Below are 72,089 nucleotides of genomic sequence, written 5' to 3'. Positions count from 1 at the left end.
GGTCAAAGATGGTGTTGACAGCTTCTGCCAGAGTACCTCCTAATTTATCCAGGTCATTAATAATAGCTGTCATGTTGTCAGAGGAGTCAGGAAGCAATATGACACAGTAATCCTCATCGTCTATTCCAAGGGACCCTCCGTCTTTAGCCAATATGTGCCATTTCTGTCAGGACCCGGTGCGAGAAACAGTCACTAATAATCGTCAGAACCCAGAAGATGAGGCAGACACAGCAGTACTAGAGATGGTGGTTTAATTAAAGAACAAAATCTTCAGGCAAAGAATCTAAATCCACAATGTCCAAAAATAAAGCCAAGAGGCACAAAATGGAAATCCTCCAAAATACAAAAAGAAACTCCAAAGTGGTAAAAAACAGCAGGGAAAAACAAACCTCAAAAGACTACTCATAATACACAAGAACTAAACCAGAGAACCTCTGGAAAATCCAATAAGAGAAATATCTGTATAGAACAAGGCTTGGGCTGGGGCTGGGTGCTAACTTAAACACTGAGCAAGGAACTGAGGAACACACAGGGTTTAAATACTAACAAGGGAACGACCCACAGGTGCAAACAATAATTAGAGCAAGAAAAAACAAAAGGTACAAAAAAGGTGCAATGGGGACATCTAGTGACCAAAACCCGAACAGTCTTGGCCAAAACCTGACAGAATCCCCCTCCTAGGAACGGCTCCTGACGTTCCTACCAGCCTTCTCAGGGTGGAGGGTCCTGAACTGACGAATGAGGTCAGGGTCCAGTATGTCCTTGGCAGGAACCCAGGAGCGCTCCTCGGGACCGTAGCCTTCCCAGTCCACCAGATACTGCCAGGACCGCTGCACCCGGCGGGAATCCAGTATCCGGTGGACGGTATAAGCCGACTGGCCACCGATGACACGGGGCGGAGGGGGAGGTCTGCCTGCCGGGATAAGGGGAGAAAAAACAACAGGTTTTAATAAAGAAATGTGAAATGTTGGATTGATCTTAAGGGATCTGGGTAAGTGCAGGCGAAAAGTAACGGGATTGACTCTCCTGGCAATCTTAAAGGGACCGATGAATCTCTGGGACAGCTTGCGAGACTCCACCCGTAGTGGTAAGTTCTTTGTTGAGAGCCATACTCTCTGGCCGGGGTACAGGGTAGGACCGGGACGGCGACGTCTGTTGGCTTGTCGTTGGTACTGCTGAGAGGAACGCAGAAGATTAAGACGTGCCTTCTTCCACGTAAGCCGACAGCGTCTGATGAACCTCGAGGCTGAAGGCACTCTGACTTCTGCCTCCTGGTCCGGGAACAATAGAGGAGCATAGCCAAACTGACACTCATGCGGGGATATACCAGTGGAGGAGGAGCACAAGGTGTTGTGCGCGTACTCGGCCCAAACAATGAAGGATGACCATGTGGACGGGTTGTTGGAAACCATACATCTGAGGGTGGTTTCCAGCTCCTGATTCATCCTCTCAGTTTGGCCATTGGACTCCGGATGGTACCCTGAAGATAAACTGGCCGTGGCCCCTATGAGTTGGCAGAAGGCCTTCCAAAACCTTGAGGCGAACTGGGGACCTCTGTCGGAAACCATATCTTGCGGAATGCCAAAGACTCGGAACACATGGTTAATCACCAACTCAGCTGTTTCCTTGGCAGAAGGTAATTTGGTCAAGGGAACAAACCTGGCCGCCTTAGAAAACCTGTCGATGATGACTAGGATCGTAGTATTACCATGGGACGGAGGAAGGCCAGTAATAAAGTCCAACGAGATATGGGACCAGGGTCGGTGGGGAATAGATAAAGGGTGAAGGAGTCCTTGAGGGCGGAGGTGAGAAGATTTGCCCTGGCAGCACACGGAACAGGCCTTGACGAAAGTGGCAACGTCTTCTTTTATGGTGGGCCACCAGAACTTACGCTGGATGAACTCCAAGGTGCGACCTACGCCCGGGTGACAGGTGAGGCGAGAGGAGTGCCCCCACAGAAGGACTTGGGACCAAACAACCGATTGGCAGGACCTCCTCCAGGGCCCGGTTCGATGGCTTGAGCTTGTTTCACGGTATCCTCCACTTGCCACGAGATCGGAGCCACGATCTTAGCGGCAGGAAGGACAGTCATGTCAGTATCTTCTCGAATGGCAGGAGAGTAGATTCGTGACAAGGCGTCCGGTTTGAGATTCTTCGACCCGGGTCTATAGGTGAGGATAAACTGAAATCGGCTGAAGAAAAGAGACCATCGAGCTTGTCTGGAGTTCAACCGCTTCGCCTGCTGGATATACTCCAGATTTTTGTGGTCCGTAAGCACTTGAAACGGTTGAGAAGCCCCCTCGAGCCAGTGTCTCCATTCCTTCAATGCCATCTTAACCGCTAGGAGTTCACGATCCCCCACATCGTAATTCCTCTCGGCCGGGGTAAGCCGGTGAGAGAAGAAGGCGCAAGGATGAAGCTTCTTGTCTTCACCCCTCTGAGACAGGACAGCTCCAACACCAACCTCTGATGCGTCTACCTCCACCACAAAAGGTTCATCCGCCGTTGGTAGTGTCAGGATGGGAGCAGAGAGGATGCGCTGCTTGAGTCCTTGGAAGGCCGTCTCAGCTTCTCTTCCCCACAGAAACCTTGTGTTGCCACCCTTGGTTACAGCTGAGAGAGGGGCTGCCACCGAGCTGAAGTTCTTGATGAACTTGCGGTAAAAGTTGGTGAAGCCCAGGAAACGCTGAACTTCCTTAACGGACTTGGGGGTGGGCCAATCCGCTACCGCCCCTACCTTCTTGGGGTCCATCTGGACTCGACCGGGTTCCACTATAAATCCCAGGAATTGTACTCGAGAGGAATGGAATTCACACTTTTCCGGCTTAACGTACAAATGGCTGTCTAGGAGACGTTTGAGCACTTGTCTGACATGCTTAGTGTGTTCTTGAAGGGAGCTCGAAAATATGAGGATGTCATCCAAGTAAACAAACACGAAGATGTTAAGCATATCCCTAAGCACATCGTTTATGAGCGCTTGGAACACAGCCGGGGCGTTGGTCAGGCCGAAGGGCATCACCGAGTATTCGTAGTGACCAGTAGGCGTGTTGAAAGCGGTCTTCCACTCGTCCCCGGGTTTGATCCGCACAAGATGGTATGCGTTCCGCAGGTCAAGCTTAGTGAAGACAACTGCTTCCTGGAGCAGCTCAAAGGCTGTGGCCATAAGGGGTAGCGGGTAGCGGTTATGGACGGTTATGGCATTGAGTCCCCGGTAGTCGATGCAAGGTCGTAATCCACCGTCTTTCTTGGCCACAAAGAAAAACCCTGCTCCCGCCGGCGAGGTAGATGGACGCATGAGGCCTGCTGCCAGAGCGTCCTTGATGTAGGTATCCATAGCAGCTCGTTCGGGAGGAGAAAGGGAAAAGATCCGACCCCTGGGAGGGCAGGTCCCCGGAAACAGGTCGATGGTGCAATCGTAAGGTCTATGGGGTGGTAGTTTGGTGGCCCTCTGTTTGCTAAATACCAGTTTGAGGTCATGGTAACACTCGGGAACTCGGGACAGGTCGATGGATTCTAGAGACTCGGAAGGGGAACTCGGGGAACTCGGGAAGATACAAGTGGCTTGGCACGTAGGACCCCACTGCTTGATAGTGCCCACAGACCAGTCGATGTGAGGGTTATGGCTGTGAAGCCAGGGATAACCAAGGACGAGAGGGAACTCGGAACAGGAGATCAGATGAAAGTTCATCACTTCCTGGTGTTGGGAAACTGAAAGTCGCAAGGGGGTAGTGGCACGAGTGACAAGTCCAGATCCCAAAGGGCTTCTATCCAACGTAGTAACCCTTATGGGGTCACTTAGAGGTTCAGAAGGAACGCCATTCTCCTTCGCCCAGACCCCATCCATGAAGTTACCTGCGGCTCCAGAGTCTACCAAGGCTTGAAGAGAAAACTCGTGGTCGTCCCAGGAAAGGGTAACTGGAATGAGCAGGCGGGAGTTGGATGGATGGGAGGAGGTTATGTTTCCCGTTACAGTCCTCCCAGGCCTGCACGGGAGAGTGCGTTTCCCTGGAGCCCGGGACACGTGGAGCGGAAATGGCCCGGTTTGCCGCAATATAGACAGCATCGCTCCCTCATCCGGCGGTCTCTCTCAGCCTGGGAGATGCGTCCAACCTGCATGGGTTCTGGTGGAGCCAGCGAGGATAAAGGTGGAGACTCGGAGCTGGAACCGATAGGAGCTAGGGTGAGCGGTCTACGGTTGAGTTCTCTCTCTCAGACGCTGGTCTATGCGCGAAGCCAACTTGATAAGGGACTCGAGGTTGTCCGGTGGTTCCCGAGTGGCCAGTTCATCTTGGATGGTGTCAGAAAGACCCTTCAAAAAACACACTGTGAGCGCCTCGTCGTTCCAGCCACTTGCTGCTGCCACAGTGCGGAACTGGATGGCATAGTCCGTCACGCTGCGCCGACCTTGGCGGAGAGTCAGGAGCTGTTTGGCTGAGTCAGGGCCGTTGGTAGGACCTTGAAACACTCGCTTGAATTCTTCAGCAAAGGTAGAGTAGCTGGCACAGCAGGGATTTTGGGCATCCCACACAGCAGTAGCCCAGGCTAGGGCTTTTTCCGACAGCAGGGTGATGATATATGCTATCTTGGACCGGTCGGTGGGAAACGACGATGGTTGCAGCTCAAAGGAGAGAGAACATTGGGTGAAAAACCCCTTACAAACACTCGGATCCCCTGAGAACCGTTGGGGAGGCGGCAGACGAGGTTCAGCCAGGGGGTTAACTGCCAGGGGCACTTGAATCTGATGAGCTGGAGCAGAAGCGGTTGCCGGGGAAAGTCGATCAGAAATCTGCTTTATGGAAGTCAGCATCTCTGACAGAAGTTGAGAATGTCTAGCCATTAAGGCCTCTTGCTGAACCAGAGCAGCTTTGTGGCGTTGGACAGTCCCCTCGTGGTGGGACAGCATGGAAAAAAAATCCTGGGTACTGGCTGCCTCTGGGTTCATTATAATGGCTCAGTGTTTCTGTCAGGACCCGGTGCGAGAAACAGTCACTAATAATCGTCAGAACCCAGAAGATGAGGCAGACACAGCAGTACTAGAGATGGTGGTTTAATTAAAGAACAAAATCTTCAGGCAAAGAATCTAAATCCACAATGTCCAAAAATAAAGCCAAGAGGCACAAAATGGAAATCCTCCAAAATACAAAAAGAAACTCCACAAAGTGGTAAAAAACAGCAGGGAAAAACAAACCTCAAAAGACTACTCAAATAATACACAAGAACTAAACCAGAGAACCTCTGGAAAATCCAATAAGAGAAATATCTGTACAGAACAAGGCTTGGGCTGGGGCTGGGTGCTAACTTACAAACACTGAGCAAGGAACTGAGGAACACACAGGGTTTAAATACTAACAAGGGAACGACCCACAGGTGCAAACAATAATTAGAGCAAGAAAAAACAAAAGGTACAAAAAAGGTGCAATGGGGACATCTAGTGACCAAAACCCGAACAGTCTTGGCCAAAACCTGACAATTTCGTCTCTGGTCACTTCTGCCTTTAAATTCTGCACATCGAGTGACAACTGAGTAAAACCCTGTACTATCAAATTAGTAAGGGCCTGCATGGAGCATGTCAAATTGTTAATCCACTTACCCATTACTACAACTTCTCATGCTGCTTCCTTCCCCCTAGTGACCAACATCAGAATAGTGTAATTGCTGTTTCTTTGACGAACCCTAGTATTGTTCCTTTGCATAAAATGGAGAAATCCACATTCAAAATCATTCTTTCCAATTGGTACTGCCTGGGTTCCCCACAGAAAGGCTGTGGAGGTGGGTTTCTGGAAAATCATTACCCATGTGCAGGGTGTGTTCCCCTTCCCCTTTAATCCTATGTATGTCACTGCTTTCACCCATTTATTATTCTCCCCATCCCCGTTCACAAAGGGAACGAGTAGGATTTGGAGAGCAATAAATACCCTGCATGTGTGTTTCCATGGTTGCGATTTTCTTGTTTCACAACCATAGTGTGTGTATGATGGTGTTCTCGACATCTGATGACGCTTCAGGTTCTGTGGCTGAACCCTCTGTTGGTTCTTCTGGCCTTTGGTCTCGGCCCTCTGGCTATGGTCTTCCCCGTTTCTCCTCTGGCCCCTCCTCATCGGTGGATCTCAACCATAGTGTGTGTATGATGGCCTCGTAGTTTCAACCAGTCTCCTACGCAGATGGTCAGAGCATCTGGATCCTCACCTGGAATTGGTTCTGCTGATTTCCTAGTGTGAGAGTGGAGAAAACTTACAACAGAAGTTAGTTCCTTCATGTGTCCTCTGTGTCCTCCAATCAGGACGGTTGCCAACCTGGGAGAAGCCTGCAATGGGAGAGATGGTGCCAGTCGGACCTCTCCACCACCGGAAATGCAGTCTGCGTTGCCATGGTCACCTGGAAAGGTCCCATCCATCTTGGCTGGTTCCATTTTCTTTTATGGCCTCGTAGTTTCAACCAGTCTCCTACGCAGATGGTCAGAGCATCTGGATCCTCACCTGGGATTGGTTCTGCTGATTTCCTAGTGTGAGAGTGGAGAAAACTTACAACAGAAGTTAGTTCCTTCATGTACTCAAGATGGTCACACTATGTTTCAGTTATGTCTATCTGTCGGTCAGTCATAGGTCTCACCCCTGGGGTGTTCATTGGTTGTCTTATTAACATTTCATAAGGTGCACACCCAATAGCTTTGTTAAGCCTGCTGCGCATTTTCATGAGGACAAGAGGTAATCCCTCTACCCATGTCATTCCTGTGGAATGGCATAGTTTGGCAAGGGTGCCTTTCAGGGTCTGATTAGCCCTCTCAGTGACTCTCGTTATTCCGCGGGTGATAGATGGACACAAACATCTGGTCAACACCCATCATTTGGGCCACTTGGGTAACCACATCTCCTATGAAATGGGTCCCATTGTCTGCAGACAAACCTCAGGCACTCCGAACCTGAGTATAATTTCGCTAACTAACAATTGTGCAACTGTTCGCGCAACGCAGTTGGTGGTGGGATGGTTCCAACCACCTGGTAAACCTGTCAATTATCACCTGGCAGTATCTCTTTCTTTCTTTTCGCTCTACCATGTCTATGAAATCCATAGCTAGGTGGACAAAAGGTCCTTTTGGAGTAAGGAACTTCCCTGGTTGCAGTGGAGTTCCCTTGTCTATGTTATATAACAGACATGTCGCGCAACGACAAATGAACTGTTTTACGTGATGATTCAAATTTTGGCAAAACCATTGGGCCGAAATCGTCTCCTCCTAAAATCTTCTCCTCCTAAATCTTCTCCTCCATATCCCCCCTTTGACGAATGGCTCACTCCATGAGCCAATCGGCAAATATTAAAGAACATGGTTGATGGTAAACAGGGAATGCCAGACAAAAGATGTAGCCATGAGCCAGGCCCAGGACAGAGAGCACACCCTCTCTCCCTCCACACTTGGTGATTGAGAATATCAGCCTGCTGCTGTTTCTCAAGATCAGTAGTTTCAGATGACACAAACAACTAAAAATAGAATGCATGTGTGTGACAAGGGAAGCAGCCAATTTGGCCGCCTCATCAGCTATGCTGTTACCAATTCTAGCATAATCACACCAACCCGTGTGTGCCTCAACCTTAACAATAGCCAATGTGTTAGGTTTTCGCATAGCATAAATCAACTGTTCAACATAAGGTCTGTTTTTAATAGGTGTGTCTGTGGTATTAGTCAACTCTCTTGCTTTCCAAATCCCACACCATGACAAACAAACCCCAATAGCATATGCTGAGTCTGAGTAGACAGTAAAGGCCTTCCCTCCCCCCAATTCACAAGCTGTGTTCCGAGCTAATATATCTGCCTGTTGCGCTGATAAATGGTCTGGTAGGGGCCGTATAACCTCAAAATCAACTTCCACATCCACTACAGCCGATCCTACATGTTTCTTCCCTGTGCTTTGATCTATATAGGCAGAACCATCAGCGAACAGCACCATGTCAGAGTCAAGCAGAGGTTCATCAAACAAGTCTTTGTTCAGTACACATTCCTGGGCTGTCCAGATGTCCCTGTTATTGTTACTGATGATTTGCTCATAGAAGCCCAAACAACTTGTCCAGGTTTGCCTAAACAGGAACAGTGAGCTCTAGTGTCTATTAGAAATGGTAGGTCATGTCCTTAACATTAAGAGTAACCATTGGCGCTTCTCTTCCGTCATTGAATTCATACTGGGGACACTGGAGCAGGGGAGTCGGGCGCCTTCATTGTTGATTCTGAGGGAAATAAGAACTGTTGGTGTTCTGATTTCCCATTGGCCATGGCTGTCCTCTGTCATTAGCAAAGTTGTCCTCTTCCTCTGCCAGGCCCAAAGTTTCCTCTGCCCCTGTTGTAATCTCTACCTCTTTCATTTTCCCCACACTGCGAACTCACATGCCCCAACTGCCCACAGGTCCAGCATTGAGTGTTGTTCCAGTCACGAAAGGCTCTGGCGGGCCCACCTCCTCTTCTAGTCCATGTCTGTGGGTCACCATAATGCAGAGTGGTGAAAAGCACATACCCTGCTGGCACCAGGTTCACAGGTGTGACTAATGTGACTGTGGGGGAGCTGCAGGCTGTGGAGCCTGTAGAAACAACTTGAGCAGACGTCTAGGGTCTTCCAGTCTGTTCTTTTTTGTGAGTTGGGGTGGCGAGGGAAACTCCCTCCAGGAACTGTGCCTTGTTTTTTTTTCTTTCATCCAATTCTATTGTTCTCATGTCGCTTGTTGCTGCTGTTGGGTAATCCACCTCTTTCAGAGTACCCTTCAGGATAATTGTGGTTTCTTCTCCATTTTCTTCTGTCAGTGGTATGAGAGGGTAGATCTGTCCTCGGGTTTGATTCTCATCAGTAGCGGGGCGTTGGGGAGTACTCCTGTTCTGCCTCTGTCCTGACACTTTTCTTTCCTTCTGCACTCTATTGTTTTGCGCAGGTTTAGTTTGGTCACGGTAGCCTTGTTCATGAAGATCTGTCCTTCGAGCATCATCAATCCCATCACAGTTTCTGATACAAGGGCACTTCTCTTCATCCCCTTCTCCTTGTCCATTCTTCCTGTCTGAACTATCTCCTTGACTAAATCCAACCTAGTCTTGTTGAATGAACCAACTATTGGATATCTATTTTCTCCTGCCATCTCTGTCCAGACATGCCATTTCTTAACCTGTCTGGGAACGGGGTTCCGCTAGCCAACAGCCAATGAAATTGCAGGGCGCCAAATTCAATCAACAGAAATCTCATAATTCAAATTTCTCAAACATACAAGTATTAGACACCATTTTAAAGAAAGAATTCTCGTTAATCCAACCACAGTGTCCGATTTCAAAAAGGCTTTTCGGCGAAAGCAGAACATATCATTATGTTAGGTCAGCAACTAGTCGCAGAAAGCATACAGCGATTTTCCAACCAAAGAGAGGAGTCACAAAAAGCAGAAATAGAGATAAAATTAATCACTAACCGTTGATATTCTTCATCAGATGACACTCCCAGGACAACATGTTACACAATACATGTATGTTTTGTTCGATCAAGTTCATATTTATATTCAAAAACCTCAGTTTACATTGGCACCATGTTCAGAAATGCCTCCAAAACATTCGGAGAAATTGCAGAGACCCACATCAAATAACAGAAATACTCATCATAAACTTTGATGAAAGATACATGTTTTACATAGAATTAAAGATAAACTTGTTCTTAATAATGCAACCGCTGTGTCAGATTTCAAAAAGCTTTACGGCAAAAGCACAATATTCAATAATCTGAGTACAGTATTCAGCCACCAAAGCAAGCCATACAGTTACCCGCCAAGTTGTGGAGTCAACAAAAAATAGCATTATAAATCTTCACTTACCTTTGCTGATCTTCGTCGGAATGCACTCCCAGGACTCCCACTTCCACAAGAAATGTTTGTTTTGTTCGATTACTTCAATATTTATGTCCAAATACCTCCATTTTGTTCGCGTGTTTAGTTCAGTATCCCAAAGGCACAGTGCACAGCGAGCGCAAAATCCAGACGGGAAGTCATAAGAGCTCCATTACAGTTTGTAGAAACATGTCAAACGATGTTTACAATAAATCCTTAGGGTCTTTTTATAATAAATCTTCAATAATATTCCAACCGGACAATAGCGAATTCATTACAGAGGAAAAAGAAGGAACGGCGCACACGCGTGACCGCGCAGTAAACAACTCATTGGCCTCAGCCTAGTCCACTTGTTGAAACAGCTCTTATTCGACCCCCTTCCACAATAGAAGCCTCAAACAACTTTCTAAAGACTGGTGACATCTGCTGGAAGCCTTGGGACGTGCAATCTGGCCCCATAGACACAGCATATTGGATAGGCAATCACTTAAATGAAACTACAAACCTCAGATTTCCCACTTCCTGGTTGGATTTGTCTCAGGTTTTCTGCCATATGAGTTCTGTTATACTCACAGACATTATTTTAACAGTTTTGGAAACTTCAGAGCGTTTTCTATCCAAATCTACTACTTATATGCATATCATAGCTTCTGGGCCTGGGTAACAAGCAGTTTACTCTGGGCACCTTATTCATCCAAGCTACTCAATACTGCCCCCCTTTCCCAAAGAAGTTAATGCAACCGCTGTGTCAGATTTCAAAAAAACTTTACGGAAAACGCAAACCATGCAATAATCTGAGTACGGCGCTCAGATAACAAATCAAGCCAAACAGATATCCGCCATTTAGGAGTCAACAGAAGTTAGAAATAGCATTATAAATCTTCATCAAAATGCACTCCCAGGAATCCCAGTTCCACAATAAATGTTTGATTTGTTCGATAAAGTTCATCTTTATGTCCAAATAACTCCTTTTCGTTCGCACGTTTAGCACAGTAATCAAAATTCATGACGCGCTATCACTAGGTGCAGACGAAAAGTCAAAAAGTTCCGTTACAGTCCGTAGAAACATGTCAAACGAAGTATAGAATCAATCTTTAGGATGTTTTTAACATAAATCTTCAATAATGTTCCAACCGGAGAATTCCTTTGTCTTCAGAAATGCGATGGAACTCAAGCTAACTCTCACATGAACGCGCATGGTCAGCTCATGGCACTCTTGGAGAGACCTTACTCAATCCCCTCTCATTCGCCCTCACTTCACAGTAGAAGCATCAAACAAGGTTCTAAAGACTGTTGACATCTAGTGGAAGGCTTAGGAAGTGCAATATGACCCCATAGACACTGTGTATTTGATAGGCCAAGAGTTGAAAAACTACAAACCTCAGATTTTCCACTTCCTGGTTGGATTTTTCTCAGGTTTTTGCCTGCCATATGAGTTCTGTTATACACAAAGACATCATTCAAACAGTTTTAGAAACTTTAGAGTGTTTTCTATCCAAATCTACTAATAATTTGCATATCCTAGGATCTGGGCCTGAGTAGCAGGGCACGCTTTTCATCCAGACGTGAAAATAATGCCTCCTACCCAAGAGAGGTTAATGACAGTAATCAACACCGTGTGAAGCGGTTTTAGGGAGTGGCCAGGAACAGTAGGTATTGGGTTGAAAATATAGCCTAGAAAATAAAACAAATGAAAAAATGTAGGCTATTAATGGCTATAAACTGTAAATTATTAGGTGTATCACTTTTGTGCCATCTTCAATTATTTGTAATGCTTTTTTTCCTTGTGTGTTTTTGTTTTTTGTTTTATTGGCAAATCAATCAAATCAAATTTAAATCACAAAAAATGTAGGCTATGGTTTATGGAGCACCACAAAAACAGCTTACAGCCTCTGGCTGGCCGTGGTTAGCTGGAAGGTGGCAGCCTGAATTTCAGATAAGAGGAATTTCTGGCTATTGTCTTTCAAATTATCTCATGGCTAGACGGGTTAGGGCGTATAGCAGTCCTCTGAGTGGAGGCTAAACGCCAAAGATGCAAAAGTGGCCTGCCAAGGGTTTATAACAGTCCTCTGAATGGGGGTTACCCGCCAGAGATGCAAATCTTGTCTTGAGCGGCAAACTCCACTCGCCCGCTGGTGGTAGGAATTTATAGCCTTGGATGTAGCGACACCGGAAAATAGCAAGCAGGGGCAAATGATGATGTGGTGATAAGATGATGTCTGTACTGCTGTGTATTTGTTTCGTAAAGATGATGGGATGCCTTCCTAGCGTGTTATTGCTGTGCTGTTGATGTTGAGACTAACTGACAGGCTTATACCACTGTGTTTGTGTATTTCCCTCTCCATCTCTGTTCTCAAGAACAGAGTTCCACCTTGAATTCATTACACTGCTGGCAGAGAAAACCAGCGCTGTTCTGAAACCAGGTGGCCATGCGTGCAAACACACACACACACACACACTGAGGCACAAAAATGTATGCACGCATAAAAATACAATATACAAATACAGTCATTTACAATAAATATTTGATAAAAATTTGCAAAATAGAATGTATAAAATAAATACATTGCCTTCAGAAATTATTCACACCCCTTGATTCTCTCCACCTTTTGTTGTGTTACAGCCTGAATTTAACATTTATAAAATTGCAATTTTGTGTCACTGGCCTACACAAAATACCCCATAATATCAAAGTGGAATAATGTTTTTAGCCATTTCTACAAATTTCTACAAAATGTTAAGCTGAAATGTCTTGAGTCTTATTGACTCAAGACATTTCAGCTTTACATTTTTTATTAATTTGTAGAAATGTCTAAAAACATTATTCCACCCCATTGTTATGGCAAGTCTAAATAAGTTAAATAAATAATAACACAAATGTGCTTAACAAGTCACATAATAAGTTGCATGGACTCACTGTGTGCAATAATAGTGTTTAACGTGATTTTTGAATGACTACCTCATCTCTGTACCCCACACATACAATTATGTACTTATTAATTACACTTTGGATGGTGTATCAATGCACCCAGTCACTGCAAAGATACAGATTTCCATCCTAACTCAGCTCCTGGAGAGGAAGGAAACCGCTCAGGGATTTCACCATGAGGCCAATGGTGACTTTAAAACAGTTACAGAGTTTAATGGCTGTGAAAGGAGAAAACTGAGGATGGATCAACAACATTGTAGTTAATCCACAATACTAACCCAATTGACAGAATGAAAACAAGGAAGCCTGTACAGAATAAAAATATTCAGAAACATACATCATGTTTGCAACAAGGCACTAAAGTAATACTGCAAAAAAATTGGCAAAGCAATTCACTTTTTGTCCTGAATACAACGTGTTATGTTTAGAGAAACACTTTACTGAGTACCACTCTCCATATTTTTAAGCATAATGTTGGCTGCATCATGTTATGGGTATGCTTGTAAATGTTAAGGATTGGGGAGTTTTTCTGAATAAAAAGTAAAAGGAATAGAGTCAAGCACAGGCAAAATCCTAGAGGAAAACCTGGTTCAGTCTGCTTTCCACCAGACACTGGTAGATTAATTCACCTTTTAGCAGGACAATAACCTAAAACACAAGGCCACATCTACACTGGAGTTGCTTACCAAGAAGACAGTGAATATTCCTGAGTGGCCAAGTTACAGTTTTTACTGCAATCGCTACCAAGTATTGACTCAGGGGTGTGAATACTTACGTAAATAAGATATTGCTGTATTTTGAATTTTCAATACATTTGCAAAAATGTCTAAAAACATGTTTTTACTTTGTTATTATGGGGTATTGTGTGTCGATGGGTGAGAGAGAGAAATCTATTTCATCCATTTTGAATTCAGGCTGTAACAGAACAAAATGTGGAATAAGTGAATACTTTCTCAAGACACTGTATAAGGTTATTTCCTGCATATGCATCCTTCTTTCGATGCCAAAAATATCGCCTGCATGTGTGGCCATCTGAATCGTAGCACCTGGTTCCAATCCAAGTGTCAATGACATTTAGCATACTCCAGGCATTTGCATTTGTTTGCCGCTCTCAATGAAGGCTTTTCTCTGGCAACCCTTCCAAAGAGCCTTTTGGCATGGAGGTGGTGTCTAATTGTATTTGGTTCAATCATTCTCCAACTGTGGCCCTTGGATTTTCCTTTTCCTCTTGTACCATCTTCCTCACTGTGCTTGGGGACACGATACACGTGTCCTTTTCCAGCAAGTTTACCACTCTTTCAGTGGTTTTAAACTTCTTTAAGGAAAACTTCACCACTAGACACTATTTAGGGAGTTGTTACAGTCTCCCTACATAGTTATGAGAGTTCAACCAATGACGTCATTGGTTTATTGAACCTGCTGGCTGATCCAAAAATTAATGGAGTCATGTTATGTAGCAATTATTGTTGCCTTTGTGTTTCGCCGATTGCACGATCACGCTAGCAGCGAGTAGATATGGTTGTCCTTGTGGTTGTCCTTGTTCAGCATCTGTTCCTATCAGCCACGACATTGCAGGATATCTAGGTTGACTCAATTTCCCTGGCTTTGTAAAGACTACAGCCATACTTCCTTGTTCCCACACTCGAAGGCAGGCTTTTTAGTTTACAGGTTCACAGGAGCTATGTTACCGCACACTCCCTGTCTATCCGAGATTGCAAAATAATTAGCTACAATGGCTGCTTCTAATGATTCCTCTTTCCCTGAAGAGCTGGACGCCATTTTTTTATGTTCTTTAACATAGGAACATACAGACATATTTATTTGAGCCGGAATACACTGAAAAATAATTGCGAGACAAGCAAGCAGCAGTGGCAGCCTAGACCAGCTGGACCAGGATAAACGAGTAAGTTGTTTTGCTGTCAGTAGCTAGTTAGCAATATAAGCTCTCTTTTTACACAAGGCAGTGTTGTACAATATGGTGACTGATTCGGCCATAACGGGGCTTGTCACTACAAGCCAAGTTACTCAAGTTTAGCCAAATAGCTAGCTAGCTAGTTTTGTTTGCAATACCTTAAATGCACTGTAGTCTAACATTATAGCTAGCTAGCTAACTAGCCTAGCTAGCCTCAGTGCGTCTCATTAGGAGCAAAACTGGAGAAATGTTTTGATGATGGAGGAGAGTAAAGGAATAACTTTAGCTTGATGACTCATATTAGTCTTGGAGTAACTATACCTGTGTGTTTTAGCTTGCTAGCTATCTAACGTGTGTCTGAGATGTCTCATATTCTACACCATGCTGCTACAGTAGGAATACAGGCAGTACACAACGATTGCCCATCGACGTGTAATAGTGTTTTGACTTTCTCACAGACTACACCGCTTGGTTACAAAGAAGTTGACATAACAACAATCTCCTCTTGTATCAAAGTGACTCCAAACACCTCACTGCACCAAATGCAAGTATTTCCTTTGTAGTACTGTAGAATTTATTATAAGCGTTAGTAGTATATTTTTCTTCTACTCTATATACAGTGGGGAGAACAAGTATTTGATACACTGCCGATTTTGCAGGTTTTCCTACTTACAAAGCATGTAGAGGTCTGTAATTTTTATCATAGGTACACTTCAACTGTTAGAGACTGAATCTAAAACAAAAATCCAGAAAATCACATTGTATGATTTTTAAGTAATTCATTTGCATTTTATTGCATGACATAAGTATTTGATACATCAGAAAAGCAGAACTTAATATTTGGTACAGAAACCTTTGTTTGCAATTACAGAGATCATACGTTTCCTGTAGTTCTTGACCAGGTTTGCACACACTGCAGCAGGGATTTTGGCCCACTCCTCCATACAGACCTTCTCCAGATCCTTCAGGTTTCGGGGCTGTCGCTGGGCAATATGGACTTTCAGCTCCCTCCAAAGATTTTCTATTGGGTTCAGGTCTGGAGACTGGCTAGGCCACTCCAAGACCTTGAGATGCTTCTTACGGAGCCACTCCTTAGTTGCCCTGGCTGTGTGTTTCGGGTCGTTGTCATGCTGGAAGACCCAGCCACGACCCATCTTCAATGCTCTTACTGAGGGAAGGAGGTTGTTGGCCAAGATCTCGCGATACATGGCCCCATCCATCCTCCCCTCAATACGGTGCAGTCGTCCTGTCCCCTTTGCAGAAAAGCATCCCCAAAGAATGATGTCTCCACCTCCATACTTCACGGTTGGGATGGTGTTCTTGGGGTTGTACTCATCCTTCTTCTTCCTCCAAACACGGCGAGTGGAGTTTAGACCAAAAAGCTCTATTTTTGTCTCATCAGACCACATGACCTTCTCCCATTCCTCCTCTGGATCATCCAGATGGTCATTGGCAAATTTCAGATGGGCCTGGACATGCGCTGGCTTGAGCAGGGGGACCTTGCGTAAAAATCATACAATGTGATTTTCTGGATTTTTGTTTTAGATTCCGTCTCTCACAGTTGAAGTGTACCTATGATAAAAATTACAGACCTCTACATGCTTTGTAAGTAGGAAAACCTGCAAAATCGGCAGTGTATCAAATACTTGTTCTCCCCACTGTATGTATAAACAGTTGAAGACGGAAGTTTACATACACTTAGGTTGGAGTCATTAAAACTCATTTTTCAACCACTCCACAAATTTCTTGTTAACAAACTATAGTTTTGGCAAGTTGGTTAGGACATCTCCTTTGTTCATAATACAAGTAATATTTCATACAATTGTTTACGGACAGATTATTTCACTTATAATTCACTGTATCACAATTCCAGTGGGTCAGATGTTTACATACACTAAGTTGACTGTGCCTTTAAACAGCTTGGCATGGCTTTAGAAGCTTCTGATAGGCTAATTGACATCATTTGAGTCAACTGGAGGTGTACCTGTGGATGTATTTCAAGGCCTACCTTCAAACTCATGCCTCTTTGCGTGACATCATGGGGAAATCCAAAACAATTAGCCAAGACCTCAGAAAAAAATTGTAGACCTCCACAAGTCTGGTTCATCCTTGGGAGCAATTTCCAAACGGCTGAAGGTACCACGTTCATCTGTACAAACAATAGTACGCAAGTATAAACACCATGGGACCATGCAGCCGTCATACCGCTCAGGTAGGAGACTCTAGAGATGTCTCCTAGAGATTAATGTACTTTGGTGCAAAAAGTGTAAATCAATCCCAGAACAACAGCAAGGGACCTTGTGAAGTGAAACGTTTGACCCAAGTTCAACAATTTAAAGGCAATGCTACCAAATACTAATTGAGTGTATGTAAACTTCTGACCCACTGGGAATGTGATGAAAGAAATAAAAGCTGTGTCACGTTCTGACCTAAGTTCCTTTTTTATGTCTTTATTTTAGTTTGTCAGGGCGTGAGTTGGGGTGGGCATTCTATGTTGTTTTTCTATGTTTTGTTCTGTTATATTTCTATGTGTTTGGCCTAGTATGGTTCTCAATCAGAGGCAGGTGTCAGTCGTTGTCTCTGATTGGGAGCCATGTTTAGGTAGCCTGTTTTCTATTGTGTTTTGTGGGTGGTTGTTTCCTGTGTTCGTACCATACGGGACTGTTTCGGTTGTTTGTTTGTACTTTTGTTATTTTGTTCATTGTTCGGTGGATTTATTAAATATCTCATTATGGACACTTACCACGCTGCACATTGGTCCGATCCTTGCTACTCCTCCTCAGACGAAGAGGAAATCCATTACAAGCTGAAATAAATAATTCTCTCTACTATTATTCTGATGTTTCACATTCTTAAAATAAAGTGGTGATCCTAACTGGCCTAAGACAGGGAATTTTTACTAGGATTAAATGTCAGGAATTGTGAAACTGAGTTTAAATGTATTTGGCTAAGGTGTATGTAAACTTACGACTTCAACTGTATATTCTTAATCCATTCCTTACTTAGATTTACGTGTATTTTGGGTATATGTTGTGAAACTGTTTGATATTACTGCACTGTCGGAGCTAGAAGCACAAGCATTTCGCTACACCCGCAATAACATATGCTAAGCACGTGAATGTAACCAGATAAAATTTGATTTGATTTGGAAAAAGGTGCAGGCGAAGTGCGCTGCTGATGTAGCATTTTTTTTCAAAATCAGAGATTCATGTGATCTGTTTATCTGATTGTGTTGACAGAGGAACCCGAATTCAAAGGCAAACTCCCATGCTCTCTTTAAAGTGTAAATGCACATATAACATGAACATCACACAAGGGAATGAATGGTAAACAAACGTATATATCTGACTCTCCACACCCAGCGCCCCAGTCAAATTATATAACTATTACCCACCTTGACCATAGAAAATATTTTCTAGTAGGCCCGGCCCTACAAAGGGAAAATCCAGAAACTACATCATTTTCTTTCCTGCAAAATCAGACTTCAAAAGTATTTTTCTGTCTAGACAGACAGCAATTACTTAAGATATGATATTTTCGGATCAACTGGCTTGTTCTTGTGTCAGGAAACAAAATACCACATGAATCTGATAATATACCTGGCTATTACAACATATCAAAGATTTTTTATCAAATTCGTTACTGCGTTTTGCCTTTGTAGGGATTCCTTCACATATTCATCTCTGATCATCAGTCATTAGGCTGTAGATTTTCAACACCTGGATCAAGGTGGAAGGTGTGTTTACTTGAATGTTGCACATCTTAGAATGCCTTTATAACTTGCAATACATACAATGGAAAGTACACTGAGCGTACAAAACAGTGAATCCAGGTGAAAGCTATGATCCCTTATTATTCAATCAGTGTAGATGAAGGGGAGGAGACAGGTTAAAGAAGGATTTTTAAGCCTTGAGACAATTGAGACATGGATTGTGTATGTGTGCCATTCAGAGGGTGAATGGGAAAGACAAAAGATTTGAGTGTCTTTGAACGGGGTATGGTGGTAGTTGCCAAGCGCTCCTGTTTGAGTGTGTCAAGAACTGCAACACCGCTGGGTTTTTCACGCTCAACAGTTTCCAGTGTGTATCAAGAATGGTCCACCACCCAAAGGACATCCAGCCAACAGCAGGCCAGTGGTAAAAAATAGGTCACTGATGAAAGAGGACAAAGGAGGCTGACATGAATTGTGCAGAGAAACATACGGGCTACAGTTAGTCAACTGACAGGCCAGTACAACATTGGTGCCCAAAGGCCTATAAAAGAATGGACAACTTGTCGTACCTTGACACGAATGGGGTATGACAGCCGACGACCTTACAGAGTTACACTTTTTTCAATAAAAAACAAGAAACTGCAGTTGCAGTGGGCAAAGGAAAGAAAACACTGGAGCATTGGAGAAACATTGCCTGGTCTGATGAATCATGGCCAACATTTTTGAGAATGACACAAATATTAATTTCCACAAAGTTTGCTGCTTCATTGTCTTTAGATATTTTTGTCAGATGTTACTATGGAATACTGAAGTATAATTAGTACAAGCATTTCATAAGTGTCAAAGGCTTTTATTGACAATTTCATAAAGTTGATGCAAAGAGTCAATATTTGCAGTGTTGACCCTTCTTTTTCAAGACCTCTGCAATCCGCCCTGGCATGCTGTCAATTAACTTCTGGGCCACATCCTGACTGATGGCAGCCCATTCTTGCATAATCAATGCTTGGAGTTTGTCAGAATTTGTGGGTTTTTGTTTGTCCACCCGCCTCTTGAGGATTGACCACAAGTTCACAATGGGTTTAAGGTCTGGGGAGATTCCTGGCCATGGACCCAAAATATCGATGTTTTGTTCCCCCGAGCCACTTAGTTATCACTTTGCCTTATGGCAAGGTGCTCCATCATGCTGGAAAAGGCATTGTTCGTCACCAAACTGTTCCTGGATGGTTGGCAGAAGTTGCTTTTGGAGGATGTGTTGGTACCATTCTTTATTCATGGCTGTGTTCTTAGGCAAAATTGTGAGTGAGCCCACTCTCTTGGCTGAGAAGCAACCCCACACATAAATGGTCTCAGGATGCTTTACTGTTGGCATGACACAGGACCGATCGTAGCGCTCACCTTGTCTTCTCCGGACAAGCTTTTTTCCGGATGCCCCAAACAATCAGAAAAGGGATTCATCAGAGAAAATGACTTTACCCCAGTCCTCAGCAGTCCAATCCCTGTACCTTTTGCAGAATATCAGTCTGTCCCTGATGTTTTTCCTGGAGAGAAGTGGCTTCTTTGCAAGGCAGAGGCAAAAAGCCTGATATGGGCAGTGATGGTGCAGAGATGGCAGGAGCAGTGGAAAAGAGATACTAAGGTCAGGCATTTATTTCAAGGACATAAGAAAGCAAGGGAGGGGAGGACGGCAGGAAGGGACAGAAGAGAGGAGGCTATTTTTACAAGATTAAGGGTGTGTAATAAGCCTGTGTGTAGCTGGTGTAGAGGAGTCAGGTGCAGGACAACAGATATGAGTAATAAACGTAATTTACTCAAAGAATCAATAATACAACGCAATAATCTAGCCCACAATAATGGCCCGTATTACATACAAACAATCACTCACAAACAAACATGGGGGAACAGAGGGTTAAATAATGAACCAGTAATTGGGGGAGTGAAACCAGGTGTGTAAGACAAGGACAAAACAAATGGAAAATGAAAAGTGGATCGGCGATGGCTAGAAGGCCGGTGACGTCGACCCCCGAACGCCGCCCGAACAAGGAGAGGGACCGACTTCGACGGAAGTCGTGACAGGGTGGGACACAGCCAGTTGAATAAGTCCTTAAATGTGATAGGAAAGCATCCAATGGGAAAGTGTGATTATTGACAAGAAACAGAGACTGTGGAGCATGTAAGCATCTACACCTGTTGTATTTGGCGCATGTGACAAATAAAATTTGATTTGATTTGATGTATTGCTACAGTGTGGGCAGTATCAGGGGAAAGAGAGAGGCTGAGATCTAGTATGAGGGAGAAGGGGATACATGAAATTAGTTTAAAGAGTATATTGTTATCTTTTTTAAGAGCAACGGGGCTGGCAGGTAGGATTTAGTTTCTCCCTGTCTCTGGCCCACACTCCAGTACAGTAGGTGGAGGTAATGCACCATCACGTTGGATGCCAACCGCTGATATATCCCACAGACGAAGAAGAAACCTCACACTGCAGTACAGTAGGTGGCGGTGTATGCATCCGCCAATATAAATTTAAAGAAGAAGAAAAAAAATGGCGGACAGCCACTAGCTCAATCCACATAAAAAAATACACAAACATTTCAAAGCAAGGTAAACAGACTCGAATATATTGTTTCACGCTGTCCTCTTTTTAACAAACACCCTTTTTAGCCGGTAATTTATCTAGCATTTATTGATTTATTTAACTATAGATAGCTAACATAAAGCCTGCACGTTAGCATGCTGTGTTGACGGTGCTAGCTAGCGGTTGTTCGAGCATGCCCATGTTATTAGGTTGGAGGTAGGTACCGCTTCATATCCTCACTCTTAAATGCACATATTTGCTGGCTGAATTTCTAGCTAACATGATGCATTGCTTGGCTTTTGCCCCTGAGGGGAGTCCCGTGTGTTGGCTTTGTGTGGAATCTTGATATCTTATGCTAGCTAGGCTAACTTAAAAATCGGTATTTTAGTCATATTACACGGACTAATGATGGTAGCTCATTTTCCTTATAGCTAGTACAGCATTGACGTGGGTCATTGTCAATAATAGTGGTCGTAGAAGCGAGCTGGTCTAGTAGTTAATGCCGCTGTCATTTTTTTCTTGGAAGGAAAAAGGAGGGAGCTGGGAAAAAGGCGCACTTCTATTCAGAGAACCAACTGAAGACTGTTATGATCTTTTAAGGTTTTTTTATTGTATATTATGATTATTGTTTTTGTGTCTCCTCCATTGCTATAGTCTAGTATTGCATGTTTGAAACCGTTATTTATGACCACTTGTTAGCCCAATGTAAATTTAGCTAATGGTAGCTAGCATGCAAATTTACAGTAACTGAGTTTAAGGCTAGCTTGATTTAGAAGTCAATCAATCAATCAAGTTTATTTTATATAGCCCTTCGTAGATCAGCTAATATCTCGAAGTGCTGTACAGAAACCCAGCCTAAAACCCCAAACAGCTAGCAATGCAGGTGTAGAAGCACGGTGGCTAGGAAAAACTCCCTAGAAAGGCCAAAACCTAGGAAGAAACCTAGAGAGGAACCAGGCTATGAGGGGTGGCCAGTCCTCTTCTGGCTGTGCCGGGTGGAGATTATAACAGAACTATGCCAAGATGTTCAAAAATGTTCATAAGTGTTCAAAGAAGTCTATTTGATTGCCAGCTGAAATTATGTAGTTACCTAGTTTGCTAGCTTGATACAGTTACTGATGCACTGCTGCTGGTGTGTATGAATAATCATCTGTTATTCTAAACCAGTTAGGAGAAAAAACAGTTAAGGCTGCAAGGTTACTTTTTGTTGATATATCTTTAACTGGTTGGTGTGATTAGCGTGGCTACTTGGTAAATATGCATTAATTAGGCAATTTGCCTTTATCTGCTATTCATTTCAATGTCTTGGCTGCATGCATTTTATAAACAATGGATTTGTGAGTAGCTGTGACTGCTGTGTCTTGATGCTAAACAAATCTAGTCTACTTTGAGGACCAATATAATTTCAGCCACTTGTTTGTCTGACCTAATGACCTGTGTGTCGTAGCCAACTGGTAATTATCCTAGGCTCAGGGTTAGGGGCCAAGGCCCCTCAAGTCAAGGATTTCCAGCCTGGTCATCATTGTAAATAGGAATTTGTTCTTAACTGACTTGCCTAGTTAAATAAAGGTTAAATTAAATTCATTCACAGATAATTTTTAAGATCCAAAATAGATGGTGACCTCTTGAAATTAATACCCTATATTGGCTATAATGTCACCCATTCTGTTTCTCCAGTCTGGGTCCTCTTGTTTCGTCAATACCCCAACAGGGATGAGTTGTCTGTGTCAACAGTGAGCCCTGAGTGTGTTTGGGTGGGTGACTGAGGTCTGCTGACAGCTGGGGCCACCTCTTTGTTGTACCCTGTCGTCTGCCTCCAACGCCGACCCCCTGCCTGGCCGACAGAAGGGGAGAGTGTTGAGAGCGAATCCGTGGGAAAGTCAACCTGAGCATCCACAAATAAAGTTAGTCATTTCCAAATGAAACACATCCATAATTATCCTTACGGTCTATATGTTGGAGTTCATGCTTTTTGAAAATTATAAGTAGGAAATTGTATGAATTTTGACTATTACAGGTGGCCAAGTCTCAAAGATATTTCAGTCGTCGTATTTCATGGCTTTTCGAAAGGGCTCACGGGTAGTGGACCTGGCCTAAGGTTGGGCGGTATTCAGATTTTCATACTGTCAGTGTTTCCCCTATATGTATTCAGCAGCGACGCAACACTGCTGCTAAATCGTTGGCGCCACTGGGGAAAACACTTTTATTTATTTACTAAACCAAAAATATGTTTCATGAGCTGAAATAAAAGATCCCAGAAATGTTCCATATGCACAAAAAGCTTATTTCTCTAAAATGTAATGGACAAATTTGTTTATATCCCTGTTAGTCAGCATTTCTCCTTTGCCAAGATAATCCATCCACCTGACAGGTGTGGCATATCAAGAAGCTTGCAGTACGTCCAACCAGCCTCAACCGCAGGCCACGTGTATTGCGCCGTGTGGGTGAGCAGTTTACTGATGTCAAAGTTGTGAACAGAGTGCCCCATGGTAGCGGTGAGGTTATGGTATGGGCAGGCATAAGTTACGGACAAAAAACACAATTGCATTTTATCGATGGCAATTTGGATACACAGAGACACTGATGAGATTGTGAGGGCCATTGTCATGCCATTCATCCGTCACCATCCTCTCATGTTTCAGCATAATGCACGGCCCCATGTCGTAAGGATCTGTACACAATCCCCGGAGCTGAAAATGGCCCAGTTCTTCCATGGCCTGCGTAGTCAAAGGACGTTTGGGGTGCTCTGGAACGTGTACGACAGCGTGTTCCAGTTCCCGCCAATATCCAGCAACTTCACACAGACATTGAAGAGGAGTGGGACAACATTCCACAGGCCACAATCAACAGCTTGATCAACTCTATGCGAAGGCGATGTGTCGCGCTGCACACCAGATACTGACAGGTTCTGACCCACGCCCCTACCTTTTTTTTAAAAGTATCTGTGACCAAAATATGCATATCTGTATTCCCCGTTATGTGAAATTCATAATTTATTTCAATTGACATATTTACTTAGGAACTGTAACTCAGTAAAATCTTTGAAATGGTTGCTTTTATATTTTTGTAGCTTATGCCTTCCCATACCATAACCCCACCGCCACCTTCGGGCACTCTGTTCACAACGTTGACATCTGCAAACCGCTCACCCACACATCCGTAAAGAGCACACTTCTCCAGCGTGCCAGTGGCCATCGAAGGTGAGCATTTGCCCACTGAAGTCGGTTACGACGCCGAACTGCAGTCAGGTCAAGACCCTAGTGAGGACGACGAGCATGCAGATGAGCTTCCCGGTTTCTGACAGTTTTCGCAGAAATGTTTTGGTTGTGCAAACCCAGAGTTTCACCAGCTGTCCGGGTGGCTGGTTTCAGACGATCCCACAGGTGAAGAAGCCAGATGTGGAGATCCTGGGCTAGCGTGGTTACACGTGGTCTATGATTGTGAGGCCGGTTGGACGTACTGCCAAACTCTCTAAAACGACGTTGAAGGCGGCTTATGGTAGAGAAATTAACATTAAATTATCTGGCAACAGCTCTGGTGGACATTCCTGCAGTCAGCATTCCAATTGCACACTCCGTCAACTTGAGACATCTGTGGCATTGTGTTGTGTGACAAAACTGCACATTTTAGAATGGCCTTTTATTGTCCCCAGCACAAGGTGCACCTGTGTAATGATCATACTGTTTAATCAGCTTCTTGATATGCCACCCCTGTCAGGTGGATGGATTATTTTAGCAAAGTAGAACAGCTTTTTGTGCGTATGGATCTTTTCTGGGGTTCTTTTATTTCCGCTCATGAAACATGGGACCAACACTTTACAAGTTGCATTTATATTTTTGTTCAGTTTACATGTCATGTCTCAAAATCGATATCTATCTTACCTCTATATTGTTTTATGTCCTCCGGATTTGAGAAGAAAGATGAGTTCAACAGTGAGCCTGTCAGTTTGCCTTAGTTCTCGCACAGCATCCAGCCTAGCTGACGCAATGCTGTTTTCCAGATTTTTGACCACATTTCTTCTCTAGCCTCCGTTGAGTCACCCTAATCTTGGCCAACCTGCAAGAGTAAGAACTCCAATAAACTTTTCATGGATTATGATAGAGACATGTGATTATGATAGAGACATGTGGACCATTGGCTTTCTTAGAGGAGTAACTACACAGGTAACATACCTGTTGGTCAAAATAAAATAAAAATATTGGATACCGTAGACTCTAACATCCATGACGGTAATTTTTGCTTTATTTCTCCAACATGCCAATATTTAGAAGTCAGTTATTTTGGGGGTATACACTTCCCCTAAGGGGTACGACAGACATACACATATATTATATTTTGTTTGAAATTAAAGTTTTGTTAGAAATTAAAGTTTTGATTTTGCGTGCAAATGTAATGTCCATAATGCTGGAATCAACCTTAAAAGGCTAACCAGGCTAGCACTAGTATAGGCTACATCAGACTGGCTTCTTGAACACAACAATGTAGAATAAAGGTCCAAATTGGACCTAAATTCTGACCTAACATGAAGGGGGAAGTATCAAATGGTTTGTGTTTACTTCAATGTTGTTTCCCCCTCTCGTTTCCCTTCTTTAGAGAGTGGACTATTGTGTCTTGAACTTAGTCAGTATTACTGGACATGAGGAAGCCAGTGCCACAAAAAGGTAATGTCATGTTAAGAAATGGAATGCAATTGTCCATTTGAAAAGCATAATGTACATCTTCTAATGATGCTGCTCAAGAAGGGTCCTATATTTAGGCTACTTTAATGTGTGTATAAAAGTCTCAGATGCTGATGTGATAGTTTGGACTCACACATCTCATTGACAGTTGCTAAAGATCAAGTGAATTTCTTCTAGTTATGAATAGATAGTTGATTAATTGAATGGTGTCTCTGAAACGTTGTGCCCTGCTCTCTCCTCTAGCTATTGAGTGGAAAGATGGCAGGCAGATCAAGCATGCCCGAAGTGGCCGTCCCTCCCGGGTCCCATCGCAGTACCAAGGAGGTACATTACCACACACACTAACTTTCTCAGAGGAATCACTGCTGAATGAAAACCACATCCTTAATCAAACACATTCATATTCAGTTATAACCAGGGGTTGGAACCCAATTTATTTCCCAATTGTTTCATTCTGAACAGAAACCGAATTTTTGTTCGTTTCGTTCCACTGTTCCCGACCAGCAAAATAAAGTTCTGAACCGGTTTGAATCCCCAAAAAGTACTGGTTTATATTTTCTGTTCCTTTTTTAACCTGTTAAATCAACTGTTTATTTTTACATTTAGCTCATTATATTATTGCGACTAAAATTTTACGGGGTGGGAAGAGAGCAAGAGAGAGTTGAGGAGGAGGCTTGAAGCACTGAGCATCTTATGACATGCATTATCTGAGTCCCCAGAATTATACCTAGGAGGAGCGGCTTCTATAGAGGAACTTTGACTGTCCTTTGACCTATATGGCTAACAAGCTTGAGCTAGATAATTAACAAGCTTGTGTGTGCAGAGCGGCACAGAATTAAAAACATGTCTTACCTTTTTGTAGTTAATAAATGTAACGCGAAACGTGATAACTATGACTATAGTATCCTTAACAAGCATTGGAAAAAGCTAATCTATTCTTCTCTAGCTAATACAAAATCTGTCTCCACATCTTCTGAATCACACTTGTAACGTCAGTACAGTAGCCTATGCTTCGGAGGGGGAGGGGCAGGTAGGCTAAACACACACCCTGGCAAAGATTTTCAGCTTGCAAGCAGACACTGGAATATGTTTCTGAGTGAGGGCTTTGTTTTTTTTTGTGGGACTACAAAAAAATGCCTGTTCCCTGAACCAGTTCCAACCCCTGGCTATAACACTGTTCTAAAGGCGTCAGGCAAAAGTCGGCTAGGCAAACCGAACAAGCATTCTACCTTAAAATACATTCGCTTGAAAAATGAGAAAAAAACGGTAATAGTACTGTTTGTCCATTTTGAGACGCCGTAGCCAGTATACACTTCCTCAAAATAGTCAGAATTAATCTAAGATAATTCAAGAAATCTGTAATTAATTTTGAAGTTTTTGCAGAGGAGATTTTAGTCGTGCAATTTTACATCTAACGTAAGATGTTTGGTGCAGTATTTCTCAATGAAAAATGTGCATGAAAAAGAGTCATCTCTAGTTGAATGACAGCAAAGACTTTACTGGAGAATCTTTACTGTTGACCAACGAAGGGGGCGTAGACTTCGGCTACCGACTTCGGCTTGCCTCAAGAAAAAAATGTGTGTCCGAACAACAGAAAAAAATAAACCTTACCGAAGTTCAAAACGAACAAACACGTCCCAAAATGTTGTCATAATTTATGCACAAACTCTTCCGAACGGTTTCGGCTGGGAGGCATGGGGACACCTTAACACTAGCACATACCACAACACTGAACCCCAAAACCACACACATTCACACAAAAACATAACAGCAGACAACAAAAATCAGCCATTGTGCTTTTTCTGTCCCACAGGGCACTTCAGTTGGGACAAATACCTGAAGGAAACAGGTGCGAGTGCTGCACCTGCGCACTGCTTCAGACAGGTAAGCCCCCCTAATCAGACTACAGTATATCCTCCTCACCAAAATGTCAGGGCATGCTACTATCCTATGTGAGCAGCATCTACAGTTGAAGTCGGAAGTTTACATACACCTTAGCCGAATACATTTAAACTCAGTTTTTCACAATTCCTGACATTTAATCCAAGTAAAAATTCCCTGTCTTAGGTCAGTTAGGATCACCACTTTATTTTAAGAATGTGAAATGTCAGAATAATAGTAGAGAATTATTCATTTAAGCGTTTATTAATTTCATCACATTCCCAGTGGGTCAGAAGTTTACATACACTCAATTAGTATTAGAACATAGGACATTTATGGGCAAAACTGAAAAGCGTGTGCGAGCAAGGAGGCTTTAAAAACCTGACTCGGTTACACCAGCTCTATCAGGAGGAATGGGCCAAAATTCACCCAACTTATTGTGTGGAGCTTGTGGAAGGCTACCCAAAACGTTTGACCCAAGTTAAACAATTTAAAGGCAATGCTACCAAATACTAATTGAGTGTATGTAAACTTCTGACCCACTGGGAATATGATGAAAGAAATAAAAGCTGAAATAAATCATTCTCTCTACTATTATTCTGACATTTCACATTCTTAAAATAAAGTGGTGATCCTAACCTAAGACAGGGAATTTTTACTAGGATTAAATGTCAGGAATTGTGAAACTGAGTTTAAATGTATTTGGCTGAGGTGTATGTAAACTTCTGACTTCAACTGTATATGTATGTATGTATATACATATATATATCCTCACACACACTACCGTTCAAAAGTTTGACGTCACTTTGAAATGTCCCTGTTTTTGAGTTTTTTTGTCCATTAAAATAACATCAAATTGATCAGAAATACAGGGTAGACATTGTTAATGTTGTATATTACTATTGTAGCTGGAAACGGCTGAATACATTTTTTATTGAATTGTACGCCTATGTAGATGAGACCCATTATCAACAACCAGCACTCCTGTGTTCCAAGGGCACGTTGTGTTAGCTAATCCAAGTTTATCATTTTAAAAGGCTAATTGATCGTTTGAAAACCCTTTTGCAATTGTTAGCACAGCTGAAAACTGTTGCTCTGATTAAAGATGGAATAAAACTGGCCTTATTTAGACTAGTTGAGTATCTGGAGCATCAGCATTTGTGGGTTCGATTACAGGCTCAAAATGGCCAGAAACAAAGACTTTCTTCTGAAACTTGTCAGTCTATTCTTGTTCTGAGAAATGAAGGTTATTCCATGAGAGAAATTGCCAAGAACCTGAAGATCTCGTACTGGCAAACTGGCTCTAACTAGAATATAAACTGGAGTGGGAGGCCCCGGTGCACAACTGAGCAAGAGGACAAGTACATTAGAGTGTCTAGTTTGAAAAACAGACGCCTCACAAGTCCTCAACTGGCAGCTTCATTAAATAGTACCCGCAAAACACAAGTCTGAACGTCAACAGTGAAGAGGCGACTCCGGGATGCTGGCCTTCTAGGCAGCTCCTCTTACTGATAATGGGCCTCTGTATGCCTATGTAGATATTCCATAAAGAATCTGCCGATTCCAGTTACTATAGTCATTTACAACATTAACATTGTCTACACTGTATTTCTGATCAATTTGATGTTATTTTAATGGACAGAAAATAGGCTTTTCTTTCAAAAACAAGGACATTTCTAGGTGACCCCAAACTTTTGAACGGTAGTGTATATAATAGAAATCATTAGCTATTTCCATGTGAACATTTTATGGGATGCATTTGCTCCATTGGTTTTGTTTGTAGAACTTTTTGATAGGCCTATATTATACCCTAATAGCCTGCTTGGCCACTGACTAAAACTATCATTAAAGCGGGTACAGCCAGTGTTCACAGTAAACGTGTGCAAGTTGCACAGAATGCTCACAACATTCAAATTTCCACTCACAAGACCTGAAATTTGCTAAGTGGCGGGATTTTTTTGTAGGGAACCATTAGGCTGAGAAGAAATTCCCTCTTGGGTCGAGGGGTGACACTGATTTCAAGTTGCGTGCGGGGCTACCTCGTCACCACAGCGTGAGTTCAACTCACCTTCGATACATAGTCTTGCTTGATGCCGTCTTCCTGTCTCAGCATGTTGAATCTGTCCAGCATCATTGCGTGCCTCTCTGACCTTCCCCTACCTCTCCAGGGCGCAACGCCTCCAGTGAACGAGTTCAAGGCGGGCATGAAGCTGGAGGCGCAGGACCCTCGGAACACAACGTCCACCTGCATTGCTACAGTGGTGGGCCTGACGGGATCGCGGCTGCGCCTGCGCCTCGACGGCTCCGACAACAAGAACGACTTCTGGCGCCTAGTGGACTCGTCGGAGATCCAGCCTATCGGCAACTGCGAGAAGAACGCGGGCATGCTGCAGCCTCCATTGGGTGAGGAGGAGAGAGAAACACATTTTCGCACACGCAACACACAGTCCGATACTACATACCCATTATGGATATGATGTGCCCTATTCTTTTTTAAATCTTGGATCATTAAATTGTTTGCTGTCACACAGTGCTACTTACCTTCCTCAATTAGATTTACACCAGACTGATGTATACTGGGGTCTATTAATTAGTGCACACTGTAGCAAAACGTGCAACGGAAAATATTTTTGTAATGAAAACGAGAGTTTCTTATTGGACAAATTTAATGTAAGTCCCTCACTGTTATCGGCCCATTTGCGTCAGTTTGTTTTCTTGGCTTTATTCTAGGCTGTATTACAACCGGCCGTGATTGGGAGTCTCATAGGGCGGCGCACAATTGGCCCAGCGTTGTCCGGGTTTAGCCGTTGTAGGCCGTCATTGTAAATAAGAATTTGTTCTTAACTGACTTGCCTAGTTAAATAAAGGTAATAAAATAAAAAATAAAATGCAAATACATACACCTGTGTGTAATAGTGTGATTTGGTGCAATTCTCTAAATGTCCACTAGGTGTCAGCTAATATCAAAAGATGTCTATGGCCCCACCCCATGCACATTAATGAAGGGTCTCATCTACTGTGTATGGATGAGAGTTTTTTTGAAAGTGTCTGTACTTCTCCCACAGGCTTCCGTCTGAACGCATCATCCTGGCCCATGTTCCTTCTAAAAACACTCAACGGTGCCGAAATGGCCCCAGCACGCATCTTTCACAAGGTACCTGTCACAAAGCAGCACACGCTCTCGATATAGACCAGTTTATAAAGCATACTTGTACACATATACACACTCCCTTTCCCAGCATATACACCTATGTAGCTAAACTTTCCATTGATGGCCATTTGTATTTATTATGGTCGCAGAAAAACTGATTAAAGTTAACGGTAGAACTAACACCACTGGCTTATGGAAGCACTTTTCTAAGCAAGCTATTTATGCTACCTTTTATTGATCCTAATGATATAGGCCTAGGTGTAAACAGCCGAGGTGATAGCGCAACGACACTGGAATAAAAATCAAAATGTGTGTGGATGGAGAGAGGGTTGGTTTTACAGGTTTACTCGTTCTGGTTTCTCAGTACTGCATGTATTCTTGGCTATCATGCTATGGCTGTGTCAGAGTCAATTGTACGTTTAACTTGTGTATTCCTTTATGGGTAGTGTGATGCCTAAGATACGTTTTTACTTGCAGTCATTAGCGGCCGTTAGAATCTGTTTCTTTTTCCTTCGTTTATTTTGTCTGAATAAAACATGATATCATGAGGACTACATGAAATATGTCTTGCATGTAATGGACATAAAGAACTGGTCTTGCGATATATATACAGTGGCAAGAAAAAGTATGTGAACCCTTTGGAATTACCTGGATTTCTGCATAAATTTGACCTTCATCTAAATCACAACATATATATTGATAACCAGTTGTTCAGAGACACAAAGACTACTCCATGGTTATTTAAAAAATTACAAAGTTCTCATAGATGAGGAAAATAAACACAATTCAAGCCCGGTTATTGATTGTAACAATACAATAAAAAATATAGCTTTTCTATAAATCTTCACATATAACTAATTGAACACATAAGCACTATTTCTACATAGTGAAGATAAAAACTAAGTAAACAGAAGGCACAGTATGTGTGGATTGTGTGGTGTGTGTTTATTTTATTTGTTATGTTTGGAAAGTTGAGTGAGTGAGTAATGAAATGGTTGCATATCCCAGAGCCAATGTATTGCTGTGAGCCGGGTATGAGAGGGCTTTCAATGTTGTTCAGATGATGGATATACTTTTATAATGAATTATACGTCTTATTTATTTATTGTCCTATCATGGGGAACTACATTTTTTAAATAAATGATATCTAATTATTTATTATCCTATTTTAATGGTACGGTCCATGGCCCTATACCCTAGACACCCACATGAATGACCCAGATACTAAGGAGAAGTCCCTAACTGTTTTATGTGCATGCTGTAAGCGGTCTGTATGCAGCCAAAATGAGGTCAGAGACCAAGAGCAGCACTGCCCCCTCAAGATTCTGAGCCTGCTTGGCAGGGTTGGTCCTGCAAAGCCAAAGCCCCCTAAAGGGAGAGCATACTATACAAGGAAATTCTCAAAGCTGCTAATGAGAACCTTGACGACCTTGTACCTAGCCGGTGGGGATTCCGGTGGGGTGCCCCCACCCAGGCAGTGGCAGTGCTGGCAACACTAGCTGCAGTAACCCATGGGGAGGGGGTCACACTCGGACATTCAGAGAGGGGGTATATTATTGTGGCCCTGGTGGCACAAAATCAAAGTCGGACTGCATGGAGATGCTTGGGAACATGGTCATGACAGATGACCGTATTGTGGGTGTTTCAGGAAGAAGGTGTCGATTTGACCTCCATCATCTAGGATGTGACAATGGTAAATAAATCTCTACATTTATGCTCATTTTTTGCGTGGTCTTGCAGGCCTTCTCATATAGCTGCAACTGCAAGTGCATTTGTAAATCAAGACCTATCTTGAGTTGGGCTCTGGGATGGTGCAATTGTTGAGAAAGTGAGCTTATGGTTGTGTGGGGGTAAGGGCTGAATGTGTGTGGGTGTATGTGTGTATCCCACAACTGTTGCGTAGGAAGAAGTAAAAGATGTTAGGGACTATAGAGGATGTTTCACAGCTATATATAATAAAAATCGAGGTGAGGGCGATGGAAATGCATTTGGCAATGGATCTACTTCAATTTGGTAAATGGCACTGTGTGCTCTTTTCAAAGGATGGATCCCAGTCAGTCCAGGGCTATGGGATACAGGGGGTCGAGGGTGGTCTGCCGGGCATTGGGATGACAAGCCATCTCGAGATGAGGCCTTTTAGCGGGTGGAATAGTAGGGACCAATTGGAGGTTTACTTAGTAGAAATGCAAATATCATGGTACAACTATATAGACACTCAATCATTATGTTACTTTTTAATAGTACATTTACAAACATATATTTTGATAAAAATAATTGAAAGTTGTCTCATTATGGTAAGTGGTGAAATAAGTATAGCCAGTTACAATTGTAATGGCTTAGCAGATAATAAGAAAAGACGATCAGTATTTACCTGGCTAAAAGAGAAGGATTATAATATCTATTGTTTACAGGAAACCCATTCAACAGTTTTAGATGAAGTTTTGTGGAAAAAGAACTGGGGGGGCGAAATATATTTCTCCCATGGGCAAAGAAATTCAAAAGGGGTGATGGTTTTAATTAACAATAATTTTGATCCAAATGTGCAAATTGTCCAAACAGATCCTCAAGGTAGATGGATTATTTTAAATATGTTATTGGACAATAAACAGATATGGCTTATTAACCTATACGGTCCGAATAATGATGATCCGCGCTTCTTTGACAATATATATAAGAATGTATCAACTCTACAAGCAACACTAGACTCTATTATTATGGTGGGAGATTTTAATACGGTCTTAAATACCTCTATTGACCGGAAAGGAAATCACACTACAAACTATCACCCTCACCTTAAGGAAATCAGGAATGTCATGGATATATTGGAATTAGTGGATATATGGAGACTTAAATACCCTGACCTAGTGAGATATACATGGCGGAGGCTTAATCAAGCTAGTCGCCTTGACTACTTTCTTATATCATTCTCTCTGGCACCAAAAGTTAAAAAGTGTTTGATAGGGGACAGAATGCGGTCGGACCATCACATAATTGGCATATATATTACTCTTACAGAATTTCCACGTGGGCGAGGATATTGGAAATTTAATCAAAGCCTACTAGATGATAAATTGTTTAGAACTAGGACAGAAGAATTTATAACTGATTTTTTTAGACATAACATAGGTACAGCAGATCCCCATATTGTATGGGACACTTTTAAGTGTGCCTTTAGAGGCCATGCAATTCAGTACTCATCTATAAAACAAAAGCAATTTAGATCAAAAGAGTCCATATTAACAAAGGAAATTGAAGGACTAACAGTACAGTTAGATAACAATAAAAACGGTACCATAGAGGCACAGAATAAGTTAGAGGAAAAACAAAAAGAAATGGGGGAACTTATTCAAGAAAGATCCAGTGTTATATATTATAAAAATAAAGCGAACTGGATGGAATATGGGGAAAAATGCACCAAATTCTTTTTCAATCTTCAATATAGAAATGCTACCAAAAAAAAACGTATTAAAACTTGTTACAAATGATGGAGTCACGCATGATTCACCAAATGATATTTTGAAAGAGGAAGTAAAGTACTTTAAGAATATGTTTTCGTTTCAGGCTCCTCCATCTCCACTAACTGAAACTAATTGTATGGATTTTTTTCCTAATAATAATGTAAAATTAACATCTGTACAGAAAGACTCATGTGAAGGCCTAATTACAGAGGAGGAACTACTTGATGCAATTGGGGCCTTTAAGGATGGGAAAACTCCAGGGCTGGATGGCATACCAGTGGAAGTATACATTTTTTTTTTTGATATACTCAAAGGACCATTATTAGCTTGTTTTAACCACTCCTATATAAATGATAGATTATCAGACACGCAACAAGAAGGTGTGATATCATTATTACTGAAACAGGACCCAAGTGGTATATATATAAAGATCCAGTCCATTTAAAAAATTGGAGACCTCTTACACTTCAGTGTTGTGATGCAAAATGCTTGCCGCATAGAATAAAAAAAGTTTTGTCAGATATTATTCATCCTAATCAGACAGGTTTTTTACATGGACAATACATTGGAGATAATATAAGGCAAGTACTGGAAACAATAGAACACTATGAAATATCGGGGACACCAGGCCTGGTTTTCATAGCTGATTTTGAAAAGGCTTTTGATAAAGTACGACTGGAGTTTATATATAAATGCCTGGAATATTTCAATTTTGGGGAATCTCTTATAAAATGGGTTAAAATGATGTATAGTAACCCTAGGTGTAAAATAGTAAATAATGGCTACATCTCAGAAAGTTTTAAACTATCTAGAGGAGTAAAACAAGGTTGTCCACTATCGGCATATCTATTTATTATTGCCATCGAAATGTTAGCTGTTAAAATTAGATCAAACATTAATATTAAGGGATTAGAAATCCAGGGCCTAAAAACTAAGGTGTCATTGTACGCTGATGATTCATGTTTTCTTTTAAAACCACAACTAGAGTCTCTCCACAGCCTCTTAGAGGATCTAGATACATTTGCTATCCTCTCTGGATTAAAACCGAATTATGATAAATGTACCATATTACGTATTGGATCACTAAAAAATACACATTTTACATTGCCATGTAGTTTATCAATTAAATGGTCTGACGGAGATGTGGACATACTCGGTATACAAATCCCAAAAGAAAGAAATGATCTCACTCCAATAAATTTTTATAGAAAGTTAGCAAAAATAGATAAGATCTTGCTACCATGGAAAGGAAAATACCTGTCTATTTGTGGGAAAATCACATCACAGTTTACCTATTTGCTTATGGTTTTGCCTACACCTAGTGACATGCTTTTTAAATTATATGAACAAAAAATATTCCATTTTATTTGGAACGGCAAGCTAGATAAAATTAAAAGGGCCTATTTATATAACGAATATGAATTCTGAGGGCAGAAATGATTAAATATTAAAGCATTAGACCTCTCACTAAAGGCATCAGTCATACAAAAGTTATACTTAAATCCAAACTGGTTCTCTAGTAAATTGGTACGAATGTCTCATCCTATGTTCAAGAAGGGCCTTTTTCCCTTTATTCAGATTACACCTGCTCACTTTCGGTTGTTTGAAAAGGAAATACTCTCCAAAATATCTTTATTTTTTTAACAAGCCTTAGAAAGTTGGTTGCAATTTCAGTTTAATCCACCTGAAAGGACGGAACAAATAGTACAACAAATATTGTGGTTAAATTCAAATATAGTAATTGATTAAAAAAACTATTTATCGAAGAAATGTTTAAAAAAGGTATAATTTTTGTGAATGATATCATAAATAGGACTGGTGGAGTAATGTCACACATGCAGCTAACACAGACATATGGAAATGTCTGCTCTACCCAAAATTACAACCAATTAATTGCAGCATTACCACAAAAATGGAAGAGGCAAGTAGAAGGGGAAAAAAGTAAGGAACTTGTATGCCGGCCCTATATTAAAGAATATAAATGGTTAAAGAAAAGTGTGATAATTAAAAACATATACCAATTTAATTTAAGGACCAAAAAACTGCAATTGCAGTTTGCAAAATAGTTGGGAAGAGATTTTCGATGTACCCATTCCATGGCACATGGTTTATGAATTGATACGCAAAACAGCGCCGGATTCAAAACTTCGAATTTTTCAATTTAAATTACTGTACAAAATTCTTGCAACTAATAGAATGTTATGTATATGGGGGATACAATCTTCCCAGCTCTGCAGATTCTGCTGTGAGGAGGCAGAGTCATTAGATCATTTATTTTGGTATTGTCCGTATGTAGCTCGTTTTTGGTCACAGGTCCAGGAATGGCTGAAGAATTGCAACATTTGCCAAGAACTAACACTACAGATAGCAATACTGGGGGATTTGAAAAGCCATAGTCAATCAATCAATAATATAATAATTATTTTAGCAAAAATGTTTATTTTTTATTTACAATCCGTAGAAGCTCTGAGAATAGGAAGGTTCAAATCTTTTGTGAAGCATCACAGCACAGTTGAAAAATATATGGCAAATAAAAATCTGAAATGGATGATGTTGGAAGATAGATGGGAAGGGTTGAGTGGAGCTGAAGGGTGGGACTAATAACAAGATAAACAATGTAGGGCATACGGGATCTGTGAAATGTGTATAGGTGCGGAGCTTTTGTGAAATAGCACAGTTACAAGTAGAAATCAAACTGGATGGACAACAGAAATAGAGGAAGGACTAAGAACAAACAAGAGATAACTATTATAAAGTAGACTGTGTCTGTAAAATGTGTATAAGATGTATAAATTAAAGGTAAAAACAGAAATGTTTATCAGTTTACTCCAATTGGGGGATCGGTGGTAGGGTTTGCGGGGAATAATAATAAAGGTATATTCTTTTAAAAAGTATGTATGTCTATATAGGAATGTGTATGTATATATGTGTATATGTATGCATACGTGTATGGATATATATATTTACCCCCCACCCCCCCCAAAAAAATAAAAATAAAATAAGATTATTATTTATTTATTTTATAAAAAACCACAACAATAGACACACAGTGTGCTTAAACTAACAACACAAATTATTGTATTTTTTCCTGTCTATATTGAATACATAATTTAAACATTCACAGTATAGGTTGGGGAAAGTATGTGAGATTTTGGTTAGAGTTGCCCTGCCCCATAAAAAAACACACAAAATTTGAGTTTGCTATTCACAAGAAGCATTGCCTGATGTGAACCATGCCTCGAACAAACTAGATCTCAGAAGACCTAAGATTAAGAATTGTTGCCTTGCATAAAGCTGGAAAGGGTTACAAAAGTATCTCTAAAAGTCAGTCCACGGTAAGACAAATTGTCTATAAATGGTGAAATTTCAGCACTGTTGCTACTCACCCTAGGAGTGGCTGTCCTGCAAAGAGCACAGCGCAGAATGCTCAATGAGGTTATGAGGAATCCTAGAGTGTCAGCTAAAGACTTACAGACATCTCTGGAAGATGCTATCATCTCTGTTGACGAGTCTACAATACGTAGGAAAAAAGGCACAAATGTGGAGAAAAAAAGGCACAGCACACCAACATCAAAACCTCATCCCAACTGTAAACTATGGTGGAGGGAGCATCATACACTGCTCAAAAAAATAAAGGGAACACTTAAACAACACAATGTAACTCCAAGTCAATCACACTTCTGTGAAATCAAACTGTCCACTTAGGAAGCAACACTGATTGACAATACATTTCACATGCTGTTGTGCAAATGGAATAGACAACAGGTGGAAATTATAGGCAATTAGCAAGACACCCCCAATAAAGGAGTGGTTCTGCAGGTGGTGACCACAGACCACTTCTCAGTTCCTATGCTTCCTGGGTGATGTTTTGGTCACTTTTGAATGCTGGCGGTGCTTTCACTCTAGTGGTAGCATGAGACGGAGTCTACAACCCACACAAGTGGCTCAGGTAGTGCAGCTCATCCAGGATGGCACATCAATGCGAGCTGTGGCAAGAAGGTTTGCTGTGTCTGTCAGCGTAGTGTCCAGAACATGGAGGCGCAACCAGGAGACAGGCCAGTACATCAGGAGACGTGGAGGAGGCCGTAGGAGGGCAACAACCCAGCAGCAGGACCGCTACCTCCGCATTTGTGCAAGGAGGAGCAGGAGGAGCACTGCCAGAGCCCTGCAAAATGACCTCCAGCAGGCCACAAATGTGCATGTGTCTGCTCAAACGGTCAGAAACAGACTCCATGAGGGTGGTATGAGGGCCCGACGTCCACAGGTGGGGGTTGTGCTTACAGCCCAACACCGTGCAGGACGTTTGGCATTTGCCAGAGAACACCAAGATTGGCAAATTCACCACTGGCGCCCTGTGCTCTTCACAGATGAAAGCAGGTTCACACTGAGCACATGTGACAGTCGTGACAGAGTCTGGAGACACCGTGGAGAACGTTCTGCTGCCTGCAACATCCTCCAGCATGACCGGTTTGGTGGTGGGTCTGTCATGGTGTGGGGTGGCATTTCTTTGGGGGGCCGCACAGCCCTCCATGTGCTCGCCAGAGGTAGCCTGACTGCCATTAGGTACCGAGATGAGATCCTCAGACCCCTTGTGAGACCATATGCTGGTGCGGTTGGCCCTGGGTTCCTCCTAATTCAAGACAATGCTAGACCTCATGTGGCTGGAGTGTGTCAGCAGTTCCTGCAAGAGGAAGGCATTGATGCTATGGACTGGCCCGCCTGTTCCCCAGACCTGAATCCAATTGAGCACATCTGGGACATCATGTCTCGCTCCATCCACCAACGCCACGTCGCACCACAGACTGTCCAGGAGTTGGCGGATGCTTTAGTCCAGGTCTGGGAGGAGATCCCTCAGGAGACCATCCGCCACCTCATCAGGAGCATGCCCAGGCGTTGTAGGGAGGTCATACAGGCATGTGGAGGCCACACACACTACTGAGCCTCATTTTGAGTTGTTTTTAAGGACATTACATCAAAGTTGGATCAGCCTGTAGTGTGGTTTTCCACTTTAATTTTGAGTGTGACTCCAAATCCAGACCTCCATGGGTTGATAAATTTGATTTCCATTGATAATTTTTGTGTGATTTTGTTGTCAGCACATTCAACTATGTAAAGAAAATTATTTAATAAGAATATTTCATTCATTCAGATCTAGGATGTGTTATTTTAGTGTTCCCTTTATTTTTTTGAGCAGTGTAGTTTGCGGCTGCCTCAGGGCCTTGACAGCTTGCTATCATCGACAGAAAAATTAATTCCCAAGTTCTATCAAGACATTTTGCAGGAGAATGTAAGGCTATCTGTCCGCCAATTGAAGCTCAACAGAAGTTAGGTGATGCTACAGGACAACAAGACAGAAGTAAATCAGCAACAGAATGGCTTGAACAGAAGAAAATACGCCTTCTGGAGTGGCCCAGTCAGTCCTGACCTCAACCCGATTTGAGAGGCTGTGGCATGACCTCAGGAGAGCGGTTCACACCAGATATCCCAAGAATATTGCTGAATTGAAACAGTTTTGTAAAGAGGAATGGTCCAAAATTCCTCCTGACCGTTGTGCAGGTCTGATCCGCAACTACAGAAAACGATTGGTTGAGGTTATTGCTGCCAAAGGATGGTCAACCTGTTATTTAATCCAAGAGTTCAAATACTTTTTCCAACCTGCACTGGGAATGTTTACACGGTGTGTTCAAAAAAGACACAAACAATTATAATCGCTGGTCACCATAGCAGCCCTCACCCGTAGCACGCGCTCCAGCAGGTATATCTCACTGGTCACCCCCAAAGCCAATTCCTCCTTTGGCTGCCTCTCCTTCCAGTTCTCCGCTGCCAATGACTGGAACGAACTACAAAAATCTCTGAAACTGGAAACACTTATCTCCCTCACTAGCTTTAAGCACCAGCTGTCAGAGCAGCTCACAGATCACTGCACCTATAAATAGCCCAAACAACTACCTCTTCCCCTACTATATTTATTTTGCTCCTTTGCACCCCAGTATTTCTACTTTGCACATTCATCCACTGCAAATCTACCATTCCAGTGTTTTAATTGCTATATTGTATTTACTTTGCCACCATGGCCTATTTATTGCCTTTACCTCCCTTATCTCACCTCATTTGCTCACATTGTATTTATACTTATTTTTCTACTGTATTATTGACTGTATGTTTGTTTTACTCCATGTGTAACTCTGTATTGTTGTATGTGTCAAACAGCTTTGCTTTATTTTGGCCAGGTCGCAGTTGTAAATGAGAACTTGTTCTCAACTTGCCTACCTGGTTAAATAAAGGTGAAATAAAATTACATTAAAATTCCCACAATAAGTTGGGTGAATTTTGGCCCATTCCTCCTGCCAGAGCTGGTGTAACTGAGTCAGGTTTGTAGGCCTCCTTGCTTGCACCCGCTTTTTCAGTTCTGCCCACAAAAGTTCTATAGGATTGAGGTCAGTGCTTTGTGATGGCCACTCCAATACCTTGACTTTGTTGTCCTTAAGCCATTTTGCCACAACTTTGGAAGTATGCTTGGGGTCATTGTCCATTTGGAAAACCCAATTGCGACCAAGCTTTAACTTCCTGACTGATGTCTTGAGATGTTGCTTCAATATATCATAATTTTCCTATCTCATGATGCCATCTATTTTGTGAAGTGCACCAGTCCCTCCTGCAGCAAAGCACCCCCACGACACGATGCTGCCACCCATGTGCTTCACGGTTGGGATGGTGTTCTTCGGCTTGCAAGCCTCCCCCTTTTTCCTCCAAACGTAACGATGGCCATTATGGCCAAACATTTCTATTTTTGTTTCATCAGACCAGAGGACATTTCTCCAAAAAGTATGATCTTTGTCCCCATGTGCAGTTGCAAACCGTAGTCTGGCTTTTTTATGGCGGTTTTGGAGCAGTGGCTTCTTCCTTGCTGAGCGGCCTTTCAGGTTATGTCGATATAGGACTCGTTTTACTGTGGATATAGATACTTTTGTACCTGTTTCCTCCAGCATCTTCACAAGGTCCTTTGCTGTTGTTCTGGGATTGAAGTACGTTCATCTCTGCGAGACAGAAGGCGTCTCCTTCCTGAGCAGTATGACGGCTGATTTGTGCCAAGTATAATGCTTTTAGTTTTTGAAATATTTAAGACTAACTTATTCCTTGCCACCCATTCAGAAACTAACTGCAGCTCATTAAATGTTGCAGTCATTTCAGTTGCTGTAATAGCTGACGTGTATAGTGTCGAGTCATCCGCATACATAGACACGTTAGTAAAGATTGAAAAAAGTAAGGGGCCTAGACAGCTGTCCTGGGGAATTCCTGATTCTACCTGGATTATATAAGCGTGCTGAAAGTCTGTTATCAATTTGTTTACTGTAAAATAGCATTGTGTTTGGTCAAACCTATTTTTTTCCGTAACTTTACTAAGTGTTGGTAACAGGCTGATTGGTTGGCTATTTGAGCCAGTAAGGGGGGCTTTACTATTCATAGGTAGCGGAATTACTTTTGCTTCCCTCCAGGCCTGAGGGCACATACTTTCTAGTAGGCTTAAATTGAAGATATGGCAAATAGGAGTGGCAATATCAACCTCTATCGTCAGTAATCCATCCAAGTTGTCAGATCCTGGTGGCTTGTCATTGTTGATAGACAACAATAATTTGTTTACCTCTTCCACACTCACCATTGGGATCACAACATCATACGTGATCATATACATTTTCCAACTAAATAAAGCTTCCGAACTATTTCACATTTCATCCGGATAATCCCACATTTGCCTACTCCCTTGTCACTGACCTCTCCCGTCCCTGCCAACTCCCTTTCCCTCGTACCCCAGCAGGAGCCCCCAGCCCCAGAGCAGAACTCCTTCCAGGTGGGCATGAAGCTGGAGGCGGTGGACCGCAAGAACCCCCACTTCATCTGTCCGGCCACGGTGGGGGCGCTGCGTGGCGTGGAGGTGCTGGTCACCTTCGACGGCTGGCGGGGTGCTTTCGACTACTACTGCCGCTACGACTCCCGGGACATCTTCCCCGTGGGCTGGTGCTCTCTCACCGGGGACAACCTGCAGCCGCCAGGCACCAAAGGTCTGTGCGAGTCTGTGTGTATGTATGGTATGTGTGTTTGTTTGTGTCACCCTGTAGACTTGTCAGCTATTTATATTGTGGTCATCGATGTGTAATAATACCAGTGGTATTGACTTTAACATTATTGATTCATGTAAAATCACATTTTACAGAAACTGAAAGAGTTCAAATCTGAAGTTAAAGGCTCTGAAATGTCCTTTGAATGAGATGAGTGGTTTATTAGGTCAATAGAACGCACCTTTTGAAATTCCTTCTCTTGTGTTGGAGGAAGACATAATGTGAGTGAATGAGTGAGGAAGAACAGAAGGGAGAGAAAGAGACTGGGTCACCTTTTGTAAGAGTGTGTTTTATGAGACCTTGGCACAGGACTGTGAAGGGGGGGGATCAGGCAAAGCTATGTGTGTGTGTATGCCCCACTGTGGGCCTCATGCTGGCACTAAAAGGGGCCAAGGCAAAGGGGGCATCCAGGATAACCAGAGACTGAGAGAAAGTAGGAGAAAAACCAATAGTGAAAAGGTGCTGTCCGTGAAAGGCGTGCTGTTTACTTTGTCTTGTCAGCAGAGGGGAGGAGAGTAGGAAAGGAGAGTAGAAGAGTAGGAGTTCGAAAAGAGTAGAGGGTGAAGGAGAGGACAGCAGCACAGCAGATTGAGGCAGGGTTTTACACTGTTGAAGGGTAAGTTGAAATGAATAAAGGGCAATCTCTAAAATTTTATAGGCCCACCTGTTGGTCACAGTGACAAAAATGTGCTGTTTTAAAGCTAATTTCCTGCAATTCTACACATTTTGCCATGGCTTATGCTATCGGAGGGACTAACATGTAATCGAACCCACAAATGCTGATGCTCCAGATACTCAACTAGTCTAAAGAAGGCCAGTTTTATTTCTTCTTTAATCATAACAACAGTTTTCAGCTGTGCTAACATAATTTCAAAAGGGTTTTCTAATGATTAAGTAGCCTTTTAAAATGATAGACTTGGATTAGCTAACACAACGTGACCCCAAACTTTTGAACGGTAGTGTACATTTGCTAACATTTTTAAAACATTTCTGTTTTCGCTTTGTCATTATGTGGTATTGTGTGTAGATTTCTGAGAATAAGGCTGTAACATAACAATCTGGAAAAAGTCAAGGGGTCTGTATACATTCCGAATGCGCTGTAGTTTATATCTAGTTTTAGTCGTTTAATAAGTTTACACTGAAAACGTTTTTTCAATCCCGAAAATTATATAAGCAATATACAGTACCAGTCAAAAGTTTGGACGCACCTACTCATTCAAGGGTTTTTCTTTATTTTTTTTACTATTTTCTACATTGTAGAATAATAGTGAAGACATCAACACTATGAAATAACACATATGGAATCATGTAGTAACCAAAAAAGTGTTAAACAAATCCATATATGTTTTAGATTTTAGATTCTTCAAAGTAGCCACCCTTTGCCTTGATGACAGCATTGCATCCTCTTGGCATTATCTCAACCAGCTTCACCTGGAATGCTTTTCCAACAGTCTTGAAGGAGTTCCCACATATGCTGCGCACTTCTTGGCTGCTTTTCCTTCACTCTGGGGTCCAACTCATCCTAAACCATCTCAATTGGGTTGAGGTCAGGTGATTATGGAGGCCAGGTCATCTGATGCAGCACTCCATCACTCTCCTTCTTAGTAAAATAGCCCTTACACAGCCTGGAGGTCCTATTGTCCTGTTGAAAAACAAATGATAGTCCCACTAAGCACAAAACAGATGGGATGGGGTATCGCTGCAGAATGTTGTGGTAGCCATGCTGGTTAACTTCTTATGGCTGCAATCCCGTTAACGGGATGATATGACAACAGCCAGTGAAAGTGCAGGGCGCCAAATTCAAACAACAGAATTCTCATAATAAAAATTCCTCAAACATACATGTATCTTATATCATTTTAAAGGTAATCTTGTTGTTAATCCCACCACAGTGTCCGATTTCAAATAGGCTTTTCAGCAAAAGCACCACAAACGATTGTTAGGTCACCGCAAAATCACTGACAGTCATTTTTCCAGCCTAAGACAGGAGTCACAAAAAGCAAAAATAGAGATAAAATTAATCACTAACATTTGATGATCTTCATCAGATGACACTCATAGGACTTCATGTTACACAATACATATATGTTTTGTTCGATAAAGTTAATATTTATATCCAAAAACCTCAGTTTACATTGGCGCCATGTTCAGAAATGCCTCCAAAATATCCGGAGAAATTGCAGAGAGCCACGTCAAATAACATAAATACTCATCATAAACTTTGATGAAAGATACATGTTTTACATAGAATTAAAGAAACACTTGTTCTTAATGCAACCGCTGTGTCAGATTTCAAAAAGCTTTACGGCAAAAGCACAATATTCAATAATCTGAGAACAGCGTTCAGCCACAAAAGCAAGCCATACAGTTACCTGTCAAATTGTGCAGTCAACAAAACTCATAAAAAGCATTATAAATCTTCACTTACCTTTGCTGACCTTCGTCGGAATGCACTCCCAGGACTCCCACAAGAAATGTTTGTTTTGTTCGGTAATGTCCATCATTTATGTCCAAATTAGCTATTTTTGTTAGCATGTTTGGTAAACAAATCCAACGTCAGGAAGCGCGTTCACTAAAAGCAGACTAAATTTCAAAAAGTTCCGTAACAGTCAGTAGAAACATGTCAAACGATGTATTGAATCAATCTTTAGAATGTTTTTAACATAAATCTTGAATAACGTTCCAACCGGAGAATTACATTGACTTCAGATGTGCGATGGAACATAGCTCCCTCTCATGTTAACGCCCATGGTCAGAGCATGGTCAGGTCATGATAGACCTGACTAATTCTGGGTCTCCTTCGGCCCCACTTCACAGTAGAGGCATCAGACAAGGTTATACAGACTGTTGACATCTAGTGGAAGCCGTAGGAAGTGCAAACCCATCCATATCTCACTGTGAATTCAATAGGGTCTTGGTTGAAAATCGACCAGCCTCAGAATTCCCACTTTCTGTTTGGATTTTTTCTCAGGTTTTTGCCTGCCATATGAGTTCTGTTATACTCACAGACATCATTCAAACAGTTTTAGAAACTTCAGAGTGTTTTCTATCCAATACCAATAATAATATGCATATATTAGCAACTGGGACTGAGGAGCAGGCAGTTTACTATGGGCACCTCTGGGCACCTTTCATCCAAGCTACTCAATACTGCCCCTGCAGCCATAAGAAGTTAAGTGTGCCTTGAATTCTAAATAAATCACAGACAGTATCACAGCACCCCCACACCATCACACCTCCTCCTCAATGCTTCACGGTGGGAACTACACATGTGGAGATCATCCGTTCACCTACCCTGCGTCTCACAAAGACACGGCGGTTGGAACCAAAAATCTCAAATTTGCTCGTGTTTTTTGGCGCCCTTTAGTAGTGGTTTCTTTGCAGCAGTTCGACCATGAAGGCCTGATTCACGCAGTCTCATCTGAACAGATGTTGAGATGTGTCTGTTACTTGAGCTCTTTGATACATTTATTTGGGCTGCAATTTCTGAGGCTGGTAACTCTAATGAACTTATCCTCTGCAGCAGAACAAACCCTGCGATCTGAGGATTAGAAAAATAAAGTAATTTGAGGGGTGTCTGACTGCACTGAGCTCCTTCACAATGTTGAGTCCATGGCAGGTGTGGCGATAGTGAGCTCTTTAGTGTTTAGGAGGTAAAATAGCTATGTTTGACATTGTGTATCTTTATGTATTGTTAGTTGTGTGTTATGAGTATGTGTGTGTTTGTATGTACGTATTTTGTTTTTTTAACACGATCTCTCTTGCTGCTTTATGTAAAGTGCCTATCATAAGTATTCACCCTCCTTGTATTTCTTCACATTAAAGTGGGATTAAAATGGTTTTAATTGTCATTATTTGTCAACAAAATACTTTGTCAAAGTTGAAGAAAATTCCCCAAAATGTATGAAACATAAAACACTAATGTATCTTGATTAGGGGGTATTCACTGCATTGCAGTTGCCATACTAGGCGGTGATACAGCCCGACAGAATGCTCTCAATGGTGCATCTGATTGACCAAAATCATTATTTTTGTTTGTTATTAAATTTAGTATATTATGGATTATAAAGGGAAAGCCAGCCATGCCACACGGACACCGGTGCCTTTCTCCCGGACAAGCTAAACACCTTCACGTTTAAGCGTGTTAACATGTGCAGACCAGTGCATGTGTGGACAAGAGGAATACCTATGTAAGAATGTTGTTCATCAACTACAGCTCAGCCTTCAACACCATAGTGCCCTCCAAGTTCATCACTAAGCTCGGGGGCCCTGGGTCTGAACCCCGACCTGTGCGACTGGGTCCTGGACTTCCTGACGAGCCGACCCCAGGTGGTGGAGGTAGGCAACAACACCTCCGCTACACTGATCCTCAACACAGGTGCCCCACAAGGGTGCGTTTTTAGTCCCCACCGATACTCCCTGTTCACCCATGACTGAGTGGCCACGCATGTCTCCAACTCAATCATCAAGTTTGAAGACGACACAGCAATGGTAGGCCTGATTTCCAACAACAACGAGACAGCCTACAGTGAGGAGGTGAGGACCTTGGCGGAGTGGTGCCTGGAAAATAACCTCTCCATCCACATCGACGGGGTGAAAACCTTCAGGTTCCTTGGTGTGCACATCACTGACAACCTGAAATGGTCCATCCAAACAGACAGTGTGGTGAAGGTGCTTCAACACATCTTCAACCTCAGGAGAAATTTGGCATGGCCCCTCAAACCCTTACAAACTTCTACAGATGCACCTCTGAGAGCATCCTGTCGGGCTGTATCACCGCCTGGTACAGCAATTGCACTGTCTGCAACTGCATGGCTCTCCAGAGGGTGGTGCGGTCAGTCCAAGGCATCACTGGGGACACACTGACATCTACAGCACCTGGTGTCACAGGAAGGCCAAGAAGATCATCAAAGACCTCAGCCACCCAAGCCACGGCCTGTTCACCCTGCTACCATCTAGAAGGCAGAGACCGTACAGGTGCAACAAAGCTGGGACCGAGAGACTGAAAAACAGCTTCTATCTCCATGCCATCAGACTATTAAATAGTCAGCACTAGCCGGCCTCCACCCATTACCCTGCCCTGAACTTAGTCACTGTTATTAGCTGGCTACCACCCGGAACTCTACCCTGCACCTTAAAGACTGCTGCCCTATGTATATCGTCATTGAACACTGATCACTTTTTTTTTAATAATGCTTACATACTGTTTTACCAACTTCATAAGTACACTCAGTGGACAGTTCATTAGGTACACCACCCTGTTCATGAAAATGGTTCGCTCCTACAGACAGTGAGTCACGTGGCCATGGCTTGCTATATACTGTAAAGCAGACATGCATTGAGGCATTCAGTTACTGTTAGACTGAACGTTAGTATGTTCAAAACGAGTGACCTAAGCAACTTTGAGCGTAGTATGATTGACGGTGCCAGGCGCACCGGTTCCAGTATCGGAAATGTCCGGTCTCCTGGGCTTTTCACGCACGACAGGGCAGGGTTTCCCAAACTCTGGGCTCGGGACCCCAAGCGGTGCACGTTTTGTTTTTTGCCCTAGCACTACACAGCTGACTCATATTCAACTAATCATCAAAATTTGATCGTTTTAATCGGCTGTGTAGTGTTAAACCAAAACGTGAACCCATGGGGTCCCGTGGAGCGAGTTTGAGAAACGCTTGTCTAGTGTTTACCGAGAATGGTGCAACAAACCAAAAACATCCAGTTAACGGCAGTTCTGTGGGCAAAAAACAGCTCATTGATGAGAGGTCGAAGGAAAATGGCAAAAATCCTGCAGGCTAACAGTCGGGCCAAAAACAGGCAAATAACAGCGCAGTACAACAGTGGTGTGCGGAATGGCATCTCGGAACGCACAACTCGTCGGTCCTTGTCACGGATGGGCTATTGCAGCGACCACACCGGGTTCCACTCCGATCGGCTAAAAACAAGAAGAAGCGGCTCCAGTGGGCACGCCATCACTAACACTGGACAATTGAGTGGAAAAACATTGCCTGGTCTGACGAATCCCGGTTCCTGTTGCGTCATACTGATGGCAGAGTCAGGATTTGGCGTAAGCAGCATGAGTCCATGGTCCCGTCATGCCTGGTGTCAACAGCACAAGCTGGTGGTGTAATGGTGTGGGGAATGTATTCCTGGCACACGTAAGATTCCTTGATACCAATTGAGCAATGTTTCCATGCCCCAAAGAATTCAGACTGGTACTAGATGGGTGTACCTAAGAAACTGGCCACTGAGTGAATATTCTGTATTCTGGTCAAGGCTCATACTCAGTGTATATATTTATATTCCGGACTCTGACATTGCTCGGTCTGATATTTCTCAATTCCTTTCTTTTTATTTTTGGGATTTGTGTGTATTGTTAGGTATTACTGCACTGTTGGAGCTAGAAACATAAGTATTTCTCCACACCTGCGATATATGTGTACGTGTCCAATAACATTTGATTTGGATAGCATAATTGCATCTGTCAAACAGATGCTCCTGTCTGGATCAACAGCCGGCCGCCTCGTCCATGCACTGGCAGATGATGTGCATAGGATCGTTCTGGAGGGGCTCAATCAGGCTGAGCATTTTGCCCTGGCTTGTTGTGTACTGACAACACCGATGTAGCACAGTTGTTTGTGTGTGTATATGTCTGTTATTTTGATGGAAAGGAATTTAAATAAGAGCTGCTGGCACGGATTCCCACCCGATGGACACGCCACCGGGGACATCATATTCACAAAGCTGCAAGAATTGTTTACGCAGCATGCCTGCCTTTCGAAAAAGTAAATATTGTGGTTACCGACTGGGCTCCTTTTATGGTGGGCAGACACATCCTGGTCAGCAGGTTGAAGGAAATCGCCCCCCCAAACATCAGTGTGCTGTGTGCCAGACTAAATGTTGAGCTTAAAGATGTAATGGATAACGTAATGTGCATAATCAACTTTGTCAGGGAGACATCGAATCAAATTGTATTGGTCAGCAGATGTTAATGCGAGTGTAGCGAAATGCTTGTGCTTCTAGTTCCGACAGTGCAGTAATATCTAGCAGGTAATCTAACAATTCCACAACAACTACCTAATACACACCAATCTAAGTAAAAGGATGGAATAAGAATATATACATATAAATATATGGATGAACGAGCGGCATAGGCAAGATGCAATAGATGGTATAAAATACAGTATATACATATGAGATGAGTAATGCAAGATATGTAAACATCATTATTAAAGTGGCATTATTAAAGTGACTAGTGATCCATTTATTAGTGTCCATTTATTAGTCTTTCTGGATGGTAGCGGGGTGAACAGGCAGTGGCTCGGGTGGCTGTTGTCCTTGATGATCTTTTTGGCTTTCCTATGACATCGGGTGCTGTAGGTGCCTTGGAGGGCAGGTAGTTTTCCCCTGGTGATGTGTTGTGCAGACCACACCACCCTCTGGAGAGCCTTGCGGTTGTGGGCGGTGCAGTTGCCATACCAGGCGGTGATACAGCCCGACAGAATGCCCTCAATTATGCATCTGTAAAAGTTTGTGAGGGTTTTAGGTGACAAGCCAAATTTCTTTAGCCTCCTGAGGTTGAAGAGGTGCTGTTGTGCCTTCACCATATTGTCTGTGTGGGTGGACCATTTCAGTTTGTCTGTGATGTGTACGCCAAAGAACTTCAGACTTTCCACCTTTTCCACTGCGGGCCCGTCGATGTGGATAGGGGGGATGCTCCCTCTGCTGTTTCCTGAAGTCCACGATCATCTCCTTTGTTTTGTTGACGTTGAGTGTGAGGTTGTTTTCCTTTCACCACATTCCGAGTGCCCTCACCTCCTCCCTGTAGGCTGTCTTGTCGTTGTTGGTAATCAAGCCCACTACTTTTGTGTCGTCTGCAAACTTGATGATTGAGTTGGAGGCGTGCATCGCCACACAGTCGTGGGTGAACAGTGAGTACAGGAGGGGGCTGAGCACGCACCCTTGTGGGGCCCCAGTGTTGAGGATCAGCGAAGTGAAAAGGTTGTTTCCTACCTTCAACACCTGGGGTGGCCCGTCAGGAAGTCCAGGACCCAATTGCACAGGGCGGGGTTGAGACCCAGGGCCTCAAGCTTAATGATGAGCTTGGAGGGTACTATGGTGTTGAATGCTGAGCTGTAGTCAATGAACAGCATTCTTACATAGCTATTCCTTTTGTCCAAATGGGGTAGGGCAGTGTGATGGCGATTGCATCGTCTGGATCTATTGGGGCGGTATGCAAATTGAAGTCTAGGGTGTCAGGTCGGGTGGAGGTGATATGATCCTTGACTAGTCTCTCAAAGCACTTCATGATGACAGAAGTGAGTGCTACGGTGCGATAGTCATTTAGTTCAGTTACCTTTGCCTTCTTGGGTACAGGAACAATGGTGGCCATCTTGAAGCATGTAGGGACAGCAAACTGGGATAGGGAGAGATTGAATATGTCCGTAAACACACCAGCCAGCTGGTCTGCGCATGCTCTGAGGATGCGGCTAGGGATGCAGTCTGGGCCAGCAGCCTTGCGAGGGTTAACACGTTTAAATGTCTTACTCACGTCGGCCACGGAGAAGGAGAGGAGGGGCCCGCAGTCCTTGGTAGCGGGCCGCATCGGTGGCACTGTATTATCCTCAAAGCGGGCAAAGAAGGTGTTTTGTTTGTCTGGAAGTAAGCACCCAACACCGTCTTTTCCGCAAGCTTGTGACAGAATCGCTGGCTGAGTAAAGGAAAAGCGCTGGAGCGGTTCTGTGAGCTGCATGACCAGGTTGTCGATTTTCTCAGAAAAAGCTAAATATGTGCAGCAGCTGACCACCTTCACATTCTGGAAAATTAGGATTTCCCCTCTGTTCTTTTTTGGGCTGATCTGTTCTGTCACTTTAAACGGGTTAAATCTGCAGTTACGAGGAAGAGGGAAAACAGTCGTGGACATGGTGGAAAAACTTGAGGCCTTTACTAGGAAGCTTGAGTAGATCGATTTGGACTTTTCATCTGGAAGGCTGCGCTTACGCACGTTGAAGAATCAGGAGTACCGAGTCCCTGAGTGCGTTTTGGTTGGCAAGCTCAGAGGAGTACAGCACAATAAATAAACTTGCATTTTATGTGCTAACAATGTTTGGATCAACTTGGATCAACTTCTATGAACGCAATCTAGACTCACGACAGAAACCGGCTTTCACACAAGTCAATCGAGGACTGCCTGCGCATCAAAATCACATCCATCTCACCCGCCATCAACAAGATCGTGTCCGAGGAGAAATTCAACTTTTCCCATTGAGTAAGTAACTTAGTAGCCTATATGACTTAGCAAATACTAAATACTTAGGCTATTTAGGTCTCATGCTGACAGTATTTTCTGTTCTGTCATTACAGGAGCAGGCTATCCCGAGACTCCTGATAGACATTCAGACACAGACATTTGCAGACATCACCTTTTTTTTCTTTAGATTGTTTTATGTAGGATCCTACATTTTTGTAAAGTTGCCATTGTAAGCAGGCCTAATTGAAAAAAACTCCCACTTCAATTTTCTTCTGAAAGATGCAGTTAAGCCATAGCCCAAGTTATTTTATGTAAGGCGCGGAAGAAATAGGCTGCAATTAAACCCTCTTGTTTATAAAGTCAAATTAAATCGAAGAGTATCTATTCCTGTGAGCCACTTGCAGAACAAGTTAGCTAGGCTATAATTTCAACACCAGGCGCTGTTCACCACCTATTGATTGCGCTGCTGTCGCAGCTTTGCGTTTCAGCACCACAAAATGGTCCTCTGCCTGCTTTATTAGTCGACTGTCTTTTCTCATGAATGTTAAAATGTAACTTTTGCATTATTTAGGTGGGGTAACTTCCTTCTTTTTGCATTGGGGGTGTGTAGGGTAAGGTGGAGGTGATATTATCCTTAACTAGCCTCTCAAGGCACTTCATGATGACGTAAGTGCTACTGAGCGATAGTCATTTAGTTCAGTTACCTTCACTTTCTTGGGTACAGGAACAATGGTGGACATCATGAAGCAAGTGTGGGCAACAGACTGGGATAGGGAGAGATTGAATATGTCTGTAAACACTCAAGCCAGCTGGTCTGCACATATTCTGGGTGTATTGATACACCATCCAAAGCCTAATTAATAACTTCACCATGCTCAAAGGGATATTCAGACTTTGCTTTGTAAAAAAGTGGTCCCTAGTCTTTTGGTTGAATCTGTGCTGAGAATTCACTACTCAACGGCGGGACCTTAAAGATAATTGAGTGTGTGAGGTACATTCACTATATATACAAAAGTATGTGGACACCCCTTCAAATTAGCGGATTCGGCTATTTCAGCCTCACCCGTTTCTGCCAGATTTATAATATCGAGCACACAGCCATGCAATCTCCTTACACAAACATTGGCAGTAGAATGGCCTTACTGAAGAGCTCAGTGACTTTCAACGTGGCACCGGCATAGGATGCCACCTTTCCAACAAGTCAGTTCGTCACATTTATACCCTGCTAGAGCTGCCCCGGTCAACTGTAAGTGTTGTTATTGTGAAGTGGAAATGTCTAGGAGCAACAACAGCTCAGCCACGAAGTGGTAGGCCACACAAGCTCACAGAACAGGACCGCCGAGTACTGAAGCGCATAGCACGTAAAAACCGTCTGTCCTCGGTGGCAACACTCACTACCGAGTTCCAAAAGTGCCTCTGTTCGTCGGAAGCTTCATGAAATGGGTTTCCATGGCAGAGCAGCCATACACAAACCTAAGATCACCATGCGCAATGCCAAGCGTCCTGCTGGAGAGGTGTAAACTAGCCGCCATTGGACTCTGGAGCAGTGGAAACGGATTCTCTGGAGTAATGAATCACGCTTCACCATCTGGCAGTCCGAAGGATGAATCTGGGTTTGGCGGATGCCAGGAGAACGCTACCTGCCCCAATTTATAGTGCCAACTGTAAAGTTTGGTGGAGGAGGAATAATGGTCTGGGGCTGTTTTTCAAAGGTTCGAGATAGACCCCTTAGTTCCAGTGAAGGGAAATCTTAACGCTACAGCATACAATGACATTCTAGACAATTCTGTGCTTCCAACTTTGTGGCAACAGTTTGGGGAAGGCCCTTTCCTGTTTCAGCATGACAATGCCCCCATGCACAAAGCAAGGTCCATACAGAAATGGTTCGTCGATCGGTGTGGAAGAACTTGACTGCCTGCACAGAGCTCTGACCTCAACCCCATCAAACACCTTTGGGATGAATTCGAGCGCCGAATCGCCCAACATCAGTGCCCGACCTCACTAATGCTCTTGTGGCTTAATGGAAGCAAGTCCCCGCAGCAATATACCAAGATCTAGTGGAAAGCCTTTGGAAGAAAAGTGGAGGCTGTTATAGCAGCAAAGGGGGGACCAACTCCATATTAATGCCCATGATTTTGGAATGAGATGTTCGAAGAGTAGGTGTCCACATACTTTTGGTTATGTAGTGTAGATGGTGTAGTCATTCAAAAAATCATGTTACCCCCTATTATTGCACACAGAATGAGTCTGTGCAACCTATTATGTGATTTGTTAAGCACATTTTTACTCCTGAACTTATTTAGACTTGCCATAACAAATGAATGCTTATATAACTAAGATGTTTTTGTAATTATTTTTCATTAATTTGTAAACATTTATAGAATTTTCTTTTCACTTTGACATTAAGGAGTATTTTGTGTAGATCGTGACAAAAGAAATCAATTTTAATCCCACTTTGTAACGCAACAAAATGTGAAGAAAATCCAAGTAGGGGTGAATACTTATGATAGGCACTGTATCTGATACTGACGTGTACATGAGTATAATTGTAACCTGCAGACGTTCTCGGTGCGTGCCATTTATGGGTGTGTGTATTTTACAAACCTGGGTTCAAATACCATTTCAAATGTCTCAATTACTTTCACATACATTCGATGTACCTCTGGTCTCTTGGCAGCCCCCACCAGCCCAGTCCAAGCTCTTCTCTGTCCTTGCACCACAATGGTGGAACCAGCTTTCCCCTGAACCTAGAACAGCATTGTATTTTCTTCCGTAAACATGTGAAACCCTACCTCTTCAAAGAGTATCTGCTAAATGACTAAAATGAATTAAGTGAATTAAGTATTCTAATATATTATATTTGAAAAGACAAGTTGAATATTTTAATGTATTTGGAAATACTCTTGGAAAGTATTTGAAAATAATACACTCCCATGCGTTTAACCCGGGTATTTGAAAATAGTGTTTGAAATAAGTATTTGGAAATACTATCAATTACAATTTGGTAGAGTATTTATTTGTATTATTATTTTTTTTTACAAATAACTGTTCAAATACTCAAATAAAAGTACTTGTTTTAAGCTGTGTATTTGAAAATACTCAAATACACAGAAAAAAGTATTTAAAAAAAAAACATAGTCAAATACACATGTATTTGAACCCAAGTCTGGTATATTGCCCCACAGGCCAAGTCATGTGTTAGTGCGAGTGTCCGCATTCATGTGTAACTTTGCACGCTGCACGTATTGTCATCGTCGTTGCTTCGTGCAGTGTGTGATTTAGACTTGGCCTGGCCCCTAAGAACGGAAGGGTGTGTACTACAAGGAGCCTCTCTGTTGTGCAAGGTCTGTATTTGTTTGTCTGAACTGAGTTGTTTGCCTTGTCTCACTCATTGCAAGTTGGGCCATTGATATCTATCTCAGTGAAGAACTTTCTCAATTCCCTTCAAAGGGCTTTATTGGCAATGGAAACGTACTGTATGTTTACATTGCCAAAGCAAGTGAATAGATAATAAACAAAAGTAAAATAAACAATCAGAAAAGAACAGTAAATATTAAACACACACACGTTTCAAAAGAGTAGAGACATTTAAAATGTTATATTATGGCTATGTACAGAGTTGTAACAATGTTCAAAAGGGAAAATAAATCAACAGAAATATGGGTTATATTTACATTGGTGTTTTGTGTTTTACTGGTTGCCCTTTTTCTTGTGGCAACAGGTCACACATCTTGCTGCTGTGATGGCACACTCTGGTATTTCACTTAATAGATATGGGAGTTTATAAAAACGTTTTTTTTTTTTTATGTATACAAATGTGATTTGTTTTTTAATTCTTCAGAGGTCTGTGTAATCTAAGGGAAATATGTGTCTTTAATATGATCATACATTTGGCAGGAGGCTGGGAAGTGCAGCTCGGTTTCCACCTCATTTTGTGGGCAGTGTGAACATAGCCTGTCTTCTCTCGAGGGCCAGGTCTGCCTACGGTAGCCTCTCAATAGCAAGGCTATGCTCACTAAGTCTGTACATAGTCAAAGCTTTCCTTAATTTTGGGTCAGTCTCAGTGGTCAGGTATTCTGGGCCAAATAGCATTGTAGTTTGCTCAGTTTTTTGGTAAATTCTTTCCAATGTGTCAAGTAATTATCTTTTTGTTTTCTCATGATTTGGTTGGGTCCTAACTGTGTTGCTGTCTAGGGGCTCTGTGTGTGAACATAGGACCAGCTTGCTGAGGGGACTCTTCTCTAGGTTCATCTCTCTATAGGTGATGGTTTTGTTATGGAAGGTTTGAAAATCGTGACTGGGGATATTGATACGCCATCCAAAGTGTAATTAATAACTTCACCATGCTCAAAGGAATATTAAAAAAAAAAAAAAAAAAATCTTTACCCATCTACCAATAGGTGCCCTTTGCGAGGCATTGGAAAATCTCAGTGGTCTTTATAGTTGAATCTTCGTTTTGAAATTCACTGCTCGACTGAGGGACCTTACAATTATCTGTATGTGTGGGGCACAGAGATGATATCGTCATTTAAAATCATGTTAAACACTATTATTGCACACATGTAACTTATTATGTGACTTGTTAAGGACATTTTTCCTCCTGAACTTGCCATAACAAAGGGGTTGAATACTTAATGACTCAAGACATTTCAGCTTTTCATTTTTGTAATAATTAGTACAAATTTTGAAAAACATAATTCCACTTTGACATTATGGGGTATTGTGTGTGGGCCAGTGACAGAACATCTAAATGTAATCCATTTTTAAATTCAGGCTGTAACACAACAATATGTCAAGGGGTGTGAATACTATCTGAAGGCTCTGTATAACTGCTTCAAGATTTTTAGCCAGATTCTAATTGGTATGTTGAATTTTGTGTCTTTTTGATGGCGTAGAAGGCCTTTCTTGCCTCTCAGATCGTTCGCAGCTTTATGGAAGTTGCCTGTGGTGCTGATGTTTAAGCCAAGACAGGAATAGTTTGTTGTGTGCTCTCGGGCAACGGTGTCTAGATGGAATTTGTATTTGTGGTCCTGGCAACACTCTTTCTCTGTCTGTCTCTCATCCTTCTCTATGAAGGCAGGGCAGTAAGAGTGCATAACACAAGTTGCCTCTTTGTTCCGTAGCTGAACGCAAACTGGGTCACCATGGCCTTCCTTAACACAAAAGCTGTCTAGGTCTATGTGCACTTGTGTGTGTGGCCGGGTCTACCACTCCTCCTGCTGTGTTGTGTTGTTAGAGGAATTATTGCCTATCACTTGATCACTGGCTGTTTATTTCATTGAGTCTGTCATGATTTTGATTAAGTCGCTGCTCTTTCCTGGTCGGTTATGTGTTACTTCGATGCTACTTCCTGAATCTGACATTCATTGTTTCCTGTCAGGCTGCATTTTAATGAATGAAGGAAATAATCAATGACATAACTTCAATGAATATATTGATCTCTAGGCTAGAGGATAAATTGCATTTGTTTGATTCCTTAACATCCTATTTGAACTTTTCTTTTTTACACTCCCCCTATCGCTCTTTCTTTCTCTGGGGACAGCAGTGCTACCCAAGACCCTCGGTTGCCTTTCAGACGGTAGCGAGGGAACAGCCATGCACCCCATGCCGGGACAGCCGCCTGGCCAACGGGGACGCAAGCCAGGCCGCAGAAAAGCCAAGCTGACAGGGCCCTGGGGCCAGAAGGGGGCCGGAGTAGGAACACAGGCCCCCCTGCCCGGAAAGGGACTGGAGCATATCAAGGTCCCCAAGAAGAGAGGCCCCAAACCGGGGAGTAAGGTACAGAACAAGGACCCGTGATGGGGAGTGATGGTTGGGAAGGGTGGATGGGGTAGGGTTGGATGTTTAATCCTGTGTCGCAGCACCCAAACAGTATTTTATAATAACGACCTTATTGGTCAAAAGTTGAACTAAAGTCAAGAATTTGCTTGTATTCTAATTCCACTGCTACTGAGAAAAGTCATGTTTGCCCTCTAATTGACATCTAGAGGGGTTGACCTAAGCCTAACATTGTCCTCTCGCTCCTCCTCTGTGTTTAGATGGGCTGGGCGAAGAGAGCAGGCTGGCTGGAGGGTGCCATGGCAGGCCCAGGGCGACCCATGTCCCGGCCCAGAGGGAGGCTGCCAGCCAACTGGGCCCAGAGGATGGCCCTGCAGGAGGGTCAAGTGGAGTCCATCAAGATCCCCAAAAAGAGAGGGCCCAAGCCCGGCAGCAAGGTAACCACACACACACACACACACACACAATTATATTTGTTTAGGTACAATGTAACTAATCCAGCACCTGGGACAAGTGTTTTTTTATTTTTATGGATGAGCGCATACCACCCCACTAAACGTTGTGTATATATGTGTGTGTGTCTGTATGAACAGAGAAAACCGCGGGTGGTGCCCAACCCCGTGCCCGTTTCCCCCAACAGCAGTATGCCAGAGCCAGACACCAGCACGGTGCCCCTGGACAACGCCACAATCCCCAGCGCCGCCTTGCATGCTGCAACAGGTACACGCACACAAAGTAGTACTTCATCACTACAATTAACACTCGTAGGGATTTCTGTGGAGCGCAATGCAACTTTTATTATGAATACTTGTAATGCCTTCGGTCATCCTTGTGAGTCAATCATTGATGAAAATGTAATATTGTTAAATATGTTTTGGAGCATTAAGTCAAATCTGCCTTTTTCAGCCAGAGTGGTATACACGCTGAATGTTAGATGCCTCTGTGTTTGTGTGCGTGACTGCCTGCATCTACATACGTGTCCCACAGTGTGTGTATACCTGAACAAGTATGGGAAGGTGGGACCCCACTTGGACGGGCGGCGGGTGCAGCAGCTGCCCGACCACTTTGGTCCAGGCCGGGCTTCCTCGGTGCTACAGCAGTGTGTCCAGGCCTGTGTGGACTGTGCCCACAACCAGAGCTCTGTCTTCTCCTGCCTCAAGCCTGGTCACGGAGGAGAGGTCATATCAGGTAAGGACTGGTACCTGCTTTCTGTATGGGCTATGCTCTCTATAAGCTTTATTAGAAGTTTAGTTCTAGAGATAATCAAAGAGTCTTTGCATTTCCTTAAGAAATATGATTTTTCCTTCATTTATTTCAAGCCTCCCTGTGCACTACATCAGGACCAGTTGTTAAAACAGACTGGTAGATCCTTTTTTTCCTGTAATTGATCAAACCAAAGCTCTATATCTCCTATTCACTTGGCGTTGCTGCTAAATGTGAGGAATTGGCTGTCTGAGCCGAACCCTTGCCCTCTGTGTCCCATGCAGCCCACTTTGGCCAGCAGCACCATACCCTCACCCTGCCCACGTTCAACAGCGTCACGTACGTCCTGCGCTTCCTGGCGAAACTCTGTCACAACCTCTACTGTGACCCTCTGTTTGGCAGCCAGCCCGTCCCCCGAGGGGGACTGCATTACGACAGCCACGCCTACCCGGGTCAGCACACACACTGTACTGGGGCATAACCTTGACTTTACTGTTGGTTCAGGACAGAAAAGGGTTGCCAGTTTCTTTTTGACCTTTTCACCATTGTAACCGTGTCGACTTGAGTCAAGTATGTAGGTATTTGCTTTTCACTCCTCACTGTTTTTCTTTTCTGTTACGACTCTCGCCAGAAAGGAGAAGTTTTAGGGAGGGCCTCACGACGGGCCCAGGCAGAGGCTCCAAGCGGTTCTTTCAAGACTCCTACTACAGCCCCCTCCCCCACAAGCTGGCCAAAAACCTCTGCCTTTCCTCGGAAGGTACAGCCCCTTGGGAAATCCTTAACGCTTAATTTGAAATAACTTGATTGATAAAAATAGAAACATGCACCTCTAATGGGACAAAGAAATGGGAGAACATTTGTGTACAAACAAAAACTCTTATTTTAGGGTGTAGCTAGGACTGGAGGTCAGCCTGTTTTTGTAACGCAGAAGTCTGCCGGTGTCACGGTAATTAACAGAAACACGTTTAGCACTTCCAGGCCTCCACGAATACAAATTGCATACAAGCGACATACAGTCTAAGATTAGACTATTTTAAATGTAGTTGTCCCAAAGACACGCTCATCAGCAGCTTGTATCATGTCAGCTAAGTGAACGAGCCTACGGCCTATGGCATGGAGCATAGCCAGATAACATACAGTATGCCAACTCCATATTCTGTTCTTCTGAAATACATTTTCTTCCAATCATGTTTCTTTAGACTTCAGACTCAACCTACGGTCACCGCCAACAGCCCAATGTGTAGCCAGTAATGTCCCGCAAAGCAAACTTTTTGACTACAGTTAAGCTACAGGTGTGTCACTTGGGCCTTGTCATTGACTCGCCTGTCCATGTTGTTCCAGGTGAGCCCTTCCTCGTGGTGAACGGTGTAGGGGGGTCGGAGCACTTAAAGAAGAGCCCCCTGTCCCCGGGCTCGACAGGGCAGCCTCTGGGCCTGCGGTCCCCCACCAAGTTGCTACATCTCAACTCTTCAGGTAGGGGATCATCTTTAATGCAGTGCATGTCATTAAAGGCAAAACGGATATTGTCCAGTGGATTTGATTTCATTTTTAGCCAAGCTAATTTGTGGATTGTGTATGGCTTTTCGGTAGCACTTTAGATGGAGTTGCTCATTGGTGACTAATGTTCCTCTGTATCTCTACTCTGACCCGCCATCCGACAGGCTCTGAGCGCTTCAGAGAGAGCCCTCGGCCCAGTGGCCAGGACCCCAACCTGTGGACGGTGAAGGACGTCATGCAGTTCATCAGAGACATAGACCCCCTACTGGCCCCCCACGCAAATCTCTTCAGAAAACACGTACGTATCTACAGAATTGAATAGAACAGTACTATCCTATTGTATCTCTATGTACGTATCAGCCTGACAGAACACTCAGCATAGAGGGACACTTACAGTGCATTCGGAAAGTATTCACACCCCTTGACTTTTTCCACATTTTGTGACGTTACAGCTTTATTCTAATGTATTAAATTGTTTTTCCCCCCTCAATCTACACACAATACCCCATAATGACAAAGCAAAAACAGGTTTTTATAAACATTTTGCAAATTTACATATGTTTTCAGACCCTTTACTCAGTACTTTGTTGAAGCACCTTTGGCAGCGATTACAGTCTTGAGTCTTCTTGGGTATGACGCTACAAGCTTGGCACACGTGTATTTAGGGAGTTTTTCCCGTTCTTCTCTGCAGATCATCTCAAGCTCTGTCAGGTTGGATGGGGAGCGTCGCTGCACAGCTATTTTCAGGTCTCTCCAGGGATGTTTGATTGGGTTCAAGTCCGGGCTCTTGCTGGGCCGCTCAAGGACATTCAGAGACTTGTGTCGAAGCCACTCCTGAGTCTTGGTGGTTCCAAACTTCTTTCTTTTAAGAATGACAGAGGCCGCTGTGTTCTTGGGGACCAGAATTTTTTTGGTAGCCGTCCCCAGATCTGTGCCTTGACACAATCCTGTCTCGGAGCTCTACGGACAATTCCTTCGAACTCATGGCTTGGTTTTTGCTCTGACATGCACTGTCAACTGTGGGACCTTATATAGACAGGTGTGTGCCTTTCCAAATCATGTCCAATCAAGTTGTAGAAACATCAAGGAAAATCAATGGAAACAGGATGTACCTGAGCTCAATATCGAGTCTCAGAGCAAAGGGTCTGAATACTTATGTAAATAAGGTATTTCTGTTTTTGTTTTTAATACATTTGCAAACATTTATAAAAAACTGTTTTCACTTTGTCATTATGGGGTATTGTGTGTACATTGATGAGTGAAAACATGTATTTAATCCCTTTTAGAATAAGGCTGTAACATAACAAAATGTGGAAAAAGTCAAGGGGTGTGAATACTTTCCCAGTGCACTGTATGTTTTGCCATTGTTTTTAGTGGACGGATTTTTGAATTCTTAAGTGTTTTGTTGAGTTTCTAACCTTCATAGCAAATGAAAATGTTATCCCACTCCTATGTGTTGCAGGAGATTGATGGCAAAGCCCTCTTGTTACTACGCAGCGACATGATGATGAAATACATGGGCTTGAAGCTCGGGCCTGCCCTCAAACTCACGTTCCACATCGACAAGCTCAAACATGGACGCCCTAATTGAGCTCATCAGCGTCCCCCCCACCCCGCAACCCTACTACTACTACTCACCCCCCCTCCCCTCTACAGGATATAATGCACTGCATACTAGTGGACTAACCATCACATGTCGCATCCGCCACTAGGCTACGATACCTGGTGTCATATATCCCCCCTCCCTTTCTCTGCCGCATCTACGAAGCCCTGTGGTGAACTTCTCTTATTTACATTTTATTTCTGTTGTGTGGCACAATCGGCAGCATTGGATATGCAGACTGACTGACTCGCCCACATCTCCTCCTCATCCATCATGTTACTTGCCTGTTTTTTTCTATTCCATATTCTCTTACAACAACCTCTACCAATGATGCCCTCCCTGTGTGTAGACATTTTTTTACTGTAATGGCCATTTTAGGCCAGAGTTTTTAATTACATTGTTTTTGATCGCTTTCTTTTTGTTTGATCAAGTACATTTCTTTTTTTGTACCCTCCCTGAAAATATGGACTTGCATTAAGCCATTTTGGCTGTTTTTGTATGAAATAAGTATACTGAACATAAATATAAATGCAACATGTAAAGTGTTGGTCCCATGTTTCATGAGCTGAAATAAAAGATCCCAGAAATGTTCCATACGCACAAAAAGCTTATTTCTCTCAAATGTTGTGCACAAATTTGTTTACATCCTTGTTAGTGAGCATTTTTCATTTGCCAAGATAATCCATCCACTTGACAGGTGTAGCATATCAAGAAGCTGATTAAACAGCATGATTATTACACAGGTGCACCTTGTGCTGGGTACAATAAAAGGCCACTAAAATGTGCTGTTTTGCCACAGATGTCTCAAGTTTTGAGGGAGCGTTCAATTGGCATGCTGACTGCAGGAATGTCCACCAGAGCTGTTGCCAGAGAATTGAATGTTCATTTCTCTACCATACGTCGCCTCCAACATCATTTTAGAGAATTTGGCATTACTTCCAACCGGCCTCACAACCGCAGACCACGTGTAACCACGCCAGCCCAGGACCTCCACATCTGGCTTCTTCACCTGCGGGATCGTTTGAGACCAGCCACCCGGACAGTTGATGAAACTGTGGGTTTACTGTGAATGTCTGCACAAACTGTCAGAAACCGTCTCAGGGAAGCTCATCTTTGTGCTCATCGTCCTCACCCGTGTCTTGACCTGACAGCAGTTCGGCGCCGCATCCGACTTCAGTAGGCAAATGCTCACCTTCGATGGCCAGTAGCACGCTATAGAAGTGTGCACTTCACAGATGAATCCCAGGTTTCAACTACCTGGCAGATAGCGTGTATGGTGTCGTGTGGGCGAGCAGTTTGCTGATGTCAATGTGAACAGTGTGCCCCATGGTAGCAGTGCGGTTATGGTATGGGCAGCCATAAGCTACGGACAACAAACACAATTGCCTTTTATCATGACGAGATCCTGAGGCCCATTGTCACGCCATTCATCTGCCGTGATCACGATAATGCACAGCCCCATGTCGCAAGGATCTGTACACAGTTCCTGGAAGATGAAAATGTCCCAGTTCTTCCATGGCCTGCATACTCACCAGACATTTCACCCATTGAGCATGTTTGGGATGCTCTGGATTGACGTGTACGACAGCGTGTTCCAGTTCTCACCAATATCCAGCAACGTCGCACAGCCATTGAAGAGTGGGACAACATTCCACAGGCCATAATCAACAGCCTGATCAACTCCTTGTGAAAGAGATGAGGCAAATTGTGGTCACACCAGATACTGACTGGTTTTCTGATCCACGCCCCTACTTTTTAAGATATCTGTGACCAACATATGCATATCTGTATTGCCAGTCATGTGAAATCCATAGATTAGTGCTTTTCTGTATATGAACTGTAACTTAGTAAAGTCTTTTAAATTGTTGCACATTGCGTTTATATTTTTGTTCAGTGTAATTAATTCCAGGGGGGGAAAAACAAGGTTTTTCCCAGCTGTTTGGGATTTGTTCTGAATTGTATTTTTGTTTGGAGGCATGGTTTTCAAACAGTATGACACACTACATTATCAAAACACATTATACTGTGCTGAAGAAATATTGACATGATAAACTGTTGCTTTTATCTTGTTATGGATGTTTACAATGACTTATTTGTACTTTTTTAATTTTTATACTATATTATTAGAGTTCATACATTGAGAGCTTTATCATAGGCATTAATGTTCAATAAAGATACAATAACTGTTTATCTGTCAGTCAGACTTTCTTCATTTGTATTTAACCGACATCCACATAGAGGTTTTTGGGTGGTCCAACTGTGTTAGAGTTGTCAAATCCACATACCTAAAGCGGACATTGCCATTGAGATAAATCCCCATGAAGCCTTGTTTACAAGTTCGAACACTGGAATGTGAGATGTAATTTACACCTCGACTAGGCTGATAGAAGTCCTCATTTTGTTTAATGATTTTCATTTGGAGTGTAATTTCTATATGGCCCACACTTTCTCGTTCTGAACTTCTAACACTAGTGGGACGGGTGTGGCTTCATGAAAATTATCTAGAACAGCCGCTCACCGATTTGACATCTCCAACACAAGTTACACCTCGGTTATCGACATTAACGCTTGATCTGATTGAATCTCGGCCAAAGTCTCAAGATGAGTGAATAGCATGAAGAGTTATGCAGTAATTGTGTTTGTACATTTTCAGTTTTGGTATAGTGGCTCAAGATCGAGTAAATACTGAAATCATACTCTTTATTGCTCCAGGAAATTTTAGATGAACGACAGTTGACCAACAGAGGGCAGGTGAGTTCCATCCATCCAGATTTACTCAGTCCTGTCTCCTTGACTCCTCTCCTTGAGGCTCAGGCACATGTTCTGCCGTGAGTCAGTCACAATTAACTCGCAATCATGTTATTTGCGGAGAACATACTGCTTGCGTACGGTTTTTGCCTTTGAGGTGTCCCAAGTGATGCTACAACTTAATTAGCCCATATGTTGCGTAACACCTGGGTGCTTATTGAATTTAGTACCTCTTTTCTGACTTGTGAGCTAGATTCTCCAAAGCAAATTTGAACAATGCTTACGTCAAAGGTAGCCTATTATTTTCACGTTTCCCTGACAAAATAGCTTACCAGGAAAGTGATATTGATTTGAAGTGATAGTTATTCCAATGAATTAAAGTGTGACAGAGTTAGGCCTGTGTGCGTGACGTGTATTGATTGCAGCAGAAGCATTAAAAGTGCAGATGTAACCACATCCTCACAGCAAAAACAGGAAAGTGCATGCGAGGGTTACCTGGACCAAACCCACTGATCAGTGCCGGTGTGTGTATATGCGTGCGTGTCAGTTAGACTTGTTCCTGTGTGTGTGTATTTATGTGCCTGTGTGCAAGACGCTTATGACTTATGGTCAGGGCCCATCCAAGGGTATAGGCTATGTTTGTTGATGTCTAATAGTAGCCACAGTGTCATTCATGAAAAATCTTGCTATTTATAGACCTCCTTGCTCTTTATGTTGCGCTCGCATCATGTGAGTTTCACAAACACTGAACAAACATGAATGAGTCAGGTTTAAACTGCTGACAGGGAGGCGAGCAGAGACCATGGCGTTAACAGAAAGCCCACAGGTTTAGCTAACTGATGGTGATATTCTAGTGGGGATGCCAGAGACTTGTAGGAATGACCCGACTAGGAAATTCTCTACCCATTGAACAAAATCACGTTGAAAATATGTATTTTAGACCTATTTTCTAGACGTTAATCAGGTTAATTTTCAGTTCTGATGAAAGATGAAAATATGTATTTTCCCGTCATTGAAAACGGATGCAGAACGCATCTGAGTAGGATTTTATTGCATTGACACACACTACTCAGCCCATACTCCACACAGACCTGTGCGGCATAAACAATCTGCAGTACGCCTATATGCAAATAGACCATTGTCGTGACGTTGGATTGATTAATGTGACGACTACTGTTCATCGAATTATTGACTGTTTATAATTACATGATTCAATTAATCATTATTATTAACACAATAACCTGGGGCACCATGGGAAAGTTTGGCTTTATTGAGTTTCTATTTCCCAAATTAACTCAAAGAATATCAGAATATCGATTTTACAACGGTCGCTAATTAATTAATTTCCTCTACAGTGTCATTCTGAACGTCGCATAATCCGGGAATCTGCACAAACCCGAGTCCCACTAAATAAGTCCGTACCACACCAATTGAGTTGGTTATTTAAATACTAACAAGCTAAAATGATAATATAAGATACACACAGTCCGGTCTATTGATTAAAACTTCCTACAATGAAACGGGTCACTAGCGGGCCAACACAACATGACACGTGTTAAACAAAATGATTATTTCGAAAGAGAGAGTGCACGAGAGAAAAGCACACTTGGATACATTTGTAAACTATGCTTAGTTCAACTCTAACCTTGCCCCAAACTGCTGCTCTTATGGGTCAGAATATAATGATGTAATTATGTGTTGAAGGTCTCCAATGGGGTGTCTCTTCATGGACCGAGTTCCGAGATCTCCTCTGATGGCGACACTTCTGTTGTTACCGGGTGTAACTCTCTGATTGTGCACACGATGTCAGTGTCCTTTCTCTTAGTGGTCTGTTTCTTTGTCCTTTTTCTGATAGAGGGGTCTTCTGAGGACGGCTAATCAGCCATATAGGTGCTTCCAGCGGGGGAATGAAAGCAGTGGACACACGATTCCTTGGAGAGAATAACCGTGTGGTCCTGCTTGAATTCACCTTCTTAGACACAGCTACTCATCCGTAGCATAGATTGTTAAAAGGTTCCTTTGTCTTCTTCAACCCCGGGTTGCGTTTTGGGGTTGCTGACTACTCAGACCTTGGCTACAGCGCTTGGTCACCTAGTCTGATATGTTAATTCTTCTTAACTCACATGTTTTATACCCTCAGGTCAAAAATGGGCGTTTCTGCCTTTAGGGCAAGTTCTCTGGGCGTAAGGTCTGGATTTTACTCAGATCCAATTTAGACAACTATCTTCACATTTCATCTTTACAAAAACATTCTCTTTGATCTGAACATTGGACTGTGGTCCACGATAACCTGACCCGAACAGGCCAGTCATGACAGTCCCCTTCTGGTGGGTTAAACTTGGAAGGATTCTGCATGTTGCAACCCACCATAACAATGACCATCGTCCTGGTTTGTGGATCATCGTAGCAGTCCCCCCCTGATGGTTTACCCTGGTATGATTTCTGAAAGCTGCAGATCACCACCAGAATGGACATGGGAGGTCCGGTGGTGGCTCTGTGTTCCGGTCCATCGTCCGGTTGTCCCGGCTAGTGGATCTAGGCAGTAACTTGGGCAGACGTTAATAACGCACAACACTCAGGCAATACATCATTACATTTCTTCCCCAAATGAGCGGCGTTGTGGCTCTAATTGGTGGTTGTATGGGGAGCTTGCCTATGGCTCTATCACTTCCTAAGTATCAAAGGAAATGAAACAAAAATGAATAAAAACCCCCATCCCTTGCGGTTAGTTTGGCTCAACAGTGTTCTTCGCTGGTGATAGGTTTAAGACACAAAGACGCTCAGTGATATCCCGGATGAACGGTTTGCTAGGACAGAGGTAGTGGACGTCTTTGGTTAGAGTACACATTTACAGGTTAGGGGTGAGATAGAAATATGGATTGTTTTCCTGATAAGCTATGACTGGGGGTGTGGCAATTTTCACGTGGGTACTGTCGCGCCAAAATCCTACATTTAGAACCGTTTTCAATCTATAGATATTCTCCAGTTCAACAACCGGCAGCGTCAGTAAAAATCCCACTTCATTACGATCAACATCAATGTGTATTGAGATTGCCGACCCCAGACTATAGGCCAAATGTGACTGTATCGACCTTATTGTGGTTGAAGTAGCTGAGGTCAATATGTCGTGCACCATTGAGAGGGGCACTAGATGTGAGGGGATTATATTCATGGCCAAGTGGTCCACGGAAGAGCTAACTTCACGGAGAAAATCCTCCAATAACAATCAAACCAATTGGACATGGGCATAGTCATGGTTCATGACCTCTACTAGCTTTCCTACAGACAGGAGGGTTTTGTTCAGGAGAGTAGCTTGTGTGTTTACCAGAATAGTGTCCTGGAGAGACTTTCCCACATGTTGCAACCTGAGTGCCTGTTTTCTCTTGACTGTGGCTAGACTGACTGCGTTGACGGCAGTGGTACCTGGGGCAAATAGTGACCCTACGGTTGTACTTATCGAGAGTAGAGGCCCGAGGAATCGTTTTTCTCGCCTGAGCTCTGCTAGTTCTGACTGGGTGACTGTGAACTTTTGGAGTTGGGCCAACATATGGGCAGTGGCCAGTCAACCCCGGCCCAACTCAAATGTGCCGCAGGTGGAATGTGTTGGTGGTACACGTTCTCCGCATCTCGGCAGACGTACACCCTCTGCGTGTGTACTCTGCAGTTAGTTATAAGGAGTCCTGGATCATCGTGGAGACCGATTCCCGTAGGGGGTCTGCTCATGATCACATCTGCTGGGGTGGTTTTGACCAGGGCGCAGAGTGTCAGGATCAGCCAAAGGAACTCCATCCTATAGAAACGCATAATCAGAGATATTGTTTGATTATTTCAGTTATTTGCTTTTGTAAACGAAAATGTTTTGACAACAGTTTTTCAGATTTTCCTATTTTGGATAGCACAGCGCAAGACAATATCAATAGTGACAACACGTATATCTTGTAGCTGGGAAGAGAAGAAAAGATGTTCGGTGCAATGTACTGATCTCCTGGAAGGGATCAGCTGAGGCTACTGAAGAATTTTCTTCGTACCTCTGACTAGGTTTCTGTCTATTCGGCTAGCACCCCTTCTATTCCCATGGGGGGAGTGTACAACTTGATTTGGTTCCTGTGGACCCACTTTAATGTGGTGTTTTGTCGACCTTTGCTGATTCTGATTTGATAAGCTACAGGGGACAGCTTCACCACAATCACGTGTGGCCCCGTCCAGTGGGGTAGGAACTTTGTCGCAACGCCTGCGGGTTTGGTGTATAGGTAGTACCACACCTTATCCCCGACCTTGAACACCTGGTGTGAGACCTTTTTGTCGTAATAGGTCTTGTCACTTTCTGCACTTCTCTCCAACTTTCCTTGAGCGTACGCAAAGGTAGTCTGGAGGTGGTTTCGCAAGTCCATCACGTATTGATGAGCCGTGGCTGCGGCGACATCTCCCGGTCGGTACAGGAGATGCAGTGGAAGTGTCATTTGCCGGCCCGTCATCATCTCAAATACTGTTATTCTTGTAGACCTGTTGCGTGTGGCTCTGATCGCCATCAGTATCAGTGGGAGTTTGAGGTCCCAATCTTTGTGGTTGCCTGCCACATATTTCCTCAGGATTCTGACGACTATCTGATTGTTCCTTTCTACCCTGCCGGAGCTCCTAGAGTTGACATGTACTTTAGTAAATAGTAAATATTTTCTTAACTCTATTTCTTGAACTGCATTGTTGGTTAAGGGCTTGTAATTATTTCACAGTAAGGTTGTATTTGGCGCATGTGACAAATACAATTTGATTTGATCCCTTAAAATTAGTGGATTTGGCTATTTCAGCCACACCTGTTGCTGACAGGTGTATAAAATCGAGCACACAGCCATGTAATCTCCATAGACAAAAATTGGCAGTATAATAGCCTTACTGATGAGCTCAGTGACTTTCAACATGGCACCGTCATAGGATGCCACCTTTCCAACAAGTCAGTTCTTAGAATTTCTGCCCTGCTAGAGCTGCCCCGGTCAACTGTAAGTGCTGTTATTGTGAAGTGGAAATGTCTAGGAGGAACAATGGCTCAGCTGCGAAGTGGTAGGCCACACAAGCTCACAGAACAGGACAGCCGAGTGCTGAAACGCGTAAAAATCGTCTGTCCTCGGTTGCAACACTCACTACCGAGTTTCAAACTGCCTCTGGAAGCAACATTAGCACAATAACTGTTTGTCTGGAGCTTCATGAAATGGGTTTCCATGGCCGAGCAGCCACACACATGCCTAAGATCACCATGTGCAATGCCAGGCGTTGGCTGGAGTGGTGTAAAGATCGCCGCCATTGGACTCTGGAACAGTGGAAAAGTATTCTCTGGAGTGATGAATCACGCTTCACCACTTGGCAGTCTGATGGACGAATCTGGGCTTGGCGGATGCCAGGAGAACGCTACCTGCCCGAATGCATAGTTTGGTGGAGGAATAATGATCTGGGGCTGTTTTTCATGGTTCGGGCTAGACCCCTTAGTTCCAGTGAAGGGAAATCTTAACGCTACATCATACAGTGACATTCTAGAGAATTCTGTGCTTTCAACTTCGTGGCAACAGTTTGGGGACATCCCTTTCCTGTTTCAGCATGACAATGCACACAAATGTACACAAAGCAAGGTGCATACATAAATGGTTTGTCGAGATTGGTGTGGAATAACTTGAACTCCTTGCACAGAGCCCTGACCTCAACACCATCAAACACCTTTGGGATGAATTCGAACACTGACTGCGAGTCAGGCCTAATCGCTCAACATCAGTGCTCGACCTCACTGCTCTTGTGGCTGAATGGAAGTAAGTCCCCGCAGCAATGTTCCAACATCTAGTGGAAAGCCTTCCCAGAAGAGTGGAGGCTGTTGTAGCAGCAAAGGTGGGACCACCTCCATATTAATGCAGATGATTTGTGTATCATACAAATTGTAATTCGTAACATTTCATACGAAATGGATGGTGGACATCCAAAAAGTAATACATACCATACGTAACATATCATACTAATAGTTCTGGATCTTTGTTTACTATGTTACGTTTACCCCTGAGTCCAGGTTGAGGGCAGTGGTTCTAGCCAGATGGTGTAGCGAGACAGGTGTGAACACAGCCAGAGGTTGACCAAAGGGATAAAGTGTTCAGGCCACCTCTACTTCTCTGGCGTACCCGAATTCCAGAATTCCCAGAATGCTTTCACTGTCAGCAGAATGGATGTGCTGTAGGGTCCTTCTCTAATTGCCTCAGGTCTTGGTATGCATGCTGAATGGAGAGCAGCCCTCTCCATGGGCTCCTGCGACCTTGTTTGTGAGACAATCGTAGCTGAAAAGCCCCGTCTCAGCACCCCCAGGTCTCTGCAGATGGTGCCGGCTAATGTCAGGAAATGTTGCAGCAATAGTTGCAGGAACGTGGCTGATCGGTCACATGTCAGCAAGTGTATTATCTCTCAAGGGGAAAATAAAATCTCTCACACACACATACAAACACACTCACATGGCTTCCTCAGTCAGTGAAAACATTGCTGTAAAAGTATAGAAACATGAACAAGAATACTGTGTGGAGCGTGATGGAGTGGATTTCAAAGCATGAGCATTGCAAGTAATGGGCTCCCTGCCATGCAGGACCTCTATACCAGGCGGTGTCAGATGAATGCCGTAAAAATTGTCAGACTCCAGCCACCCAAGTCATAGAATGTTCTCTCTGCTTCCGCCTGGCAAGCGGTACCGATGTACCAAGTCTAGAACCAACAGGACCCTGAACAGCTTCTACCCCCAAGCCATAAGACTGCTATGTAGTTAGTTACAGTAAATAGTTAACCAATAGCTACCCGGACTATTTGCATTGACCCTTTTTGCACTAACTCTTTTGACTCATCACATACAGTGCATTCGGAAAGTATTCAGACCCCTTGACTTTTTCACGCATTCTGTTACGTTACAGCCTTGTTCAAAAAAATATTTTTTAAATGTCCTCATCAATCTACACACTATAATTACACCATAATTACAAAGCAAATTTCTAAAAAATAAAACACTGAAATATAACATTTACATAAGTATTCAGACCCTTTACGCAGTACTTTGTTGAAGTACCTTTTGCAGCGATTAAAGCCTTGATTCTTCTTGGATATGACGCTATAAACTTGGCACACCTGTATTTGGGGAGTTTCTCCCATTCTTCTCTGCAGATCATCTCAAGCTCTGTCGGGTTGGATGGGGAGCGTCACTGCACAGCTATTTTCAGGTCTCTCCAGAGATGGTTGATCGGGTTCAAGTCTGGGCTCTGGCATTCAGATATTTGTCCCAAAGCCACTCTTGCGTTTTCTTGGCTGTGTGCTTAGGGACATTATCCTGTAGGAAGGTGATCTTTCGCCCCAGTCTGAGGTCCTGAGCGCTCTGGAGCAGGTTTTCATCAAGGATCTCTGTACTTTGCTCCATTCATCTTTCCTCGATCCTGACTATTCTCCCAATCCCTGCCACTTAAAAAAATCCCAGGTTTCCTCTAGACGTGATGCTTGGCATTCAGCCAAAGAGTTCAATCTTGGTTTCATCAGACCAGAGAATCTTGTTTCTCATGGTCTGAGAGTCCTTTAGGTGCCTTTGGCAAACTCCAAGCGGGCTGTCATGTGCCTTTTACAGAGGAGTGGCTTCCATCTAGCCACTCTACCATAAAAGCCAGACTGGTGGAATGCTGCAGAGATGGTTGTCCTTCTAGAAGGTTCTCCCATCTCCACAGAGGATCTCGGGAGCTCTGTCAGAGTGACCGTTGGATTCTTGGTC

General features: G+C 43.1%; 1 protein-coding gene across 1 annotated transcript; it reads left to right on the top strand.

Moving 5' to 3' along the window:
- The first annotated feature begins 20,928 nt into the window (after positions 1-20,928).
- On the top strand, positions 20,929-62,166 carry LOC120031437 (polycomb protein SCMH1-like). The gene is made up of 17 exons (XM_038977189.1): positions 20,929-20,994; positions 22,646-22,872; positions 25,562-25,629; positions 25,891-25,971; positions 27,461-27,531; positions 29,697-29,931; positions 30,594-30,682; positions 41,951-42,197; positions 57,041-57,276; positions 57,537-57,713; positions 57,870-57,996; positions 58,264-58,464; positions 58,764-58,931; positions 59,111-59,236; positions 59,821-59,952; positions 60,141-60,274; positions 61,439-62,166. The coding sequence occupies exons 3-17, from the start codon at positions 25,605-25,607 to the stop codon at positions 61,565-61,567; spliced, it is 2,178 nt and encodes a 725-aa protein (XP_038833117.1). The 5' UTR covers positions 20,929-20,994; positions 22,646-22,872; positions 25,562-25,604; the 3' UTR covers positions 61,568-62,166.
- The last annotated feature ends 9,923 nt before the right edge of the window (positions 62,167-72,089 follow it).

Source organism: Salvelinus namaycush, chromosome 37 (assembly GCF_016432855.1).
Source record: "Salvelinus namaycush isolate Seneca chromosome 37, SaNama_1.0, whole genome shotgun sequence".
Taxonomy (NCBI): domain Eukaryota; kingdom Metazoa; phylum Chordata; class Actinopteri; order Salmoniformes; family Salmonidae; genus Salvelinus; species Salvelinus namaycush.
This window is presented reverse-complemented; position numbering and strand designations above follow the sequence as displayed.

Coding starts and splice junctions, on each gene's coding strand:
- LOC120031437 (XM_038977189.1), top strand. CDS start 25,605: ATGAGGAAGCCAGTGCCACAAAAAG. Junction 57,714..57,869: donor GGCCCAAGCCCGGCAGCAAG/GTAACCACACAC, acceptor CTGTATGAACAG/AGAAAACCGCGGGTGGTGCC. Junction 59,237..59,820: donor CCTCTGCCTTTCCTCGGAAG/GTACAGCCCCTT, acceptor ATGTTGTTCCAG/GTGAGCCCTTCCTCGTGGTG.